We start from the raw sequence: 72,089 nt of genomic DNA on the forward strand, positions 1-72,089 counted from the left end.
AAATTTGATCTTCAAAATGTACACCACCTAAACTATGAAAGACTGCTACTAGCCAGCAAACAAACTGCAAATCTACTGACAACACCAAAGCAAAATTCGTAATATCCAATGCCATTTAGAGAGAACTCCATCAACTAACTGCGTGACTCACAATGAGAAATGCTGCACTATTTGGCCACCAGTCGTCGTAAAATAAGTGGTTAACATCCATAATCACAGCCCTTGAAAGAGATATCTTATTGCATATCCACACAATCATACATAAGTAAATACATCATCTTTTCCATTGTATGTTTGTATATAAATTACAGAAGAACAGAGACTTCTTCTAGTTTCATATTATGTATATGTATAACTACAGGGTGGTCCACTGATCTAGACCGGGCCAAATATCCTACGAAATAAGCGTCAGACGAAAAAACTACAGCTGGCCGGAGTGGCCGAGCGGTTCTAGACGATGCAGTCTGGAACTACACGACCGCTACGGTAGCAGGTTCGAATCCTGCCTTGGGCATGGATGTGTGTGTTGTCATTAGTTTAGTTAGGTTTAAGTAGTTCTAAGTTCTAGGGGACTGATGAAAAAAATTGGTTCAAATGGCTCTGAGCACTATGGGACTCAACATCTATGGTCATCAGTCCCCTAGAACTTAGAACTACTTAAACCTAACTAACCTAAGGACAGCACACAACACCCAGTCATCATGACGCAGAGAAAATCCCTGACACCACCGGGAATCGAACCTGGGAACCCGGGCGTGATAAGCGAGAACGCTACCGCACAACCACGAGCTGCGGACAGGGACTGATGACCTCAGAAGTTAAGTCCCATAGTGCTCAGAGCCATTTCAACCATTTTTTTGAAAAACTACAAAAAACAAAACTTGTCTAGCTTGAAGGGGGAAACCAGATGGTGCTATGATTGGCCTGCTAGATGGCGCTGCCATAGGTCAAACGGATATCAACTGCGTTTTTTTAAAAATAGGAACCCCCATTATTTATTACATGTTTGTGTAGCATGTAAAGAAATATGAATATTTTAGTTGAACCACTTTTTTCGCTTTTTAATAGTCACAAGCATATGGCTCACAATATTAGACGAACACTTGGTAACAGGTAGGTTTTTTAAATTAAAATACAGAACATAGGTACATTTGAACATTTTATTTCGGTTGTTCCAATGTGATACATGTACCTTTGTGAACTTATTTCTGAGAACGCATGCTGTTAGAGCGTGATAACCTGTAAATACCACATTAATGCAATAAATGCTCAAGTTGATGTCTGTCAACCCCAATGCATTTGGTAATATGTGTAACGACATTTCTCTCAGCAGCGGGTAGTTCGCCTTCCGTAATGCTCGCACATGCATTGACAATGTACTGACACATGTTGTCAGATGTTGTCTGTGGATCACGATAGCAAATATCCTTCAACTTTCCCCACAGAAAGAATTCCAGGGACGTCAGATCCGGTGAACGTGCGGCCATGGTATGGTGCTTCGACGACCAATCCACCTGTCATCAAATATGCTATTCAACACCGCTTCAACTGCACTCGAGCTATGGGCTGGACATCCATCATGTTGGATGTACATCTCCAATCTGTCATGCAGTGAAACATCTTGTAGTAACATCGGCAGAACATTACGTAGGAAATCAGCATACATTGCACCATTTAGATTGTCATCGATAAAATGGGGGCCAATTATCCTTCCTCACATAATGCCGCACCATACATTAACCCGCCAAGGTCGCTGATGTTTCACTTGTCGCAGCCATCGTGGATTTTACGTGGCCCAGTAGTGCACATTATGCCGGTTTACGTTACCGCTGTTGCTGAATGACGCTTCGTCGCTAAATAGAAAGCGTGCAAAGAATCTCTTGTGCCCAGTGGCAGAACTGTACACGACGTTCAGAGTCGTCGACATGCAATTCCTGGTGCATAGAAATATGGTACGGGTGCAATCGATGTTGATGTAGCATTCTGAACACCGACGTTTTTGAGGTTCCCGATTCTCGCGCAGTTTGTCTGCTACTGATGTGCGGATTAGCCGCGATAGCAGCTAAAACACCTACTTGGGCATCATCGGTTGTTGCAGGTCGTGGTTGACGTTTCACATGTGGCTGAACACCTGCTGCTTCCTTAAACAAGATAACTATCCAGTGAACGGTCCGGACACTTGGAAGATGTCGTCCAGGACACCGAGCAGCATACATAGCACAAGCCCGATGGGCATTTTGATCACAATAGCCATCTACATCTACATTTATACTCCGCAAGCCACCCAACGGTGTGTGGCGGAGGGCACTTTACTTGCTACTGTCATTACCTCGATTTCCTGTTCCAGTCGCGTATGGTTCGTGGGAAGAACGACTGTCTGAAAGCCTCCGTGCGCGCTCTAATCTCTCTAATTTTACATTCGTGATCTCCACGGGAGGTATAAGTAGGGGGAAGCAATATATTCGATACCTCATCCAGAAACGCACCCTCTCGTAACCTGGCGAGCAAGCTACACCGCGATACAGAGCGCCTCTCTTGCAGAGTCTGCCACTTGAGTTTGTTAAACATCTCCGTAACGCTATCACGGTTACCAAATAACCCTGAGACGAAACGCGCCGCCCTTCTTTGGATCTTCTCTATCTCCATACCTCAACATGATATCGACCTTTTCCGCAATTGGTAAATGGTCTATTTTAACACAGGTAATGTATCACGAAGCAAATACCCTCTGCACTGCTGGAATGTTACATGATACCACGTACTTATACGTTTGTGACTATTATAGCGTCATCAGTCACAGAGTTAAAAAAGTGGTCCAACTAAAACGTTCATATTTCTTTGCGTACTACACGAATATGTAATAAAAATGGGGGTTCCTATTTTTAAAAACTATCAATGGCCCACCCTGTATATTTTATATGAATGAGAAAGTGTGTACACAATGGTTACACAGCTATGATACTCCTGTTTACTAGTAATAAGGGTTTTCTCTCTCATTAGACATGTCCTTCATGTTAATTTGAAGGTATTCCCCACTGAATAATACGCCATATTTTAAACCATATCTTTAATACTACCTTAAATTTATTTAGAGTGAGAGTTTTTATTGATTATAGCTGTTTATTATACATCTTCAGACTTACATGTTTGTGGCTATTATGTATCAGCCAGTCGGCCAACTCGTACAAAAACCTAGGTGCAACACTTTGTAGGGATATGAAATGGAATGATCACATATGTTCTGTTGTGGGTAAAGCAGCTTGTAGACTTCGGTTTATTGATAGAATACTGGGAAGTGCAATCAGTGTACAAAAGTGGTTGCTTACAAATCACTTGTGCCACCCATCCTAGAATAGCGCCCAAGTGTGTGGGACCCATACCAGATAAAGCTAATGGGAGATATTGAATGTGTATGGAGAAGGGCAGCACAAATGATCACAGGTTTGTTTAATCTGTGGGAGAGTGTCACAGAGATAATGAAGGAACAGCACTGGCAGACTCTTGAAAACAGACTGAACTATCCCAATAAAGTCTATTAACAAAGTTTCAAGAACTGGTTTAAATGTTTACTCTAGGGATATACTATATCCCCTATGTATCACTCACATAGGGATCGTCAGGATAAAATTAGAATAATTACTGAATGCACAGAGGCATTCAAACAATCTTTTTTTCCACAGTCCATACGTGACTGGAACAGCAAGAACGCCAAATAACTGGAATAATCGGACATACCCTGTGCCATGCACCTCACGGTGGTTTGCAGAGTATTGATGTAGATGCAGATGTTATGTCTGGTATGCAGCTGTTTCTGCTACTGAGGCTATGTACATTCACTCTTGGCATAAATTTATGTGTATTTTCTTTTACATTATTAAGCAGTTGTACATATAAAGACTTGGGAGAGTTGTTATACTGAAATGACTGAAGTGTTTCTTTCAAGATATTCTAGGACCATACCCCTGAATTTATTTGACTACTTTTTTCTGCCATCTGAAAATACAGTTTGTACCTGGTGAATTTCACCATAACGTTACCCCATACTGCAGCTTTGACTGAAAGAATGCATAGTAGCAGAGAACAAAAAATTGTTTGTTGTTTGAATATCTTAGAAATCATATATGTAAGTCGACCAGTCAGATATTTTATATATTCAAGCCATGATAGTCTTTAATCTGTTACATGGCCCAACTGTTTGAAGCTTTGATTCTCTTCTTTTTGTTCATTTAGATTAAACTACGTTTCCTCTGTCTTTGTTTTATTTGTACAAAGCTGAGTGGCTTTACATCATTGACTAGTTTTTTCATATAGTTTCTTATTTTTATCTGTAACTACCTGAAGAAGTAGAAGCAGCTGCCTTCTTATTCCTATTCCTGTATTCCTTGTTTTTAGTTTTCCACAAACATGTATGACTCCTATTTATTCCGATAAATTCGGCAATGAACTATCGACAACATTGATGGGTATCTGCGAATCTAAAATTCACTCTGCACATTGTCGAGTAACACATGACTTAACAGTCACCTGACTCAGACACGTTTTACTGCCAGATCTGCAACGCTCTTCCGTTCCAGCGTGTCTCTGCAGATGTGATTTGGCCCCACAAATTTGAGCGATTTCATGGAGACCTCTAACTCCTACGTCTAGGTATGCGCACATCTCATATCTGCACAAATCTCCTGTTCGCAACTATGTGTCTGCGCAGATGTGGTATGAGCAAATATTTGCATAGACAGATTGTTGCATGTGGATGGCTCTTTACAAATCAGTTATGTGACCAATCCTGGAAGAAGTGGATATTGAACGTATATAACGAACGACGACGTGAATTATCACAGGCTCTACATCTAAGTGTAGATCTTTTTGTATGACTCAGCAGATAGGTTAATGTTATTAGTAATAATGTCTGCAAGGTCATTAATATACAACATGAAAAGCTTCAAAACACTTTGGACAAATAACAGTATTAAAACAAGAACAGCACAACAAACCGTGATGGAGTTCAGCAGTGAAACTTACAGTTCTATGTTATTAAATAAATCAGTCCAGATACATAGAAATGGGTAACAGCATCAGCAAGATATGCGATTAAAGACATTCTCCTATTCAAAAAAAATCGCGACTAATGACATTCTTGTAAATAATCTACGGGAGTATCAAAAATTAGCTAATGTTATCTGTGGTTATAAATATGTGCGTTTTATAAATAATGTCAACATCTCGAAACTAAGGAAATTCGTCGATCCGTGAAATGAAAATGAGACCATCGATATGCGTCTTGCTTGGTTATGAAATCTCTGACTGGTTGGAACAAGGTGAGAAGGTTAGAGAGGTGGTACTTAATATGTATATAGTTTTAGTTTTGTTGAAGGATTTTAAAATTTCTTGCTTTCGGATGTGTAACTGGCAAGAATAAAAATTTAATAAAGGGTTTCGTTTCCGTTTTCAGGGCCCTGATAACACCTTTGAAGGAGACAGCAGAAATAATGAGTTTAGGTGCCCTGTATAGATTGACTTCGTTAAAGGTTTGTGAGTGTTATTTCACGTTACTGACAATATCTCAGAACTGCGGAGAAATATTCAATATGTTCCTAAATACCGAGTGAAATCGATTTAACGACACAGTCCCACCTTAGCAGAAAATCTTAAATGTTCACTATACAGCTCCTACCGCAGCAATTTCGTAGAGTGTATGCATTTGAGATATATACAGAACAAACTTACATGTGTTCAGCTGAATGGATAAGAGACGTTTTAGGTATTAACCGTTCAGCCAACCTATGGGATGCCACAGAACCTAAGTAGCCTCCTCTGAAGTAGCATAACAGATTACTTCAGTTTGAAGAACCCAGTAATATCCGACAGTATTCTTGGAAAAATATAGTGACCGATGTTTTCCATACAATTGAACCTCCTGTAAAAGATACTATTTTCTTAACATGGTGACCCTACATTTAATAGCGACTAGTGGCTAATTAGTAGGGTAGTGCTTGCGTGACTTTACTGTTTGTCAATTCGTACATTTTTAATCCTGTAGAAGACGTTACTGTTGTTAAACAGATATTTTCCGTATAATAATTATCACAAATGCACTCGAGAAAGATTACTATCAAGCTCATTGCAGTTCTAATGTTATTTGTATGTTCCTGTTGCAAAATCTGCAAAAGTGTCATTATTGCATAGTAATAAATTGTGGCTGGTTGTCAGTTTAAAGAGGCATTGTGAGGCTACATCGGCCCTTGTTGTGATGTTCTGTAATGGTACTGCCGCGTTTCATAACTCTAGCCTTTTTTGTGTCTCTTGTAATTAATCATTTTTGCAGATGGTGTCTGCTATTGAAGAGAAACTATGTACATAATAAGCTTCAGTTTTTTTAATGTTGTTCAAGGTTTGGCTCTTTTGAATTGAATTTATATTCAAATGTCCGATGTTACGTCCTCAACCTTTCACCGTGTGCAGGGTGCACACATGCTTTTGGTGAACATGGTATGTTTATGCCATGTTCCGTTTGAAAGGATAGAAATGCTTGACATGAAGTTTGTTAGCCATGAGCAACACACATTAGCTGTCATTTTATTGATGATCATAACCTCCCATTAGCACAGTCCACTATTAGAGCTGCATACTGATTTCTGAATTTCTTAAGAGCAATGATAAATTTTGTAGCCTTTGGCATTGCTCATTATAATGCCAAGGAAAATAGTACTTGCAGTGGTTGGTTAATGAAACAACAAAAAACCTGGTTAAATTACGTGTATATAAATGGACTGTGTATTGCAGAAATTGTAACCAGACTGATTTGATCATGTTTTACATATGTCAGAGTAGAATTAGTGCTGGACTGACATTAAGTGATCAAATTAGATAAAGAAGGAAATGTTTAGCCATGTATTATTTGCATTGGTAGCTGCAGTCAAATCAGCGGTTATTGCTGGTCAGTGTTTGAGGATAGCTTCAAGTTTTTTTTTTTTTAAAGTGAAATGAATTTAATGCTAAATGTGAAAATACTGTGTTATCTCAGAAGGCAAGTGAGAGGATCATTGTTGTTATGCGGCTCTTGTTTTATTATGGAGAAATAAATGCAGAAGTGGAATAACATGTCTGTATCAGTGGAATTGTTAAACTTTTTGTCATTGTATATTAATACAACGAGAGATGTCGAGTGTTCCCCCTCCCCCCTATGGTCCTGTTTATAATTTGGTCTCATCATTGTGAAAGACAGCTCCCGGGGTTTCTTCAAACCATCACAGTAACATTTCCACACTTGAGGTCTTACGTATATTATGAAAAGTATTAGAGTTAATTTGTTCAGGGAGGGGGGGGGGGTTAATTCTAAAATTAACAGCAATGGTAATGGAAAAAGGCGAGTGGCACATTGCAGAATCCATGTAAGGGTCCCTGATATACTTACAAACATGTCAAGAACTTCAGGATTAACATTGAAATTTGCACCCACAATACTAGAAGTAAAAATAACTTCTGTGTAACCTGTGTTGCTGTCTAGAGTTTATAAATATGTTCTGTATTCTGTTGCTAAAGTCTGTGACTGATTTCTTTACTTCTTCAGTATATAGACAACTGTAGTAGTATATGGAGTTGGGAAAAAAATACGTATATGCTAGTTTACTGCACTTAATGAATGTCTGCATTGCGAAGCTGGTCCGGCTGCCCTGTGACTGTGTGTCATGTGAATTACTTGGGTGTGAACTGGAGGCATTGTTATTTCAAAACTAGTCACTAGTTTAATAAAAGGAGACTGTAAGAGAATTACAATAATACTGGTCCTACCCCAATTTCATGTTGGAAATACTCATAAATGCTAAGTATGGAGCATTAGATAAAAGCTACAGCTGTGTGCTGTAAGAGGAAGAGCAGGGCTTTTTTTCATAGTCCTGCTTCTCTTTTTTATATCAATGTAAAGTAACACTAGTCATAATTTTTTGTTCGTATACTAAACAGTTGCTGCATATGGTGGCTGCTACTGCTAGTTAATGTGTAATTTAACTCATTCCACTTTCCTTAAAGCTCTCATTCATTATGTAAGTGTGGTACACAAGTGCTAAAGTGAAGAGGACACAGATATGAATAGAAGAGTGTTAAGAGGTACCATTTGCCGTAGCATAAGCAGTTTCTTATTTTGTGTATAAGGAAAAAAAAACATTTGTTATTGTGTTTGGACAGATGCTGGGGCAGTGCTTTAAAACACACTCTGGCAGAGTTGTTATACATTTCTCATAAAGATGTGAGCCTCTTACATTACTGTAAAATTATATGAAGTAAATGCTGGGTAAAATGTGCGATTTGTGGTTCTAGCAAACTAGATTGGCCAATGATATATTTATTGAAGTCTGATGATACGTGTTGCATAGATGTCTTCAATGTTTATATTCATATGTTTCAGTTGTATATTGTGTTGATGTGTTCCATTTACAATATATTGTTCAGTTCTTGTGGGTGGTGGCTTAAGTCAATGAATGTGCAATTCAGCCCCTCTGATTTGTGGTAGTGTGTGTGAGGAAGTCATTATAAGAGTGTTGCTGTGCTGGTTAGTTACTTTGTTTTGCCTATAGCAGGTGATGGATTTGTACGTATGTTTGACATTATTAGTGCTGTTTCTTATGTTCAGGAATTTCAGTGCTTCTCTTCTTTTGCCAGTAATGGATAGGACACAGAAATTTAAGAGCAGGTCATTGCAGATCAAGAACCATGTTAGATAAGGTTTGTTGGCTTTGGTCAGTGATGCAATGTGAACAGCTGCTGTCATGTCACCTTTTGGTGCACATATTCACAGTTATGTTGTTGGCTGGCGAAGCTAACACATTTGAAAGCAATAATAAAATAAAACTGGCTGTGGCGACACACTGATCTGTAGGTTAGCCTGAGGTATAGGATAGGTTGGAAGCTGTAACAATTTGTGAGCTGGCAAAGCGACAGAATGTGATAGTACAAAAACTAGTTACGGTGACAGACTGGTCTGTACCTTAGCATGTGTGAAAAAATAGGCAATATCATGACCCTAGTTGCCAGGAGCCATGTATGAATTACAATGAGCAAACGATATTACTTGACAACCGGAATAAATTAATAATTTATTAATTTTACTTACTACCCCCCCCCCCCCCTTTCGAGTTACATGATAGTTGAACAGTGCAAGGAAAACTTGAATCTCATTTCTGATAGGCACCCTAATCATACTATTATAGTTGTTGGTGGTGTCCTCAATCTTCCCTTGATATGTTGGTGAAAATACTTATTTAAGGTCTGATGTGGACATAAAATGTCATCTAGAATGGTTCTAAATGCACTCAGAAAATTATTTTCAACATTCGTTCAGACTGCTCAAAGAGTAAATGTTTGTGAAAACATGCGTGACCTCTAAGCAACAAATAATCTTGACTCTATAGGGAGCATCATGATGAATACAGGGATTGGTGTACGCAAGATGGTTGTAATGTGACTGAATACCATAACGTTCAAACCCCGTCAAAAAAAAAAAACACAAAATACATCTGTTAAAAACAGATAAAAATCCGCTTGGTGTCTCCCTAAAAAACAGCCTCCACTCCTTCCAATCTGAATGTGTAAGGATAGACCAGATGTGGTTTAAATTCAAAGTAGTAGTATCGACAGCTGTTGAGAGACGAATACCTACTTAATCTTTGGCGCAGATAACAGCGGCATGGCATTGAAGCAATGAGGCTTTGGTGGTCATTGGGGGGGAGTAGGCACCACATCTGCACACACAATCACCTAATGCCCATAAATTCCATGGAGGAGATGACGAGCTCTGATGCCACGTTCAATTATATCTGAGTTATGTTTGATCAGGTTCAGATCTGGCTGTTTTGGGGGCCACTGTGCCCCTCGAACCACTCCATCACATCCATGACCTTATGACACGGCGCATTATCTTGTTGAAAAATGCCACTGCTTTCGGAAAATGTGATAGCCGTGAAGGGGTGTATGTGGTCTGCAACCAATGTACGATACTCCTTGGCTGTCATGTTGTCTTGCACAAGTTCCTGGACCCAAGGATGCCAGTGTGAATGTTCCCCAAAGCATATTGGAACTGCCACCAGCCTGTCTTCATCCTGCAGTGCAGTTAACATGAGGCTGTTCCCCTGTAAGAAGACAGAATTGCACCCTCCCATCAGCATGATGAAGGATGTATTGGGTTTCATCAGACAACCCAATGCTCTGCTACTGTGCCAACATTGATAGTCACATTCCCGATTCTGTCATAGTTGCCCATGTGGTGTTAACATTGGCACATACATGGGTCATTGGCTGCAGAGGCTTATCGTTGGGTGTGTTCGGTGCACTGAGCATTCACACACACTTGTACTCTGCCCAGAATTAGTCTGATGTTAGTTCCGCCACAGTTCACCACTTGTATTACTAGTCTCCCCAGCCGATGATGTCATACATCTGTAATGACTGGCCATGCAATCCCACAACACCTGGACATGGTTTCACCTTGGTTTTGCAACATGTTGAAGACATCACGGCACTTCTCGAACACCCAACAAGTCGTGCTGTTTTCGAAATGCTCATGCTGAGTATCCAGGCCATCTCAGTGTGCCTTTGGTCAAACTCTGCTCACATGCCTTCCCCATTCTACTCAGAGACAGCATGCTTACTGACACTGCATGCACCATGCATGTATCTGGCAAGCAGTCATTCCTTACCAGGTGACTCTGTTATCGCCTGGATAGGTTTATATCGATAGTAGGTCATTGGTCATAATGTTCTTGATGATCAGTGTATACCAAGTAAACGAATGAGAGATGGTACTAATCCCCAAAGGTGCACTAAACAGTTCAGAAAACTGCTGTAAAAGCAACGAAAAAAGCATGCCAATTGTGAGATTGAAAAAAACCCAAGATTGATAACATTTTACAGAAACTCAAAGTGTAGTGAAAACTTAAGTGTGAGATTCTTCTTATACTTTCCACAATGAAACTCTGTCTCAAACTCTGGCATGAAAATCCAAAGAGATTTGGGTCGTATGTAGAGTACACCAGCAGAAGCACACAATCAGTACTTTCAATGCCTGATAACAATGGTGATGTTATTGATGATAGTGCCACGAAGCAGAGTTACTAAATACAGTCTTTCACCAAAAAAAGACTGAGTAAATGTTCCAGTATTTGAACCAACAACTGCCGACTTGAGCAACTTAGAAATAGATATCCTTGATGTAGCAAAGCTGCTTAAATCACTTAAGAAAGAAAAGACCTCCTGTCCTGATTGTATACCAGTCACATTCCTCTGAGTGTGCCAGTACAATAACTTCATATTTAGCAATCATATACAGCCGATCGCTCATTTAAAGATTTGTACCCAAAGACTGGAAAGTTGCACAAGTCAACACAAGTACTCAAGAAGGGAAATGGGAATAATCCGCTAAATTACAGACCCATACGTCGATTTGCAGTAAGATTTTGGAATATAAACTGTGTATAACATTCGGTTATCTCAAAGAAAACTGTTTATTGACAAACCGCTAACAAGGATTCAGAAAATATAGTTCTTGTGAAACATAAGTAGCTCTTTATTCTCATAAAGTAATGAGTGTTGACAGGGGGTGTCAAATTTATTCCAAATTTTTAGACTTCGAGAAGGCTTTTGACATCGTACCTCAAGTGATTTCTAGTCAAATTGCATACATATGGATTGTCATCTCAGTTGTCAACTGGTTTTATGATTTCCTATCAGAAAGGTCACACAGTTTATAGTAATTGACAGAAAATAATAAAGTAATACGGAAGTAATATCTGCCGTTTCCAAAGGAAAGGTCATAGGTGCTCTGCTGTTCATGACCTATATAAATGATTAAGAGACAATATGAGTAGCCCTCTTAGATTGTTTGCTGAAGATGCTGTCATTTACTGTCCTATAAAATCATCAGATGATCAAAACAAATTACAAAATGATTTTGACAAGATACCTGTATGATGCGGAAAGTGGCAATTGACTCTAAATAAAGAAAAGTGTGAAGTCACCCTCGTGAGAATTAAAAGGAAGCCGTTAAATTTCAGCTACATGATAAATCACACAAATCTAAAGGCTGTAAATTCAACTGAATACTTAGGTATTATGGTTATGAATAACTTAAATTGGAACAATCACATGGATAATGTCGTGGGTGAAGTAAACCAGAGACTACAATTTACTGGCAGAACATTGAGAAAATGCAACAGGTCTACTAGAGAGACTGTCTACACTATGCTTGTACATCCTCTTCTGGAGTATTGCTGTGCTGCATGGGATCTGCATCACATAGGATCGACGGAGGATGTTCAAAAAGTTCAGAAAATGGGGGAGAGAGCGCCACAGGTATCAAACATGAGTTGGGGTGGCAATCATTGAAACAAAGGCATTTTTCGGTGCGGCAGCTTGTTTTCATGAAATTTCAGTCACCAGTTTTTTCCTCATAGTGTCAAAATATTTTCTTGGCAGCCACCTACATAGTGAAGAAGAAATCGAAGCTTGCACAGAACGATTTAAGCATTCGTTTTTCCCACGCACTGTTCGAGAATGGAATGGTAGAGAAATAACTTGAAGAGGGTTCAATGAACCGTCTTTCAGGCACTTAATTGTGAGATATTGTTTACTACATTTGTCGCATTTTGTGTGTTGCTGACTTGTATTGAACATTCCTCTATATCTGGGAACTGCTTTTTGCAATGGGTAAAGATATTGTGTCTATGATAAAGTTCCTAAAATTATTTGGGCTCTTTGCACACAATTTTTTGTTTTTTGTCGAAATTGGTAGTGATGGAAGATCTCATTAATTTTGAGGTTTCATATTTGTGTTTGATAATTGCTTGTCTGTAGTTGGTAGATATCATTGATATTAGTTTACCATTATTGGTTGGGCTATGTTTTTGTATTAGATGTGTGAGTTTTGCTGTATTGTCCTGTGGGCTTCATTTTAGATAGATAGGGTGAGTGAAGGTTTGGATAAGAGATGTGACAATTTGCATGCATTGTTATTTTTTTCCCTGCAGGCATCAGGTAGCTGCCATATAGGTCAAATGAAACTTGTATCTGGTTTTGGAGTTGTGTGTGGGTTCCTGGTATTGAGGTTCCACTCCTTAATGCAGCAATTGTTGTTGCATCAATGGTAACTATAACATGAGCACGCCACAGTGTTTATTTGAACCATAGAGGTCAAGCAAAATTTATGATACCAATGTTTCCCAGTGTTCTTTGAATGTTGAGTTTCATGTGCTGGAGTTTCGGGTTATCACTGTTGGTGGTGTTATTGTCATGTATTTAGTTTCTCCCCACCCTTATCTCCTACTTCGCATGGTTGTCCCGTTAGTTTCATTTTATTGGTGGAGTTTAATATTTTGCCTGTTGTTTAAGTTGGTTTGCGGGTGTAATGAGTGGCATCATGTTCGCCATATTGTATGTGCATCAAATATGGCTGTCTGCCATATAGATGATGCCATGGGTCAAAGTAGATGGGTGGAATCACAACTTTTGGTAATCCCATTAAAGTCTTTTTCTTTACATAATTACATACTTCACACTCCAAGCTTGCTGTTAAGTCTACCCATAGTGATCTGATTTCAAATTTTGACATGTTTGAAGGCATTAATAAGAACATTCCTTTCCATAACACGTTATTCCAGTAAGTTTGCTGTAATTTGTCAGGTTGTGTTATTGCTAATGTTCTCATGTTGTCAGTTATGTCATCCATTGATGATTCCTTCAGGCTTGAATCGCTACAGTGTTAGTGGTGTCATCAGTGAGGTATCACATTGCTTAGTAACCCCATTTTTTAATACTTTTGTATTGATTGATATTTCTAAATCACCAGTTATAATATAATTTATGTATTTATATTCTTGTGTTACTGAAGATCTGCAGTGTAAATTTTGACAATGTATTTTTTCAGCCTTCAAATGTACAACGTGCTCCAAACATCAGCCCCCTGTTAACTTGCATACAACAGCGACAATATGCAGCATCCCATGAAGCAGATGTTGCAGTTATTGGGTCAGGGCCGGGTGGCTATGTGGCAGCCATAAAATCAGCTCAGCTGGGCATGAAGGTAAAATTTAGTGTAAAATATTAAGTTTACTCTTTTGTGATCATGTGACATTGAATTTTATGGTTTCAGAGGAAAGTAGCTTCCATAATTCAAATTAGTGGTGCATGATAATTCATTCTTCTTACAAGTGGGACCAGTATGTCACATATGTTTTTCCCTCTGAACCAATATTCTCAAATGGCTCCCCATAAATTTGGACTGTCTTAATGAACATAGACATTCGTAGTTCTAATTTTTTTTATATATTTTAAAGAATATAACACCAGATCAAATTCTGTGCTTATTTTTATGTATGTAATTGCTTTTCTAATTTATTTTGACTATTCGTAGTTCGTATATTTTGATATAGGGTTAAATCAGTAATTATTTCTGTTGTTGACATATAAATAAATATAAATTTTGTAATAGTTCTAAACATTTGGAAGGCGAAATGCTAGTAATATTAAAGTATATATTTGGCTCTACTTGAAAACTTGTTAGCAAAGCCAGCCCTTAATTAATGCCAAAGTAATTAAATTTTGTCAAAAATATTGTTTGCCTAATGATAGTTGTTAATTTCATGATTTAAACAAATAATTCGGCCTAACTCTTGTAGAAACGGTTAAAAGGAACAAATTTTTTGATGTATTCATTTAATTTAATGAGTTAAGTTTTAGTTGTAATTCCTGTAGTTAAACTTAGAATAATGTGTAGTTTCAGAACCTATTATTGTGAGGATATATAAGGACCCGATTTTTGGTCACGGGACAGTCAGTCCATGGCCGAGTTTCAGACGAGTAACCTGTGCTGGTTAGAACAATAATAATGCTTCAAATTAACTGTGGAATAAGTGTTAAACAATTAGGCCGTGTGTAAAAACAGTGACAGTGTCTTCTCCATGTGTACCTGATTATTCTTAAAGAACTGTGAAACTTGAGGTTAGGCTTTTACTGCTCATAGACATTCAACAGTAAACTATTGTAGCAGTTTGTGGATGGTTCGCCTGCTAACTATTAATGAGGCTTATTGGAACTTAGAACAATAGTGCACTGGCCACATATACCTCTATATTATTAGGGGGTTGCGAAAAGTGAAATAAAAGTACTGTGAAACGCAACTGTGCACCAGTTGGCTACATTATTTACAGTAGTCGGTGTTTGAATTCGCAACCCATTTTTCAGCCAGTGTAGCAATGCGGTACATCGACACCAAGGACAACAAATGAAGAAATAAAAGCAGATGGAACTACTACAGGTCTCTATCAATGTAGAACAAGTTGGTAACAGTACTGAAACCAAATTCTTAGGGCTTTGGTTGCTGAGCAACATCAAATGAAATAAGCATATTGAATATCTCAATACAGAACTGAACAAAACATGTTACCCCCTTTGCTCACTAAAATCAGCTGTAGTGAGAAAACAGCAATGAATGAATATCATGCCTGCTTTCATTCTTGTCTTAGATATGGGGTATCCTGCTGGGGAAACTCTAAAACAGCTAACAGCACTTTCAAACAAAAAAAGTGCCATTAGACTCTTGCTTGGGTGCAAGCCTAGAGACTCTTGTAAACCTCTGTTTAAGAAATCAGGTATTCCTCCATTACCATGTGTATACATTATGGAAACCCTTTTATTCTTTAAAATAAATGTAATAGGTAAGCACTACAGACTGCAAAATAACTGTGGTATACATGATCACTTTACCAGACAAAATAAAAACTTACATATGACCCAAATCACCACAGGTCTGTGCTAAAACGGTACTTTTCACATGGGAGTTAAGCTTTATAACAAACTCCTTGAAAACAAAAAAGCTATTGTTGAGGTCAATACCTTTGGAAAATCTCTAAAGTCATATTTACAGCATCACTGCTTTTATTCATTGAAGACTACTTAAATTTATGAAGTGTGCGTTATATAAATACTTATGTCTGCAGCTAGTGGTCTTGTGGTAGCATTCTCGCTTCTTGCACACGGGGTCCTGGGTTCGATTCCTGGCAGGGTCAGGGATTTTCCCTGCCTTCAGATGACTGGGTGTTGTTGTGTCGTCTTCATCATCGTTCATCCTCATTACGGTCGGAGGAAGGCAATGGCAAACCACCTCCACTAGGACCTTGCTTAGTACAGCGATGCGGATTTCCTGCATCGACCCCTATGCTCCTTGGAGTATTGAACATCATATATTTATAACTTGACTTGTTCAATGTCTTATGCATAAGCTGCTTTGTAGACAACAGGACCACTATTCAGCACTAATGATTAGAGCCATTTTGCATTAAGTCTTGTGCTCTTCTCTTCAAAACTTCTTCGCAACTTTTTTTTTTATGGTCTCACCTTACATGGAAATTACTTTTAAGGATGAAACTGTTGCGTCTGTGCTGGCGGTCTAAGAGTTTAAGGTTTTGGAACCAGTGCTTGCCGAAGCAGAGATTAAAAATCCGGAAATTGAACCTTTGCTATGGCAGAGAAATTAGTAAAAAGAAGAAGACATTTGTGGCATAAATGTTATGAAAGGTACCTAAATGCAGAAGTGTCAAAAGAAAAAGAAAAATGTAGGATAGCCCAAATAAAATGGCACATTAGGAAAAAAATAAAAAGTGGAAAACTTACTGGTGAGAGAGAGAGAGAGAGAGAGAGAGAGAGAGAGAGAGAGAGAGAGAGAGAGAGAGAGAGAGCAGGTAAGAAAGAATAAAAGTGTTGGTGAAAAACGAAAAGAAAGAATTAATAGAAAGGGAATATGAAAAACCTATGTATGTGGCAAAACCCATGAATTTAGCAGAAACATAAGAGAAAATCGTGGGTACTAACTAATTGTACTGTAGAGATCATCAATTGCAAAGACGTGAAGTGCTTCTAGTGAGAAGAAAGATACAGACCATGTATATGGTGAAACAGGCTGAAATAAAGAGTACAATATGCAGTTAGTTATTGTGAATTATTCATCAACTGTCCTTCATTACATTTACCCTAATTTGTCAGGCTTTATATTCATTTATGTTGTACTTCATTGTAAATCTCTCTCTCTCTCTCTCTCTCTCTCTCTCTCTCTCTCTCTCTCTCTCTCTCTCTCTCTCTCGTGGCTTTTTTTATGTATACTCCTTAGAAAGGTCTGTAAAATCTTGTCATGTCACCGTTCACCATCTATAGACAAAGGAAACTTATGGTTTTGAAAGCTTTTGTTTCTCACTGTAGATCTTTCATATTACATACCTACAGCTATGTCTTTCATACACGTTGGAAGTTTCATTTATTCCTTTGTTTCAGACCGTATGTGTAGAGAAGAATGATACATTAGGAGGAACATGCCTGAATGTTGGTTGTATTCCTTCCAAAGCCTTGTTAAACAATTCACACTACTATCATATGGCTCATTCAGGCGACTTAGCGAAGAGAGGAGTAGAAGGTAATTTTTTATTTTTTTTATTTCATTGTTTGTAAATTTAATGAAAAAAAACTTCAGCAACAGCAGCAAGTGTGTATATGTAAAAATCTGTCATTTGCTAAGACAAGTTTTGTCCATAACAACCATTGTGGATTCATTCGAATTACAAAAGTTTTAAAATATAATGTACACAGTTAACATAAGTGAAAAAGTTAAAGAATATTTTGTGCATGTTGCTGTTGAAAAATGTATGGTGCGAAGTATTTCATGAAACCAGTTAATAGACAGTCACATTCTATTGAATTAATCACTGACCGGTGGAAACTTTTCCTAAACATGGTGTGTCATGGTAGTTGATTCCTGTGGAACTCCTTTTGAATACATTTATTGAGTCACTCATCTGTAGATAATTTCCATTGTATGGATGTAGTGAAAACATACATTATTTCCTTTATATTTATATACAGATTTCACAAACAATGAAAACTTAATTAAATCACTCTATGATGCATACACTTAATTAAATAATAATATGAGGCATACACAAAAGTAACCCAAGATACAGGCTTAAGTAAAGCAAGATAAAAAAAAAAGACTAAATCACAGTTGGATGTCACCACCAGTTAACTTGTTCATCTTCATGATTCAAGAGGTGGTGATTTGTACCATTTAGGCAGACATTGAGGCTGCAAAAACTGAATTAGAGGAGTTGAGTGAGGAAGGGATCTATTGAAACATGTAATGGGAAGGAGCAAAAAGGGGTTAGTTCAGATAGCTCTGTTACCATTAGTAAAGTACAGACATGTTGAAAGGGAGGAGCCTTATTCAGCTGTAGAAGAAAATAAGTGCGGCAGACAGTCAGTAATAATATGAGAGAGAGGATGAAAACTTAATTTAGTAGAAAAAGGAAGTCAGGTTGATCAGTGCAGAGAAGGAAACGTAGGTAGAGCACCCATGTGAGAGATGTAAGCAAACAGTTGCAAGAAAAACTAGGATATGGGTACCAGATCATAAGTATTGTGAAAGATCCAGAATAAAATTTTCACTCTGCATCAGTGTGTACACTGATATGAAACTTGCAGAAAAAGGTGGAGATCAAGTCTCGGTACAGCACACAGTTTTGATGTGCCAGAAAGTTTCATTGTAAAACAACTGACAGGATTCCTGCTGACTTAGGGTGGGACTCACTTTGCTACCATGCTGGTTGCTGTTATTGGGAGATGAAGCATACAGAAGACATGGTCTCCGCCATAACAGGAGGGAGAAAGATTAGCTGAAATGATTTGTCTTCCACTCCTTGTTAGTTCTAAGCCATGTCTTCTGTATCCCCATCTCTCGATAGCAGCAACTGGTTGAGAATATAAGGGGGTGACATCACCAGTGATAGAATTCCTGTGATTACAAGTGTGAGAGGTCAGCCTTTTTTGTGTACATTCCTCATTCAGACAGACTAGTTTGGAAAAAGTCCAGAAAACTGTAGTGTGCACCCAGAAGAAACTTTTTTAATTAAGCTTACTGTGAAGTATTAGCATTTGAGAGACTAAGAAACAAAGTTAATGTAATATGCCTGTGAGAGTTCCTTGTACATACAGGAGTCTGTATGTTAAACATCCAGGACTATAAATTAGCAGCTCATTTCTGTGCAAAATACTGAGAAATCAAATGTTGTCATGTGTTAAAAATAACATTAAGTTCAAATCCATTTATAGCTCTAGTTTCAACTTGAAGTCAACAGTTGGAAGCCTGTGCTTGTGAATTACTGTTACTGGAAAAGTCATTTGTAAATATTACAGTATATAGATTCCTCTCTGGGAAACTATCAAATATTCTTAGACAGATTTGAGTCATTGTTATGCCTTGTTGTTGACAAGAGAAAGCAAATGATCATGTGTGGATGTATCCTGAAAGAGTCAGATAAATTATTTGGATATGTTTCTTAACACTTATAACCCATGTTTTGTTGTTAATTTTCATACCGTAATTACATAGGATAGAAGTACACTGAAAGACAACATACTTGTAGGTCTGGTGTAAATATTTTTCTCTTAGTGAATGACCTTCCTATCCATGATGCACAACTAATCATACTAAATAACTTACCTGATTACAATAAAGTGGTATTGTGGAAAACAAAGTCACTAATAAACAGACAACAGGAAACTTAAATGTAGCATTACAGGAAGCTGACTACACATGTATAATGTGACAATGTCCATCTCAAATTTCATGTATTTATAGATGGGTTTCTATCTGCAAGAGAACACTAATAAGACATCAGAAAACCTTGCATTACAAAAGGAATCAAAATAGTACATACAAAGGAAAGGTAATTGTATGAATTGGTTAGGACAAGCAGACTGGAAAAAACACTGATTTATTACAAGGAATACTTCTGCTGTCTTAAAAAAAGTGATTAAAATTTTCAGACATTAATAATTGAGATACTAAAATTAAAATCAATAACTTCCGTGAAGAAGCTCGGTAAATTGTCATAGACTGTTCAAGGGATAAAGCAGTACAATACATGCTAGCAGCAATGTCACACATCTGCAACACATTCAGTCACGTGTGCAATACATAACTTATCATAGGGGCTACATCCAGATGGACTGAATGAAATATCCTATTGTCAGTCTCCTTTAGAAGCAAAGTAGTGAGACAGATATTAATAATTACCAACCTGTCTTAATACTTACCACCACATTCTACGTACTGGAAAAGCTTGTGCATGCAAGAAACACACACATACCTCTCAAAATAATATACTTAGCCACACTCAATTGTGATTTCATAAGAATATCTCCACAGAACATGTAGTTATTCATTTCACAAATTAAATTACACAAGATTAGAATGATAAAGGGCTGACAGAACAGAAACACAAGTTGAGATCTCTCGTAAGTTACATAGTCTTGTGGTGGCACAAAATCCTCACATACAGTAGAACTTTGCTGATCTGACCTGAAATGGTCTAACTGCCCACTGAGTCAGACTATTCCATTTCCTGTGTGTTTATCTACACAGGCCGCTACTACAGTCAGGACAGGGCTTTTAGATGGCTCATTGTTTGTGATATGGATCAGTAAGACAGTTGACCATTGCTAGTTGTGATAGTTTGATCACGTTTAGTATGAAATAACTTGTTTGTAAGTCGATCAAAAGGTCTTATTGTGTACACATTCTTGTATAAATTAGTGACAGTGTTCTTCATACATGTTAAAGTATGTAAAACTAAATTATGGCACCAGTTAAATGTAAACTTGCGATGCTGTCTTCGCAAGTGGACATCGAGTGAATGGAACATTACAGCTGGCGCTGACTGCACAACAAAAGCAGAATTAACAGACAACCAACTCATTGGCGCTATAACTCAAACAACCAATGAGAATGAATGAAAGGGTGATGACACCAAAGACAATGAACCTAAGACTTGAGTATCACATACAGATGCTAGAAATCAATACATCGAACAAAGTTCTACGTTTGCCACAATAAATGTTTTGTGGATTAATAAGGCAGGGCATTGAAGCAAAATCAAAGCTGTTGTCTGCTGAGCATAAGGACATGGCAATTTTTTTTTTCACCGTGCTTAAAATGAGAGCTTTTTTCCATTTGAGCTTTTCATGTTTTAAACAGTTACATGCAAATCAATTGCAGTACTGCAATAAAGTATGTAGAGATGTTAAACTTTCACTCACAGTAACAGTACATTACACTTTCATGTTAGATTTTAGCATGTGAATTTTTTCTTTTAATTTTGTTACTGTTTTAACATGAAACAATACTTTGGATAGTATTTCCAGTTGAACATTAAAGTTCTGCTGTGCTGTACTGCACTCTGATGTTATGGGACAACAAAAATATTCCTCTGATAATCTAACCTTTTTTGCTTTCCAACCATGCTCCAGGTCCCATAGTGAAGGGATTAGTAAGGTTTTACTGTATTGATCTTGTATGACAGAGTAGTTTCATTACTATGGATGCCTGTAATATCACTACAGTGACCCAAAAATAGTTTCCATCTGCATGCATGAAGTGAGGCAGTACAGAGTTTAAGGCATTGGACTTGTATTTCAGTAGAGGGGGGCTCAAATTCCCATTTGATCATCTGGACTTTGATTTTCTGTTAATGAGATGCTGGAATGGTTCCTTTAGGACATGACTGTTTTCCGTTCTGGTTCTGTCTTAACTTAGCTTGACATCTAATAACTCTGTTCTCAACAAGATGTTAAACCCTAATCTTCCCTTTTTCCTTCTGCACGATATAATAAATTATGGTACAACTTAAAAAATAACATGCAAATGTACCGGTGACTACTACAGTGAGCATCTGTCTGACAAAAAAACATGTTCTTTTGTGATGTGTGGTACACTGACAGAAGCTTCCACATGTTTAGCAAAAAGAGAAAAAAATGCATGGATAGTCATTGTTTGTAGGTACTTAACAGTGATGTGATGATGCAACACTACACTGGCCTCATATGTGACAGGAGAAATATTAAAATACCTTGCTTGTTTTCATGATTAGGCTTTTCATTTCTTCCCATGATCACTTAAGGTGAATGACATGATATTGTTTTGTAATCCCATCATCATCATCATCAATGTATAGGTATACTTTTATTCTCCAATAATCTGTCTCTAAGGGAGAAAGGAACGTATATGACAGTGGAAAAATGCACACACTGAAGCAAAGGCCCTGAATGAAGTTTGGTTCACATACTATTCGTAATTGTGTGTGGTTGGTGGTAGTTTTTCACCCTACTGCCACCTACTGTCACAATTTGTCGAGAATGCAGACTAGACTGTACCAAATGCCACCCCATAATGCATTACAGGTGGTAAGTTGGTGATAGATCTTGTGACCATTGGTGTCAGTAAATACATTAGAGAGGTGTTGGTTGATGCCCAAAGTTGTCACGTGCAGTATGATGGTTTCTGTACTCTGTATCCATTCCACATACTTAAATGAAAGTCAGAGGCCAATACAGGATCTGTTCTCATTACTAAACACAAAACTTAGTTTTTCCCTTCCTGTCTTTCACTACACCATAAGAGGCAAGCTACATGGTTATAAAATGTAAGAGGAAGCAAAGTGAATGGCCCCCACATGCATAGCATAGAATCCAGCAAATAGTTTAGGATGGTTCCAGCTGACACTGGTTTTGTGCCCTATTCACCATGTGATAAGTGGCTGCTCAATGGTGCAACAATAGAAATGTGAATGTGCATCCTTCTTTGATCCACTGAGATCAGCACTGATACTGCTGGCATCTCATTCCCTGGAAAAGCCCTCCAGGAGGCTCACATTATGACCACACTGAAGTTGACTGTCTGGAAAGGTTACTGAGACGTTACAGTGTTTCCTAACGCAGTATGATTCTCTAAACAGCAGATCATTGTTTCAGCAAGTCATATTCTCTGAAGTGCCAAAGGCATGCATATTCAAATACAGAGATATGTAAACAGGCAGAATACGGTTCTGCAGTCGGCAACAACTATATAAGACAAAAAGTGTCTGGCACAGTTGGCTAGATCGGTTATTGCTGCTACAATGACAGTTCATCAAGATTTAAGTGAGTTTGAAGGTGACATTCTAGTTTGCACATGAGTGATGGGACTCACCACCTCCGAGGTAGTAATGCAATGAAGATTTTCCCATATGACCATTTCATGAGAGTATCATGGCTATCAGGAATTCAGTAAAACATCAAATCTCCGACGTCACTGCAGCCAAAAAAGATCCTGAAAGAACGGGACCAATGACAACTGAAGAGGATCATTCAACGTGACAGAAGTGCAACGCTTCTGCAAGTTTGCCACAGATTTCAATGCTGGGCCATCAGCAAGTGTCAGTGTGTGAACCATTCAACATCATTGACAAGGGCATTTGTAGCCGAAGGCTGACTCGTGTACCCTCAGTAACTGTACGACACAAAGCTTTACGCCTCACCTAGTCCCGTCAACACCGACATTGGATTGTTGATGACTGGAAACATGCTGCCAGAGCAGACTAGTCTCGTTTCAAATTGTGTGGAGCAGATGGACGTGTACAGGTATGGAGGCAATCTCATGTGAGCAGGGGACTGTTCTAGCTGGTGGAGGCTCTGTAATGGTGTGAGGCATGTGCAGTTGGAGTGATATGGGTCCCCTGGTACGTGTAGATACGACTCTGACAGATGACACGTAAGCATCCTGTCTGAGCCGGCCGCTGTGGACGAGTAGTTCTAGGCTTTTCAGTCTGGAACTGTGCTGCTGCTGTGGTCACACGTTCAAATCCTGCCTCGGGCATGGATGTGTGTGATGTCCTTATGTTAGTTAGGTTTAAGTATTTCTAAGTCTAGGGGACTGATGACCTCAGATGTTAAGTCTCATAGTGCTTAGAGCCATTTGAACCATCCTGTCTAATCACCTGCATCTATTCATGTCCATTGTGCATTCCGACAGATTTGGACAATTCCAGCAGGACAATGCAACACTTCACACACTTCTGAGTTTAAAAACTTCCGCTGGCCACCAAACTCCCCAGATGTGAACATTATTGAGCACATCTGGGATGCCTTGCACTCTTACAGATTTATGGACAGCTCTGCAAGATTCATGGTGTCAATTCCCTCCAGCACTATTTCAGACATTAATGAAGTCCATGCCACATCGTATTGTGGCACTTCTGCGTGCTCGTGGCGGTCCTACACAATATTAGGCAGGTGTACCAGTTTCTTTGGTTCTTCAGTGTAAATTTATAGTATAAGCATTTTTGTACTTCATACGCGGTTCCTCATATGTGCTGGAACACTGAATTAAATTATTCAGTTTTACTGGTTTTTGGTCAGTTTTCCTATGAAAAAATTTTCTCCTCCTGTCTTTTAGAGGTGTTTATTTTTTTTAATATTCTCCTCATTTATCATAATTTTATGAAACCAATATTGTTAAATTTTTTTTAATGAAAAGAATCTGCAAAAAAAATATCGTGAGAGTACAAGTAATAACTTTTTATCACTACAATATTCTTTTATATAGTAAAGTGTATTGGATTATTGTACAAGTTACTGCAGATTATCAGTTAGGCTACATTATATTTCATGCTTTTCTTATGTTTTACATCTTTTACTTCCAGTATCTAACTTGAAACTGAATTTACCAAAAATGATGGAAGCTAAGAGTACTGCTGTGAAAGCTCTAACAGGAGGTATTGCTCACTTATTCAAGCAAAACAAGGTATGTAGGTCATATTTATAGCATAAAATAATTCAAAATTTGCAGAAATGTTTTCTCTTAAAATTTTAATGTACCCAGTGTCTTAACTGACTTGTGAAAGCTTGGCTTTCCAGGTTCAGTTACTGAGTGGGCATGGGAAAATAACTGGACAAAATGAAGTTACTGTGATAAAAGCGGACAACTCTACAGAAATTGTGAAAGCCAAAAATATAATTATTGCAACAGGATCAGAAGTGACTCCATTTCCAGGAATAAATGTAAGTATTTTTGAGAACAATATAATTAATGGTAATTGATACATACTGTAAAGCATGCAGCTGTCATTTAGGCAACAATATCATAAAGTTTTGTGGGTTGTTGTTGTTGATGATGATTATATGCTGCTGCTGCTGCTGCTGCTGCTCTACTAAAGGCAGTGCACCACTACATCACTACGAACTAAAAGCTGTTCTGCTGTAATTGTAAACCTGACATTTCATAGAGGAAAAATACCAGGGTCCTGGTGTTTCATCTGGAATGTACCATTATCTGAACAACTCTTAACTGTATGATGGGCAACAAACTGTTCCATGTGTGTCAGTATAATTAGCTATAGGGAAGGAATATGTCTCATTCAGGCTGTGGGGTGACATTGGTTGAGAGGTTCCAGACAAAACTTAAGATGTGAAGTAAAAACTTGCATGTAGAAAATATTCAGTTTTGGGATATCTATGTGAAGAAACAAAACTTCTTAAATTCCAATACATTATAAAAGACATATTGCAATGTGTGTGCCCTACAGCATAGAAAGAGACATCAGATACACATGCTATAATAACAGCATTATAAATTTACCAAGAAGCTGAGTGCTCTGTTGTACCTTCAAACACCACCATGCTTTTCAGTGAAAATAATGACTAAACAGCATCAAAGATCAATTATATGTGGACTCTTCAGTTAAATTTAAAGGAAGCTTACATTTTGCCAAAATGTTATTTCTACTGTACTACATGCCCAACAGTATTTATTTAAATGTTTGTTATGGAATAGGAGAAGTTGTCCAGAAAAACTGATATCGGATTAGATTGAAAATTTGCTTTGCTACCTGTCAGACATTGTCTTATTTGGCAATGAATCACAGAGTGATTAGTAACAGAGGTAATTTTCTAGTTTTGTAGCTGAGAAGTCACTATTTTTGTGATTTGTTTGAAAAAACATATCTCTGAAATCCAAATCTCCTGCTAGGTAACATGTAATCCTATGTTGTCACATTATGCACTGTAATGTGTTTAGTTCCTCCTTGGTGTGCTGACAGCAAGGTGGAATGAAAAGTTTGCTGGCTAAATGAGGCTGTTTGGACTAGCTGAGAAGGCTGATGACATGCGTGTCAGATTAAATTATAAAAAGTCAGTGCCTTACTCACTTGCTACTTCATTAAAATTTATAACAGGTTTTGGCTTTGCAGCCATCATCGGCTCTAAAAATGAGAAAACAGAAACAGAAACAAAAACACATCAGTATATCAGTCCATTCGCATGAATGGACACAGGCAGACAGTGTTTGTTGGTAATGAGGATCACCCTGTGGCTAAACATGCCTTGGTGCACGGCCAGCACATCTTGGCACAGTGTTACACCGTCCAAGTTATCTGGATACTTCCCTCCAACACCAACCTATCCGAACTCCGGAGATGGGAACTCGCCCTTCAGTATATCCTCTCTTCTCGATATCCGCCAGGCCTCAACCTCCGCTAATTTCAAGTTGCCGCCACTCATACCTCACCTGTCTTTCAACAACTTCTTTGCCTCTGTACTTCCGCCTCAACTGACATCTCTGCCCTTACTCTTTGCCTAAATATGTCTGCTTGTGTCTGTGTATGTGCGGATGGATATGTGTGCATGTGTGTGTGTGCGCGAGTGTACACCTGTCCTTTTTTTCCCCCTAAGGGAAGTCTTTCCGCTCCCGGGATTGGAATGACTCCTTACCCTCTCCCTTAAAACCCACATCCTTTCGTCTTTCCCTCTCCTTCCTGAAGAAGCAACCATCTGTTGCGAAAGCTAGTAATTCTGTGTGTGTGTTTGTGTGTTTTGTTCATTGTGCCTGTCTGCCGGCGCTTTCCCGCTTGGTAAGTCTTGGAATCTTTCTTTTCAGTATAACAGTAGATTTGTAAAACAAGAAAAAGGATATTAAACGTGTGATAAAATGAAAAAGTTACCTAAAATTACAGAAGCAAGAAGCCAGCATGTAGTCAGTACATAAAAAACAAGAGCAGGGAGTGCATATTTATAGACTAAATAAAGTTTACAATGATCAGCACTAGTAAAATGGTCGCAGACAGTTAAAAGTACTGTATGTGTGTATAACAACATACAAAAAGAATTGTTTATATTAGAATACATCAAACTGAATATGTTCTGTATATTTCTAAATTGAGAGATAATCCGTGTATTTAAAAGTAGATAAGAGAGAAATTTTTTAAGTAAGGGCCTTTTCATAAAAAAAATGACTTTTTATTTTCAGTTATATTTCCACATAAGATAAAAGAATATAATGTAATGAATAAGATAAAAGTTAAAATAACAAAAGAAAGTGCTTGAAGGCTGCATCTATACAGTTGGATCACAAGGCGGTACATAGCATTACAGCTGCCACACAGGTTTATATGTAGTACCATGTAGTATGACATTACATCGAAAGTAAAGATGACTTAAAATTTGCTTGAAATTGAGATATGAATGCAAGGTGACTTCAATATAAACATGAGAAAGTAAATTAAGTCATTAACTCTAACTGTAAGAGTATGTGAAGCTGTCAATTTAACATCAGCACATGGATGAACTTGGGCTAACTGTATCATTGTTTTAGAACAAGTAGCTGATAACAACCATTTCCAGTTGGTGATCAGTTCAGTTGGACAGGAGGACACAGTCCACTCCATGCAAACACAGCCCACACCATTATGGAGCCACCACCAGCTTGCGCAGCGCCTTGTTGATGATGACTTGGGTCCAAGGCTTTCTCAGATCTGAGCCACACTCAAACCCTTCTGTCAGTGCTTACCAACCAAAAACTGTTTTAGTTTGGAAATGTCATTTGCAGTCACAATCACTTTTTCTGTCAGCTTTAGTGACAATGTCGTTTTGTTCTAATAATTTGTTTTTAAAGGTTTTGCCTCTGGATGTATTAATTAAATTGGTTTTTGGTTTGTGAGTGCATTTTATAGGTTTATAGCTACATTGTTTCTTGCATCAGCATCTAGCTTGACCACTGGGGTAACTGTTAATTTCAGCAGTGATTTTCCTAATACTACTGTATGGAGTAGCAGTGTGGCATGTTTTAAATCTTTTCATATTAATTAACGATTGTGTCATTGTTTGATAAGTTGAACACTCTTTCGTGGATGTTGTGTGTAACTATAAAGAGCACCTTTCACGTTTGGCTCCTCTGCGTAACTTGATTTTTTTTTTTTAATGTGTGTGTAGTTGTATCTTGTTTTGTCATCATTCTGTTGTTTCTTTCTTTGACGATAATTGAAGCAAACTGCATTACAGTTTCCTGGGTTTTGTGCATTAAGAATGTGCAGTGAGACACAGCTTAGTCACTTTCTTTTCATAACCTTGTTTGATTGCAGTTTCCTTATTTCTGCTTAGCTATACGTGTGACAAATGAGTCATTTTTAATTGATACACAAGTATATCTTGAAGTAAGAAACAGTTTTTCAAAATTATTTTTATGACTTAACTTTTAATCTTAAAGGAACTGTATAAATCTTCTAAAGGCTGACTCTGCACACGTTTGCAAAATGAGATAATTCGGCCTTGCTCTGGGTGCAAGTGAAGGTTGTATTAGATTAGATTTCAAAGTTCAATGTTTGTCACATGCTAAGTTACTAAAATTGATTAAGAACACATTTATAAACACAATTACAAAACAGCATATGGCAAACACTTAAATGATAATGGCCACATTATGAATGGCATCCAGTCTGATTTAAAAGGTCTGCATCGAGAACAAAAAGTTGCTCTCCCCAGTTTTGTGGATGAAGTTGATTTATGTGCCAGCCAAAAACCAACCACATGAACTGTAAATAAACAATGAGAGCTCCACCACAGCACCTATTTTGACATCTAGAGATTTACTGTGAAAGAGCACTTCTGGATGCTATCTAGGTGCACAGTAACTAGTTGTAATTGTGTCCACATTTGTTATACGAACAATGCTTTACTCCAATGGCCACCTCATGCCCCACCAGTGTCAACACAAGCCAATGGACTGCCAGTGCCATCGCCTGATCGTGAATTAGTCTTTGATGGTCAGCCTAAGCTCATCTGACTGTTGGCGTCACATGTACTTCACCACCTACTCCTACATTCAGAGTAGCTGATTTTTAATTCCATCCTTATACACTGTTTACTTTTTACATGTTTGTTCAAGTTACCTTTCAGTCTTATTTTAAATCTCGCTTACTTTTAATGTAGTGTTCTACAACACATGGTAGCACATACAAGGTAATGTGGCAGCTGTTATGCAGTGTACCATATTTCATGTAATGCATTGATGATCCAACTGTGTCTATACAGTCTTAGTCAATTTTTAATTGTTTTTATGGTTTTAGCGTACCTTACGTAACATATTAAATTCTCTTGTCACGCTTGAAATTAAATGAGCTGATCAACAGCTGTTCATATATTAAATTTAATATCTTTGTTTAAATGTACAGATTAAGCCACATTTTAGAAATTTATAATAGATATTAAGTTCTACATATACTAATGTACACTATATTTATATATACATATACTTTCAACTATCTGTAACTAATATTTTACTAGTTACAATCATTATAAATTTTATTTAGTCTGTATATATGCACCTCCCTGCTTTTGTCCTCTTAGGTATTGATTGTGTGTCCACATCTCGCTGCTTTGATTTTTAGGTAACTTATTTATTTTTTTACTATATTAATCCATGTTTTTTCATATTTTCTCATTATTAGATATGATAATGACTGCAAAGTCAAAACAGGTTATTGATTTCAATAAAATAGCATGTGACCATGACATTGACTTCTATAATTCAGAAATTTGTTAATATGACTAACATTAGAAAACCATATTTACTGACTCAGTTAAGTGACAGCCAGAACCGACCAGACCCCTTTAACTGAGACTAAATGTTAATTTTATGTAACTTAGTGTTGAACATGAAAAGAGAAGTGAAGTTTCTGATCAGTGCAGTTTGTATTGGCTACAATGCTCCAGCACCACAGCAAAAAGAACAAAGTATTTATGCCTGAGATATATTTATGTGGAGCTGATATTGGACACAATCAAATCCGAATCTGAAATCAGGATCAGAACTGAAGTAAGACACTTTGCACGTTTATTAAGAGCAGTAATGTACGGATGAGAATGCAAAACAGAATAGAATGCAAACAACAAATATTCCACAGTATACAAACATCAGAAATTCCAAGAACCTTCCAAAAATGATAAATACCAGATAATTTGCATGATAGTGGCGAGTTCCAGGTTCTGCTGGAGTCCACTTCATGCAGGAAGTGGCCACATGGGTAGTGGGGCTGTTTGGTAGCTACTGGGCAGTTTTTATAGTTTCAAGGATCTTGGGAAAGTGCCGAAAAGGTTTCAGTTTCAAATGGTGCGGGACAAACACAGGAATAGGGTAGACATAAGAACAGTCAATATTGTAGTTGTAGATTGTCATAGCTGTGTTGGAAAAATACCAGAGCTCCCCAAGCACTAAAAGAAAGCATTGAACCTCAAATCGTTAAAAGTACAGAAAGCTGACTAAAGCCAGAAATAAGTTAAGCTGAAATTTTTACAAAGGATCTAACCATGTTCAGAGAAGATAGATTAAATACCACTGATAGTGGAGTGTTTACCTTGTAGTGAAATAGAAGTAGATAGTTCTTGTAAGAGATTATACTTGACAAGTAGAATAAATTCATAATTGGTTTCTTTTACTGACCCCTGTCCAGATAATACAGTTGCTGAACAGCTGAAAGAAAACTTGTCTCATTTCAAATAGGTACGCCACTCATAAAATTATAGTTGGTGGTGGATTCAGTCTGTCCTTCATATGGTGGCAAAAATAGATGATTAAAGCTGACAATAGCCATAAAACATTGTTCAAAATCTTACTGAGTGGCTTCTCAAAAAATTATTTGTAACAACTAGTTCTGGAGCCCACTTAAAGTGTAAATGGTTCTGAAAACAACTTCACCTCCTAGCAACAAATAATCCTGACCATAAAGGAAGTATCATGGTGGATACAGGGATTAATGGCCACAATGTTTTTGTAGCTAGACAAAATATTATAACCAAGTGAAGTGTCGGTTCACTATATGCAATTGTGAAGCACTTTCTGACAACAGTCAGCACCATATGTTGTGATTTTATTATTATTTTATCTTCTTTTGTGCCTTATGGATGAATATTCTAGAGTATACAGACATCAGAATTTTTTAGAATTTACTAGAAGTGAGAGATACAAAATAACAAATAATTGCATGTGGTTGGGTTTGAACTGGTGACCCACAGCCAGCAACACTGCTAGGCCACACTGAATGCAGCATAGCTCATGGAAGCATATTCATTCTTTAAGATTTTCACAGCCTCTAGGAAAACTTCCTTGTTGTTGTTGTTGTTGTTGTTGTTGTTGTTGTTGCTGTTGCTGCGGTGACAGTGGTCTTCAGTCCAAAGCCTGGTTTGATGCAGCTTTCAGCACTAGTGTAGTTTTTGCAAGCCTCTTCATCTTAGCATAACTATTGCAACCTACCTCCATTCAAACCTGCTTACTGTATTTGTCTCTTGGTGGCACTCTACAATTTTTACCCCTGACACTTCCTCCCAATACTTAATTGATGATTCATTGTTATCTCAGAATATTGTATCAACCAATTCCATCTTTGTCAAGTTGTGCCACAAATTAAGTAGAATGCCCAATTCTGTTCAGTAGTTCCTCATTAGTTATGCATTCTACATGCCTAATCAGCAGCATTCTTCTGTAGCACCATATTTCTGAGCCTCTTCTTGTCAGAACTCCTTTTTATCCAGGTTTCCACTTCGTATGAGGTCACACTCCAGAAAAGACTACCAAACAGAGTAACAAATTCCCCCCCCCCCCCCTCTCCCTCTCCCTCTCCCTCTCCCTCTCTCTCTCTCTCTCTCTCTCTCTCTCTCTCTCTCTCTCTCTCTCTCTCTCTCTCTCTCTCTCTCTGAAATGCTTTCCTTGGTGTACCAATCTGGATTTTGCATCGTTTCTACTTTCGCCGTCATCATTTATATTTAATGTCCAAATATCAAAATTCATCTGCTGTTTTTAGTGTCCCACTTCATCTAGTTTCTTCAGCAATACCTGATTTGACTGCATTCTATTACCCCTGTTTTGCTTGTGTTGTTATATTCTCCTTTCAAGATACTGTCCATTTCATTCAATTGATGTTCCAAGTCCATTTCTATCTCGTAACAGAATTATGTCATTGACAAACCTTAGAGTTTTTTGTCTTCTCCCTAATCTTGTCTCCCAAACTTTTCTTTGGCTTTATTGCTGGTTGTTCAAATATTGTTATTGTGGTGGTCAATATTTTCTCCTTGCTGTATTATTTGCTGCTGTTGTTCAGCTGCAGTTACTTTATTTTCTGGCTTGGTGTCTTCTGCAAGTATCTGATGAAAGCTAGCCTTCTTGGAGCAGTGTGAGATTGAGCATTCGCGCAAGGGATCCCAGATACTACTTACAAAATGCATACCTTCCAAGATCATAACCTTCCTGATTGTAGAATGAAAATAAGCCAACCTCTTCTGTACAGGAGTCTTCCTGTATTTTTGTTTCTGGCATTTTATAATGCTTTGGTCAAGTGGCTGAAAGTGGCTTGTCCAACTGGGAGGAAAAATACTATGTTTATGTTACTAGATATAATGTATTTTGGGTATGTGCTGCACACTGGATTATTTTCATATTTATAATGCTCAACCTTGCATCCCAGGCACACAGGAATTGTTTTGAGTATACTGTATTTACTCGAATCTAAGCCGAACCTGAAATTTGAGACTCGAAATTCATGGGGGGAGAAAAGTTTTAGGCTGCACCTCCAAATCGAAACAAAGTTGGTCCATAGTAATACGAGACACAATTTAGGTCGAATGAATGACGGTACAGTTACAGTAGTTTGGTTCGAGTCGTAAGCTTAGCAGTTAAGCTTTACCAGGCAGCCATTGCTATGCGTCAGGTCCTCCGTCCGTATTTATACGGGTACCCTTCTTTTTTCACGTGGTTTGTCTGGTTTGAATCAATTGCTTATTTTGCTTTGATCTGATAAGTGCCGTCTTCTTTGTTATAGGTGTTTACGTCACTCTAAGCTGAAAATGCATTACTGTACTGTGTCATGCACTGTTTGTCGCATTCTGATAGTGCATGTTTACAGCCTGTTGCCGCTGTGCGTGCTACCGCCGCTTAAAAAAAGAGAGAGGAATCTTCTCATTAGCGAAACAATGACAAGAGACCGCTATTTGTTGTTACTTACACTGCTGCTTTCTTTGATAATGATCATCAAGAACCAAATAATGGACTGCATATGATATCACATGGTCTGAATGAGAGTTAAGCGAAAATTTTTCTCCGTTTGAAAATCTGTTCAGCCGCTTTCTTAGTACATCAAATTCTGCACAGAAATTGGTCATCTTAGATTTAAAAATCTAGTCAGTTGCCGTGCTTCGTTTCTGACTGTATCACTATTAGGCATAACAATAATACGAATATAAACATGACACGATACGTATATTCTTCCTTGTTTGCTGTTGCCTCATTCTAGTTTCTAAGTTTATTAGGCAGGCAGGATTTAAATGAGATAGCAGCAAACACGAAAGAATACATGACAAAATATTTATATTCGTATTATTCTTATGGTGACGAGAATACTGCATGTGATTCACATTTCATCAGGTTCCTTGAAATTCTGCTACATTCGAAGATGAACAATACGGAATTTGTAGTTACTTCGTTGGATAATGTATGAAAATGCAGTAGTCGAAACTTGGGGTGGAGAAAAAAAGGCTCGTCTTCCACCCCCCCCTTTTTTTTTTCTGACACAGGTTTTGGCGCCAGTATTTATCTTTGTGCCTACAAAGCATGCCTGTGTAGCACTACATATATTCGACAACAGAAGTTAGTTGTGGCGGCACCTACCAACATTTTTCAGAACTTCCGTTTGCTTTGCACTCGATTCTAAGCTGCAGGTGGTTTTTTGGATTACAAAAACCGGAAAAAAAGTGCGGGTTAGATTCAAGTAAATACGGTATTTGTTGTTACCAATGTGTTTTCACATTAGACATATATTGACATTGAAACATCTGCATATTTTTTAAAATATTGTGGCCTCTTCACCTTTGCAGTTGTTAGCAGCACCAACTTTTCTGTTCCATTTTATTTATTTTTTTGCCTTACAATATAATGAAACAGTTAAGCCTCCTTTTATGAAATTTTCTGCTGTGCCATCTCTCTTCTGAACTCCTGAGGTTTATCAGGGAGAACGTGAAAAAATAAGCCCATTTCATCTGCATTAAAAATATCATTGTGACTGTACTTTCCTATGATTGAAGGAAGAGTATTTTTCCATGACTGATCATTGTCAGTGTTCACCTTTTCTGGCACACCCTGAACATATTTATAAGCTAGATTGTCTTTCTTATGAACCTTTTAATCCAACCGTTGGATTCCTTGAAATCTGAGAGTCCAAAATTTCGTGCTAAATATATTGCTTTAGTACAAACCACTGTACCATCAGGTGGAATATTTGAAGCACAAGATTGTTTTGTCTATTTCAGTTGCAAGTTTTCCAGTTCTGGAAACTATCACTTACTCATTTCTGATTGCAGTTTCCTCATTTCAAACATGGTGCTTAAATTATTTTTGTTACTTGCTATCTGTTGTATTTATTGGTGATGGAGGAATGTTCAGTTTTTGTACAATATCAGCTCGCATAATGTGTGGATTTTTGTCCACCTCCTGAGTAGTGTTTCACTTTTCTTTGTTTATTAACTGTCTCACTATCTCTCTATCCATTGTGTACTGCTGCATAGTTCAGTGCAAAAAAAAAAAAAAAGACTGAGTCAAATGCTAAACTTGAACAAAGGAGACCAGTGACTGAATGACATGCTGTTCAGTTTGTTTGGCCACTAGATGTTGTTGGAGCTACTGCAGATCTATGTAAACTACTCCCACTTATTGTTTTTGCCATACCAGATGCTCTGTATGCTTGCAAAGTTACCAGCACTGAATAGCACTGTCTCCCTGAGTATCCTACTCTAACTGTTGTAATCGCAACTGGCGTTGCCGAGAACGAAAGTGCGGTGGAACCAAACAGGAGCGGCCCATGAACAAACAAAACGAATGGAGAAGGACAGACAGGAACGACGATGGACAAGAATGACGACGGACGATCAAGCAAGACCTAACGGACAACAACACGCTAATAGAAACAGGGTCACAAGCGAAACCTCGTGAATCCACAATATCCACTCAGACACGGAAACTAAGTAAACACGCTGTTTGTAGGCGAGATGTCGATAGACTAACGCGAATATCAGACTGCCTGCTGAGCAAGAGGCAGGCCTTGAAATACCTGATAGAACACGTTGCTATTAGCCACTGGGACCACGTGCTCCAGCATGGCGCCCTCACGTTATACGCAGGCCAGGAGCGTGCATGCAAACACAGCTTACGGCACGACGGCTGGAGAGACCTCTAATGGTAATAGAGGTTCATGCTGTCTGGTGCAGATTCGAAACCCGTGGCGCTCGGTACCAGACTAATCACTCTCGCAACTCTTGGCGGCAAAACAGGCAGCAGCCAAATAGTGCTGGTATCACTATATTTGACTGCACTACGTGGGTAGGAATAACACACAAATGAGTCAGTTTAACATGTGTGTAATTCAGTTGGACTTCCAAAAAATGGATGTACTGTGTGAAAAAATGGGGTAATGAATGACATAGTGAGAAGATTCTCTGTGTATGCTTTCACACCCTGTATTTTACTCCCTGCTACCTTCAGGTCGAGGCAACTTTGTCAGAAGATTTCTCTAAGTCTACAAATGCTATTAACACAAGTTTGCCTTTCTTTAACTTATCTTCTAATAGTCAACATTGCCTCAGACATTGCTATATTTCACTGGAATCCAAACTGATCTTTGCTGGGGTCAGCATTTATCAGTTTTTCCATTCTTCTGTAAATAGGCAAAAGTATCAGGCATCAGTATTTTGCAGCCATGACTTATTAAACTGCTAGTTTCACAATATTCACACCTGCCTGCATCTGATTTCATTGTAATTATTACATATTTTAAGTCTGAGGTTATTTACCCTGTCCTGTACATCTTGCACACCAGGTGGAATAGTTTTGTCTTGCCTGGCTCTCCCAATTTCTGAGGGAGTGTCATCTGCTGCAGCCACCTTTTTTCAACTTAAAAGTATTTCAGCACTCTCTCAAATTATTCTTGCGTTATCATATTTACCATCTTATCTTCATCTTACATACTCTTCTCTTTCTGTAATATTGCCTTCACATTCATTTTCCTTGTATAGCACCGAGCGAGGTGGTGCAGTGGTTAGCACACTGGACTCTCATTCGGGAGGACGATGGTTCAATCCCGTTTCCGGCCATCCTGATTTAGGTTTTCCGTGATTTCCCTAAATCGTTTCAGGCAAATGCCGGGATGGTTCCTTTGAAAGGGCATGGCCGATTTCCTTCCCAATCCTTCCCTAACCCGAACTTCTGCTCAGTCTCTAATGACCTCATTGTCGACGGGACGTTAAACACTAACCACCACCACCTTGTATAGCCCCCCCCCCCCCCCCTCTCTCTCTCTCTCTCTCTCTCTCTCTCTCTCTCTCTCTCTCTCTCTCTCTCTCTCTCTCTCTCTCTCTCTCTCCCTCCCCCCCCCCCCCCTATATATATATATGTGTGTGTGTGTGTGTGTGTGTGTGTGTGTGTGTGTGACTTACCAAACGAAAGTGCTGTTAGGTCGATAGACACACAGACCTGCCAGCGCTTTCGTTTGGGAAGTCACATCATCTTTGTTTTCAGATATTTTTCCCACGTGGAATGTTTCCCTCCTATGCTTCATACTGGTTTTCCATCTGAGCTTTTGATATTCATGCAGCTGCTTTTCTTTCCTCCAAAGATCTCGTTAATTTTCCTATAGGTGGGACCTGTCTTTCCCCTAGTTATATGTACCTCAATGGCTTTGCATGTGTTCTCCAGCCGTTCATGCTTAGCCATTTTGCACATTGACAATCTTGTTTCTGACATCTGTATTACCTATCGCCTGCTTCATTTTGATATTTTCTCCTTTCATCAATTAAATTGAATATGTCTTGTGATAGCCAAAGATTTCTACTACACTTTGTCTTAGCTATTTTACGTTTTGTCTTTAGTTTTAATCTGCGGTTTATAGCCAATATTTTATAGTAAAGAGTCCATATCTGCCCCAGGAAATGTTAAAACCAGGTTAAGAAATTATGTTAACTGTATATAATCAGTCCAAAACCTTTGAGTGTGGCCAGGTCTTTTTCACTTATACAGTCTTCTTTCATGATTCTTAAACCTTCTGTTAGTGTTCATTAAATTATGCTCTGTATAGAACTGTACCAGTCCATAGTCTATTTTCCTTTATCTTCCTTTTCCAATTATCAAATTGCAGTCCCCCCTCTCACAACTAAATTTTTCTCTTCCAGGACTAACTGAATAATTACTTTTACCTCATCATACATTATTTCAATCTCTTCATCTGTGGCTTTGACACACAAACATGCAGTACTATGAGGGTATTGTCTTTGTATCCGTCTTCGCTACAATAATGTGTTCACTATCATTATGTTGTTCATATTAGCTTATCTACATTCATATTTTCTTATTCCTTATTATACATGCTCCTACATCACCCCTTGATTTTCCATTGATAACTCTGCACTAACCGGACCAAAAGTCCTGTTCTTCCTGCCACAACAAATGCCTACTTATCCGATTAAGAGATATATCATAGCATCCTCCAACCCATAGAATCCAAATCTTGTTTTTCGTGTTGGCAACAACCTTCTGAGTAGTGCCCCTGTCCTGCCCCCAGAGCTCTGAATATTTTAGCAAAGAGGATGCTATTGTCAGTAAGCCATACAGTAGAGCTGTATACCCTCAGTAATAATAGCTGTTGTAGTTTACCATTGGTTTCAGACAGTCAGCAGTGCCATGCTGGTTAATGTTACAAGGCCAGCTCAGTCAATCATTGACACTGTTGCCCCTACAACTACTGAAACACTGCTGCCTGTCTTCTGGAACCACAGGTTAGTGTGGCGTCTCCAGACATCCCTCTGCTGTGGTTGCTCCTATGCTGTGGTTATCTGTGTTGCTAAGGGACACAAGCAACCTTGGCAACCTTGCCTTGGCAAATTCCATGATTCATGGGAGGACTTCCAAATATATTGTAGTTGTTGATAATCCCCCTGTAATATGAGTAGTAGTTTCCCAGCCATTTTTATACTGTTTGATCTGCCTTATCATCCAACATTGTAATTCATTCAAACAATGCCTAATTGGCCTTAAAAAAGACCTATGGGTCACTTTCATTCAGTATGCCTACAAAATCTGACCACTGTGTCATTCCTTTTTTAATGACTTGAGAACAGTGTCATTTTAAAGGCATAGGTTTACAGCCCTTGTTACATTTTTATGTAGAGAATCATACATTGCATCCAGAAGATTTCAACACACACACACACACACACACACACACACAGACAGAGAGAGAGAGAGAGAGAGAGAGAGAGAGAATAACATCATCTCCTTGTGCCCATATACGTAAATGAGATTCCAGCAGCACGTAACATGTTTTTCTTCAAGGTGCTCTGTTTTTAATATCATTTGTTCAGTTGTGTGATCCATGGTTTATGTGCTTCAGATCACCTGTGAAGTCTGTTACGGCCATTACCTGACAAGTAATGTGTGTGCTGTCATTACTGGTGTATTTCTGTCAAAAGTGTATAGCCTTGGCTAGTGAAAAACTTCACCTGATTCCATCTAACACTCAGGAAAAGCATAAGCAGTTAATTTTGTCAATTTTTTCCCATTGAAGAACTATCTTTATAACATGCTAATCCTTTCGTTTCATAGCCTTATTGATCACTACAGAACATACGATGAGAAAAGTTTGTGTGGAAAAAAAATTTTAAAAAGCTGGATTGACGTATTCGGTGAGTATCAATAGTCATACCACTTTCATCTGCACTCAGTTTCATTCATCTTTTTCAACCACTGTAGCTTTTTCATTACTGTGAAATATGCTAGAGTGATGTGTGTCCTATCTATTACTCTTTCAGGTGGTTGTCCAGTGATTAAAAGCAAGCTAGTGTGTATAAGATATAAATAGGGAAATTAGAAGAATGACTGTTATAAAAATAATGAATGGCAGTCAGGTGAAAAGCAAAGATTGAAGCTTTGAGTCCAGATAAAAGGTAAAAAACTGTAAAATCCCAATATACTGGTGTTGTATCTGGAAAAAGAATAATTAGCACAGTTAAAAGCATTAAAAGTAATGGTGGTATAAGGACCATCATTGAGATTTATAGAGAGAAAATGGAACCTGGATGATAGGTGATTTAAGGAGTGATAAATGAGGTAGAGTAAAGGTTGAAAAAGTGTTTATGGAAGAAGTGCACACAGTTTAGAAGAATGGAATATGCATGTTAGTAAAACTGGATTTACCCATGTGAGACAGATTGGGGGGGGGGGGCAGGAGGACATGGGGGGAGGGTTTAAACCTTCAAATTGTAGAGGGTACTTAGGTAGCCTGGAGTAAATCAGAAACTAAAGTGTGACTAATGAGACACCTAAAATGAACAGGAAGGATAGTGGTGCAGATACAGGAGAACTTCATGTACTGAGTCAAGGAGTGTAATTAAGATGATGAGTGACTTTAGGAAAGGAAAGTTTTTGAGAAATTAAAGTAGAAAGGTCCTGGTGTATACCAGAAGGACTGTCTTTGTCGGGGGGAATATATGGGGATCCAGAGGCTTGCTTATTGTAACAAACGACGTCATAACAATAAGCTCCTGAAATTCACCATCAAATAGTACAAGAAGATACTTCTGCAATGATTTTAGTTTATTTTGTCTTTCTTCTGAAAGATATAGTTAAGTTGCTGTGAATTTACAGTATCTTTAAAACTTTCCTTTATATTATTACTGGATGCTTAAAGGACTCTTATGAAGTTAATCGCAATACTAATTTGCATTGAAATTGATATTCAGAAATTATTGACACTCCGTTCATTGCTCAGCATTAACTCTTTAAAATTTCAGTTTTGGCATTTTAGATTGCATTTTTCACAGCTTGGTGGTATGTATTTGGAAATGGACATTTATGTGCAGTCAGTTGATGTCTGCTGTAAACCATTTTAAAGTTGATAGAAAAAAGTATCTGAAGCACTATAGTGAGGCCATTCTGTCATGGTCCATATGCATTCAACTTTTAACAACCATGTCAGTAGCAAAATAAAATTTGCCATTGGCATAAAGAAAAGGTGCTCGTCAATATCTGAAATAAATAATACAAAACATGAGTCATATCAAGAATGATAGCCAGTATTGTGCAGTACTGTAGGATTTTGTGTTTCATGAAGAGTACCTATCATTTGGTATCATCTGTTTTGGTTATTGATGGGCATAAAACTATGCTGAGATTTCGTCTGAATGCTTCATTCTACTTTTATCGTGGCAACCGTTAAAAGCTGTATACACATGAGCCATGAAATAACACCTCTAGTATAATGCTTGATAAGTTTTCATTGTGTTTACACATGGGCAGGTTAAGTATTTTTGAATCTGTGATTTGTGGCTTTGCGTTTTAGAATTTAAATCTTATCACTATCTGTTCTACACTTGTAAATGCAAAACTGTCATGGAGGTTTTGCGAAAGAGAAAGTATGTAGTTAGGAAAGCTTTTCAACATGCTACATAATTTCATACTTGTGTGTGACTTGCTACTTGAATCAAATGTTTGCCTGTCTCGGAGTGCCTAGGAGAATTATGTATGTTTGGAGCCGGCCGCGGTGGTCTAGCGGTTAAGGCGCTCAGTCCGGAACCGCGCGACTGCTACGGTCGCAGGTTCGAATCCTGCCTCGGGCATGTTAGGTTTAAGTAGTTCTAAGTTCTAGGGGACTGATGACCTTAGCAGTTAAGTCCCATAGTGCTCAGAGCCATTTGAACCAATTACGTTTGGATTTGCACCATTCTTGAGTGTAACAGAAGGCACGATTGCTAGTCAAAAACAATTGTAGCTAAAGCACAAAACTGCTGATTATTGCACTATTATTTCTGGAATTCCTCATTTCACTTTTCTGTCATGGCTTTCCATCTACTTGCCTGTTACTACTTTTAGTGTATTATACCTTTTATTTCCGCTCTTGTCATAGTTTTGCTGTGGTTCTGGATCAGTCCTGTTGAAGTGAGTAACCTCCATGTCAGTGTGTAATATAGTGTATCCAATTGTCACTTCGCTGTCCCCAAATTCCTGTTGTTCTCTTACATGAGTCACGGTGGCCCGATTTCTGAGTTGTTTACCAGTCCCTCCCCTCGTATAATCCAGTTTTTCTATGGTGCTTAACAGGAAGAAATGTAACCCCGAAGCTTCGGATTTCATATTGTTTACTTACGCTAAAACTTTTATTTTGTTCTGAAAGTGGATCTGTTCTGGCAATACTTTTCCATTGTTATTAAATTTTTAATTTTTTTTTCAAAGTAGCTTGTAAATGAAAGCTCACTTTACTGAGTTATAGCTTGTATTAATTGTGTTACCACTGCCTACTGAAATACCTCACTTTGTTCTTAAAACATGATATTTGTGCTATACTATGAAATAGCCTGATTCGAGAATGTGTGTTCCGTGATTGGGGATAGGAACAGTGTCTTGGATAAGTAAGGGAAGACAAGCCTAATTTATCCCAAGATACATGTGAAAGAATATGAATCTATAGCACAAATAAAATATTAGCTATTTGTATTTTGTATGGAAATCAAGGTGCCTATAATAGGCTGTCTCCAAAACTGGATTAATCAATAGTTAAAATCTGCTTCATTTAAATGTGGGCTGTCACCTGATGATGAATTTTGTTGCACACTCCTTACACTGGCACAAATTTCTACATGGCATTAAACCATTTGAAAATCTGCTACTTGTGCAAGCTTATGCCTTTGATGATGATTAAACTATATGTGCTCCGCAGGGTGTATGGTATTGGAAAATATTGTTCCTACAGTCCACATTTAAAATGAGAAGGTGCACATTCTTGCATATTAAAGCTCTGAAATGGTGGCAGCTAGTGTCATTATGCCAAACAGTAACTTTTAAGTTAACACCAGATGCAGTACTGCAAGTACTTTTTTTGCAGATTCATGTTATGCATCTGATTACTGCAAAAACCAAATGCAGTTTTCCATGACTAGGCTACCAATATTCCTTATGTAATACACTACAAGCTGTTCCACTCAACACTTACTTGCCTTTCCTTTTTATTTTGTCTGTTCACATTGTCCAGGTTGTAATCTACATTGTTTTTTCTGTTAGCTCATACTAGTGATAAGTGTTAAAATCAAATACTTTGATCTTTTACATTGGACATTCGTACAACTGTGATGACATTTTGTCTCAGATGTCAGCTTCACACTTTAGCAGAACTTCGTGCACTCTCAAATTTCATTTTGTAGGTAGAGGTTTTTATATCTTCTTTCTTCATATCACATAATACTCTGTTACACATACACATTTAAAAATGTTATCATGATGTTCTTGTATTTTGTTCAACAGCTATTTTGATTTTCAGATAGATGAAGAAAGAATTGTCTCATCTACAGGGGCATTGTCTCTGAAGGAAGTTCCACAGAGATTAGTCTTGATTGGTGCTGGTGTAATTGGTTTAGAGTTGGTAAGTATTCAAGCTATTCAGAAAAATGTTCTGAACACTACCTCAGAGTCTACATTAATTACCGATTTATTTTCAGGGATCTGTTTGGTCAAGGTTGGGTGCAGAGGTAACTGCTGTGGAATTTCTTCCTTCTGTTGGCGGTGCAGGAATAGATGGAGAAGTTTCTAAAATGTTCCAGAGGATATTGACAAAGCAAGGTCTAAAATTCAAGCTGGGAACAAAAGTTACTGGTGCTGCTGTCCAGGGAAATGTAATTAAAGTCAGTGTTGAAAATGTCAAAGACTCTTCTAAAAAGGAGGAGGTAAGTGTTTAAATGAAAGAGAAAGTTCTGATTTCTGTATACAGCTGTTCCACCACAGAAAGCCCATTACTTGCTACAAGTTGTATTTTGTATGTAATATTGAAATTTATAACAGCCACAATCTTTTTTAATTTTGAATATTCAGTGTCATATAAGAAAAGAAGAAAGGCTTCTCCCTTTGCAGAAAGTAGAGGTTTTTTATATAAAAAAGTTAAGAATGACTACTTCCTGTATTCGAATGAATTGCAGAGAGTAAATTGTGGGAGCACCGTCCAGCTGAGAAAAGACCACCCTCTAAAAAATTATCAAGTGCATAATGGGTGAAAATGTATCTAATCTCTCTCTTATTGAGAATTACAAAGATAGCTCCTGATTGGAAGATAAAAAATCACTTGTTTTAATTTGTGAGGTTTAGATGTAATTAGTTAATTTGTGTCTCTGTGTTCCTCCAGCAGTTTCTTGTCACACCAGTTTTCAGTTACCCTCTCCTCTTCTGTGTCTCGTTTAGGGTTAACCTGCACAATTATTTTCAATTGTTATTTTCTTTCCATCATAACAGCAAGTAAAAGCTAATACCTGTCACAAAGGTTGGACATGGGTTTCAAAGTAACCATACACAAAGTTTGACTTTTTAAAATTGTGATGAGCAGCTGTAAAAATATTTAGTTATGCAGATGTATGTTAATTTTTCTCCTATGTGCATAGAGATTGGAGTTCTCTGATGTATTTATTGGGAAGGGTTGCATTTTTGTAGAATCAAGGTCATATCAATGAGGCAGCTTGTCCAATGACATCAGTGTAACATGGCCAGCATTTACAAAAATGACTGGACATGGAAGAGGACAATACACTGAGTTGACAAAAGTCATGGGATAGCACCTAATATCATGTTGTACCTCCTTTTGCCTGCAGTAGTGCAGCAACTTGCTGTTGCATGGACTCAGTAGGTTGTTGAAAGTCCCCTGCAGAAATATTGAGCCATGCTGTCTTTATAGCCATCCATAATTGTTAAACTGTTGCAGGTGCATGATTTTCTGCATGACCTGACCTCTCTCTTACATTTTATAAATGTTTGATGGGATTCATGTCTTGTAATCTGGGTGGCCAATTCATTCACTCAAATTGTCTTGAATGTTCTTCAATCAATCACAAACAATTGTGGCCTGTTGACATGGCCCATTGTGATCCATAAAACTCCATCATAGTTTGGGAGCAAGTAGCCAAACACAACCATTTCCAGCCCATGATCAGTTCAGTTGGACCAGAGGGGACAGCACATTCCATGTAAACACAGCCCCCCACTGTTAAGGAGCTGCCACCAGCTTGCATAGTGACTTGTCAACTTGGGTCTGTGGCTTTGTAGAGTCTGAACCAAACTCAAAAACCCTACCATCAGCTCTTACCAAATGAAATTGAGACTCATTTGACTAGACCATAGTTTTCCAATCCTCTAGCGTCCAACCGGTATAGTAATGACCCTATGAGAGGTGCTGCTCGTAATGTCGTGCTGTTAGCAAAGGCATCGGTCATCTTCTGCCATAGCCACTTAATGCCAGATTTTACCACTCTGTCCTAATGAATACATTTGTCATACATCCCATATTGATTTCTGCAGTTATTTTATGTACCGTTGCTTGCGTGTTAACACTGACAACTCTACACAGGCACTGCTGTTCTCGGTCATTAAGTGAAGGCCTTTGGTCACTGTGTTGTCCATTGTGAGAGGTAATGCCTGAAATGTGGTATTCTCAGTACACTATTGACACTTTGGATCTCAGTATTTGAATTTCCAAAATGGAATGTTCCCTGTGTCTAGCTCCAACTATCATTCCGTGTTCAGAGTTTGTTAGTTAAGTCGTGCAGCTTTAATCACATCAGGAACCTTTTCTCATGAATCACCCGAGTACGAATGACAACTCTGCCAATGCACTGCCCTTTTATACCTTAAGTACACGATACTACCACCATCTGTATATGTGCATGTTGCTATTCCATGACTTTTGTCTTCTCAGTGTAGTAGTGACAGGGTTTCCATTGCAAGCATTTATTGTACCATAGAAGTAGTACTTTTCAACTTCAGTCGTCACATGAATACACTTCCATATACCTTTAGTTGTGCCAGTGAGATACACTGAGATGTTGCATCTTCCTGCTAATGAAAGGGTTTGGTTTTCTGGACTCGGCTATCACCAGTGATGCATTATTATAATATTGAAGGAAAATGAGTCAGAACAATGTGAAACATGCCGTATTCTGCAGGGATGGGAAGTATTGCTTGGTGTTTTTAATGAATGAACCACAGCTTCATCAAGTCAGTCTGTAACCTTGTGCCATGAATCGAATCATAAGATGTTTGGCAAAATTAAGCATGATCTCTGTATCATGTCCACTTTATTGCCACACACTTGTCTTACTTGACTATAGTTCCAGTAACAGAAAGTGAAACTCTTAGACATTTAATTTGTGGAATCTGAAGCAATGCTGAAAAATTGCTAGGCATTTCTAAAGATCACATAATATAACGTGTGACATTGTGTGTTCAAAGAACCAGAAATAATTCCTGAAATGCAGTGGTACAGAAGGTGATTACTTTTGAAGAATATTTTGCAAAAATCTAATTATATCAATAACTATTTGTTGCAGTAGTAGTTTCCCTGTCTCATGAACAACGCACATTGTTCACTGGATGTAAATAATATGGGATTTTATGCTGTCATGTAAATTAATGAAGGATTTGTAACCCTTGTGTGTTAATATGGTGGCAATATATGTGAGAATTTTTTAATTTTGGGGACTTTTATAAGAATCTGTGAGGATTTCATATTTTCATTGACTAAAACAGACAAACTGAGGCAGCTTACTACTTTGGAAAACAGTGTGGAGACATCATACAAGGGAAGTTGAAGCAATGTACTGAATTTTATACGGTTTGTTGCTTGGTTTTGAGCACCTCTAGCAGGTTCGCTAATCATTGAAGTCAATATTACTGCCTTTTGTTTCTCGTGCTTACAAGTCCATTTTGCATTTATGAATTTCTGTACAGCATTAAGTGTTTAATTTGTTTTTAATTCTCTGACTGCTTCATGCTTAAGTAGACAGCGGGCAGTGTGTGTGTGGAATCTGAAGCAATGCTGAAAAATTGCTAGGCATTTCTAGGCGCGCGCAGTTATTCTTTGTAGGCTTGATGTTGTCACACACCGACGTGATGTGACTTGACTCTAGATGGTGACACACAGCAGGGCCATTGGGCTTTCTTAAAGGGTGGCAGAAAAGATAGTTCATGACTTGCAGAATTGTTGATAAAACAGTACATAGTTTCTTTAGTTAATGATAAAAGGTCACCATATTCTCCATTTATGCACTCACAAAATATGTTGTTGAGTTCTCTCTGTTTCTGTCTGCAGTGTAGTAAGTTACATGGAAACTCAAAACATTTCAGTTGTTGAAATCTCGACTACAGCATTTTATTGCCATTCTGTTTAAGGATTTATGGGCAAAGTACATTCATGCTGTCTAGATGTTATAACCTTGCAGACTTGCTCTAGTGATTTTTCTTTTTTTTTTATTGTTAGTAACGTACAAATACCGATTATTTATTGATGTTTCTGGAAAAAGGTTCTCTTGTTGGGTAAGTTGATAGCTTATCTTAATCTAAAGTTGTCAGTATAACTGTTAACATTAATATGTGTTACATCAAGTGAACAGATGTACTCATTGTGTGCTGCATAGAAATTGTTCTCTTTGAGATTTTTTTCCTCCCCAAGTTTAAGTAAAATGTGATTCCCACTGCTCCCACAGAACTTTCTGTCCATACTGAGTCTCAGTTCTTACATTTAGATTCTTCTTTTCCTTTACAGCTGGAATGTGATGTCCTGCTTGTGTGTGTTGGAAGGAGACCATACACTTCTAATTTGGGTCTTGAAGAAATTGGCATCGAACGGGATGAGAAGGGGAGAATTCCTGTCAATTCTAGATTTCAGACTGTAATACCAAAGTACGTAAACTTACTATTAAGTTTTCACTGTGATTAATAGTTTCTGAGTACTAAAATGAGGCAATCTCAATTACTGCTCCAGGTTTATTAATTGTTCTCAGTTTTAGAATTAAAAGGATATGTTACTCTCTGCATTGTTATACTTTCGTTCAAAAGTGAATTTTTTGATATTGTTGCAAAATATAAACTATTATTGTATTTCAGTATTTATGCTATTGGCGACACTATACATGGTCCAATGTTGGCTCACAAAGCTGAAGATGAGGGCATTGTGTGTGTAGAAGGCATTGCTGGAGGCCCAGTTCATATTGATTATAACTGCATTCCTTCTGTGATCTACACCCATCCAGAAGTTGGTTGGGTTGGTCACACCGAAGAGGATCTGAGAAGTGATGTGAGTACCTACTTGGTGGGGCATAGTAAAAATGTTAATTTTAATGTATGCCTAAGATAAGATAAACAACCTGTATACCTATTTTTCTTTATTTCAAAAGATTCTAACCCTAGTGCCTCATAAAAGATAAGCAGTGTGTTACAATTTGATTGATTGTATGATGTGCATATTACAATTTTTTTGTTCTAGGGTAGAGAATACAAAATTGGAAAATTTCCATTCGCTGCAAACAGTAGAGCAAAGACAAATAATGATACTGAGGGCTTTGTGAAGATCTTGGGAGACAAAGCGACAGACAGAATATTGGGTATTCATATCATAGGACCAGTAAGTTACTTGTAATCCGCTAGAATTAACTTTCTCTGGTACTTAAACTGTTGCATGGAACTACATTCTGACAATGACTGAAGCTGTCCATACACACATCATGTAATCGGATTTGTTTGTTGCAGGGTGCTGGAGAGTTAATCAATGAAGGAGTATTAGCGATGGAATACGGAGCATCTTGTGAGGATGTTGCAAGAGCATGTCATGCTCATCCAGTAAGTTCGAGTGATTGCATATTACAACTCAATCATATAACAATCTTTTAAGTTTGAATGTAGAACTGCTGTCCAGTTATTTTTTGCAAACATAACACAGTTTCCCTTACGTCATAACAGCTTAAACCTACAAGAGTGAAACACTTATATTTTATACTCTTATAATTGATGTGTAAATTTCATTTTATTATCAAACTGTTGTATTATCCAGTCAGTTCAGATTGTGTAGTAAGCACTATAGAAGATTGGTGAAAACGATGTTGACTGAAACAAAACTATGGAAAAAGTCAGTTTCCATCTGTACTGCAAGAACTTGTGTTAAATATTAAAATCCATTGGGCTTGTAAGATAGTCTTCAAAGGCATAGCTCCACTTATATGGAAGTCGTTACATGAAAGTGCTACAAATGAGAGAAATATTTAACACAAAACTGAGAAACAAGGGGATTGGCACTGGGAAAAATTTTTGTATCTGCACAAGCATGACAATGTCGTGAACCATGCTGTTGACACAAATATGACTACTTTAGTTGACAGTGGGTGCTCAACACGCAAGCCGGTGTGCTGGATCCTGGAAGAGAAAAATAAATGTCATGTGCAGGTCAGTCTGGCGAAAAAGCACAAAATGCAACCAGTGCGAATGACTGAATAAAATGGTGTGCAGAGCAAAGAGCGTAGCCCATTGTGAAAACCAGGTCTATGTTAATTGGTCTCACTGTAAGAATTCAATGGCCTGGCTTGTTGCCGCTGGCAAACAAGCATCTCTATGACTGGTTCTGCTCGCTCTGTCTGTAATACCTTTCTGCACTACTCTGGTATCACACCAAAACTAACTCATCTGTGTTCACCTATGTCCTCTGACAGGTACACTAAATCCCATCTCCCTTAAAACAAAAAAAAGGGCACGTAGGACTGAAAGTGGCATGGTTTCTACTATAATCTCCATTGCAAAACCAGAGAGGGTGCAAGACTGCCAGGCAGCATTTCTACCTTCAAAGTAGGCCCAGACGACTCAACTGAGTCTGGTGGAAAGGTGGAAGATTGTGGAGGCTGGTGTACTTGCATCGGCGGGGGCAAGGACTTGTTCATGGGTGAGTGGAGAAAGGACAACACAGGTTCAGAATCTGTGGGCTCAGAATCGGGAGTCATTGGAATTTTTGCCGCCTGTGCCCTATTCTGTGGGCAAACGTAGTATGGTGGAGGGCAGAGTGGTGGCAGGAGCAGATGTGCACACTGCCGCAGTTTGGATCCTCCTACCAAGAAAACGCCGTGACCAACTTAGTTGCCCAGATGGTGTGGAGATGGCATCATCACGGGTCCAGTGGATCATCAATGCAACTAATTTTAATGATGAATCAGCTGCACAAACAAATATCATTGTTTAGGGCCCACCATTACTTCCAGCAGCTACTCATCAAGCCAGTCAAAAGACAGGGCCTAAAGGCGCCCCGTGAGGCAAATGCAGTGGTCCACGATGTTACAGGGCATGCAGCTTGGAATATAACAAATCTAAGGTTGCATGACCAGCACCGATGCAAACATTCCACCAGACTGCACCCGTTAACTGGTGTCACCTGGTGTGCAGCCAGAAAGCTATATGTTAAGACTGGTGAAATGCGCTGCAGGCAAGATGCTGGGTATCATTGCAAATGCAAAAATCTTCAAACTTCCATGACACAAATAACCAACTATTATCAGATATGAGTGTCCAGGGCAGCCTTCAATAGAAAAATTGACTGATAACATGCAAGTAGTTGCTGTCAATGACCTGGAGAGCATTTGGCTACATACAGGAAATAAGACAAAGCATCCACCACCACCACCAACCACCACATACTTCCCAAAAAAGGGCCCGCGAAGTCAAATGTACTCTGTCCCGAGGATACTCTGGAACTGGCCTAGGGCAATGCTGACACGGTGGTGCAGCCAGACTCTGTTCACAGGCCACGCAAACCTGCAAAAGATGTTGGGTGTCACAATCGATCACCAGCCAGTGGACATACTGCCATGCCCAAGTCTTAATGCGAGATATACTCCGTTGCTATGCATGCAGCATCTGGAGAATGTGAGGACACAATGCAGGAGGGATGATTGTTCAGGAGCTTTGCACCTCTGTGGCACGCATGGGTTCCTCCCTGGAAAACATTTAGTCGATCTCATAGAAGGAAGAACAAATGCCATGCTGAATCAGCACCTGAAGGAGCATGCTTGGCCCCCATCTGGACTGTGGAGATGATTTCCGGACCTCACACACCATCATAGGAAAATGCAGCAGTGTCCAATTCAAAAACAAGAGCGTGCTATGGATTGGGTTCTTCTGGCAACCACAGTGTGAATCTGCATTAGCATGTTGGGCTGTGGACTTGTAATGAATATCATAAGAATAATTAATGAAAAAGAGTGCCCATCTCTGCAACTAGGGAGCAGTAATATCCAGTAGCTTAGAATGAGGACAACATAGTTCAGTCAGCAGCTTGTGGTCAGTGATGAGCAGGAACTTTGGTCCACACGAAAAAACCTTGAAACCTTTGTAATATCCAAAATTGCAGCCAGTGCCTCCTTTTCCACCTGTGAATAGTTACCCCGTTGCATACCACTGCACTTCCAACCTGCTGTGTTCTGTGGTCTCTGTGTTTACAGCTGAAAAACCTATAACAAATACCGTATTTACTCAAATCTAAATCACACTTTTTTCCAGTTTTTGTAATCCAAAAAACCGCCTACGGCTTAGAATTGAGTGCAAAGTAAGCGGAAGTTCTGAAAAATTTTGGTAGGTGCCGCCACAACTAACTTCTGCCATCAGATATATGTATCACTACAAAGGCATGCTGTATGAGCACAAAGATAAATACTTGCGCCAAAACCTCTGCGTCAGTAAATAAATTAAAAACTGGTAGAAGACGAGCTTTTTTTTCTCCGCCCTGAGCTTCGACCACTGCCATTTTCATACATTATACAACGAAGTAAATAGAAATTCCGTATTGTTCATCTTCGAATGTAGCAGCCTACTAAATATCTGTAGCAATAAAAATAAATTTCTTTACACAAAAACACCAATAATGCACAAAGCTTTGATTGTTGTGCGAGTTGATAACGCTGGGACTCATTAAGATTTACTTAGCGGCACGTATTGCTTCGTGGAATTTTGTGAAGTGCTTGTTGGTGTTGGCAAACCATAATGAAGCACTTTCATTATAGTGCCAAATTCAAGAGGGCAGTTATGTCTTTTACGTAACAAAGTTGTAATCGTACTGCAGGTCTGTGGTACAGGTGTTGTTGAGAGCAACGCCAGGTGGTGATGACTGCAGAGAGACAAATTATTTGAATGTTCAAGTAGCAGTAAAGCATTTAGTGGGCCAAAGTGTGGCCTACACATGCACTAGAAGTGATTTTAATGAGTTTGTTAAGGAACACTGTCAGAAATTCCTGCTTGTGAATGCCAAAATTTTAAAAATTAAGGCACATGAAGTTGCTAGAGAGCAAAAAACCGAAAATTTTAAGGCTAGTTGCAGCTGGATTGATCAGTTTATGAAGTGCTAGGGTTTTTCACTTAGGAGGTGAACTTCAGCTGCACAGAAGCTGCAAAAAATAATGAAGAAAAGCTTGTGGAATTTCAGCGCTTCGTAATTCGGTGGCACACAGAAATGCAATACCTTCTTGGTCAGATAGGAAATGCTAACCAGACTCCCGTATATTTTGACATGCCATCAAATTACACGGTTGACGCCAAAGGAAGAAAGACATAAGTGTTCTTATATCAAGGGGTTAAAAACAGCGGATGTCAGTCATGCCTGCTGTATAACAGATCGACATAAATTACTCCCATTCATAGTTTTCAAGCGAAAGACTTTACCGAAATTGGAAGTAGTTCCAAAAACTGTAACTGTAACTGTAGCAGCAAATGAAACTGGGTTGTTTTCGGAGGACATGGTGCTGAAATGGAATAGTCGTGGGTTTACGCAGTCTGTTGGTATAAGATGCGTACGCAGGCCATACAACACCTGCAGCACAACGAAAATTAGAGGAAAGCAAAACAGACTTGGCAGTAATTCCAGGTGGGATGACGTCAATTCTGCAACCACTTGACGTCTGTTTGACTAAACCATTTAAGAACAAGTTTAAACGCATGTACACAGACTGGCATTCGAAAAGCAACAGACAACTGACACCGACAGGACGTGTAAAACGCACAAGTTTGTCTCAAGTTTGCCAGTGGAATTATGATGCACAGAAGTGTGTTCCAAATCACTGTGCAACAAGCGTTAAAAAATATCCAATGCACTGGATGGTATGGAGGACAATGCTCTGTATGAAGAAATGAGCAACAAAGAATCGAGTGATAGTTATTCAGAATCATAATGATATTTTAAACATTTCATATAAGATTTATTACAAACCTAATAAAATTTTGTTTTAAATTTCAGAGTTTAATTTCTAAGTTATTTTCATTCTTATTTTATAAGTGTTGATACTCTGCATTGCACAGTATAGAAAAGCGTGGAGAGCTGCATCAAACCAGTCTACGGACTGAAGACAACAACACACTCTATGTTTGAAGTCATCACTAAAAATCTACTACAAAAATCCTACTGACAAAACTGTTTGGGATGTATGTCAATATGGCCAACTCTACGTTCTGAATTTTTTCCTATATGTGACAAGAGATGGTTGCTAATAGGAACTTTTATGAATCGTGAATCACGTGCAGTATTCTCTTCACCATAAGAATAATACAAAAGTAAACATTATGCCATGTATTCTTTCGTGTTTGCTGCTGTCTCATTTAAATCCTGTCTGCCTAATAAACTACGAAACTAGAGAGAGACAACAGCAAACGTGGAAGAATATACATATCATGTCATGTTTATATTTGTATTATTCTTGAGCTGAATAGTGATGCAGTCGGAAATAAAGCACGGCAACTGACTAGATTTTTAAAAGATGACTCTAATTTCTATGCAGAATGTAATGTGCTAAAGAGGCGTCTGCAAAGATTTTCAACGAGAAATTCTTTTTTGTTAAACTCTCGTTCAGAACATCATCTATCGTACACAGTCTATTGTTTAGTTCTTGTTGATAGTTATCAAAGAAAGCAGCAGAATAAGTAACAACAAATAGTATTCTCTTGTCATTGTTTCGCTAATGAGACAATTCCTCTTTTTTTTTATATTAAAAACAAAGATTCCAAGACTTACCAAGCGGGAAAGCGCCGGCAGACAGGCACATGAACAAAACACACAAACACACACACAGAATTACGAGCTTTCGCAACTGGCAGTTGCTTCGTCAGGAAAGAGGGAGGGAGAGGGAAAAATGAAAGGATGTGGGTTTTAAGGGAGAGGGTAAGGAGTCATTCCAATCCCGGGAGCGGAAAGACTTCCCTTAGGGGAAAAAAAGGACAGGTGTACACTCGCACACACACATCAGCAGATGGTATATACATTCAGTGCACTGAATGTATATACCATCTGATGATGAGTTGCTAGGCAGCTCGAAACCGGTCATGGTTAAATAAAATACATCTACATAAAAGGTGACTGGTTGCAGTAATTTCTGAAAACCTTTTTTTCTTTGATTTCGAATCTCATTTTTCAGGTGCAGCTTAGATTCGAGTAAATACGGTACATCCCCCACTGTGGTGTGTGTTATTGATGAAACCTCTGTTGCGCACACTGCTGATTTTTATACTGGTAATAAACCATGTTGTAGAGAATGTGTAAAACTGTAGCCAACTTTCAGAACACTTTCTTGCACCTTTTAAATATTCATTAAGGTTTTAAAATTTTAATTAAAATATCTCATATTCAGTGGAAGCCCACCATGGACAATACTGTGTAAACTGTCAGCTGTGCCATTTGTCAACACTAAAACAGTGTGGAGGAATAGTAAATCATACGTGAAGTATGAGAAAGTTTAGCTTTAACTATGAATGTTGTTTTAGAAAGCCATTGAAAAAGATTTTCATATAAAAAGGTAAAATTAACATTCATAGTGTTTTGAAAATGCTATTGTATGCACTAATTTTTGCCCTTTTATTTTGCCATATGTTCAGTAATCAGGTAGGTGGTGGTGCTGCTGCTATTATTATTATTATTATTATTATTATTAACACTTGTGTCTTCTCTATTTCCAGACATGCTCAGAGGCTCTGAGAGAAGGATGTCTGGCTGCCTACTTTGGAAAGCCAATCAATTTTTAGACTGTTGTGATATTAAAAAATCACAGATCTGTATCTGTAAGGAGAAAATGTTAAAGAATGAAAACTAAAGTATTTTCACTTTTTTATGCATTTTGTTAAGGAAATCAGTGATTTTAAATACTTTTCTGTCTTGTGTATAGAACTAAAATGATACAAGCAGCATTTTCACATCAATGATTTAAGAGAATCTTGTTAAATTATTTATCATGTTATGTTTATAACATATCTCATTACTGTAAAAGATCGTGCACATCTATTATAAGAAATGAAATCTTCACAAATTCTTGTTGCATTTTGGCTAATTTATGAATTAAAATGTAAGCAAAATATGCACTGCTTGCTGAAATTTAGTAGTTTAATGACATTACAATATTTTATACATAAAAGAAAAAGGCTACCTATGTACATTACGGTATGAAGCAGACTCTTGATGGAAACCACACACTTGCCATTCCAATGGAACAATGTGTCATTGTGATGGGACACTGGACGGCTGTTCAAATCTTTGATCAGCTGTACAGGTGTACGTCTCCTGTAGTTTCCCAAAATTACTTCAGGCAAAAGCCTTTAAAAGGAGATAGCTGATTTCCTTCACCTATTCAAGCTTGTGCTCTGTCTGTAGTGATGGATGGGATGTTTTGAACTCTAAATCTTCCTTCTGTCAAGGTAAAGATTCACTTGCAAAACATCATTTTGGCTGCTTGAACTTCTTTTTTAAACAAGCATCGCAATTTTTTGCTGAACTCAGTTTGGTGTTCAAAACTGAAGACTGGCACTAAGAAGCATGTGCATGTTTTACTATGGATGTTCGCAGCCCAGTGTTTTTTCTCCAAGGTTAGGAAGTAATGCTTCTTGTATTTGTGCTTAGATTGCATAATGTCCATGTAAAAGGGACATGGGTATGAAATTACTGCTAAGTGTAGAATAGTAAGAAACCTCTTTTACACAATGTTCTCAAGATTTTTTGAAAGGAATCAGTCATACCCTTATGCAACAAATTGTTAGTATTTGCTTAGAGTAATTTAAGAAAGTCACGGAAGACGTGAAGAGCTGTGTTTGGATTGAATGTTTGTAGCTTCCGAGTGGCTATGCACTCCTCTTTTTACCATTTTATTGTGTGTGGAAGGGTAGAGGGGGTGCCCCCCCTCCCCCTGCACAATCCATTGTATACATATACTAAGTGAGGTGGCACAGTGCAGTAAATTTAAGCATTACCACCTGTATCGGATTGGGACATTGAAGCCGAGAAAGGGTGTCGTCTGCCTTGTACTCCAAAGAAATTGTTCAGAACTTCATCCAGCAACACAGACTGTTTTTCTGTGGTTTCTTTAAATTGCTTAACACAAATGCCAAGACATCCGTTTTTTTTTTTTTTTTTTTAAAAAAAGACAAAGTTTATTTCTTTCCTTATCCTAGTGAGTGTGAGCTTGTCCTATCTCTTTGACCTTGAGGTTGACATGATGTTGAAACATCATCTTCCTTCCTTCTTTCCACTATTTGTCCTCCCACATCAAGTTCAACTGAACCTTGCATTTTTTTATGTAAATAGTTGATTTTATATGCAGTTGTGAAAGGATTCTGATCCTGTTTGTTATAGACTGAATAGGAAGTAGCAAGGAAAGTTAACATGGTGCAAATTTGTGATAGATATGCTATTTGCAACTACAGCTGGAACTGTTACAGGTTTATTGTTAAAGCAAAAGCTGGAATGAAACTTTATCATGCAAATGTGAGTACAAGCACCACTAATCTCTAAGAACTGGATTTGTGTTCCTTTGTGTTGTCAAATTTGGAACACATTTTCCAATTACTATTATGAAAATAAATTGAAAATAATTTTTAGTAGATATTGTGTTGCTTTTATGAACTACTTCTCCAGTGTCTCCCTTGGTCATGTTAATATGTACATTTTGAGGATTTTTTCCCCCTACCTGTATGTTCGTTTTGAGGATTTATTTTTTTCCCTACCTGTATCTACATTTGTTTCTAGAAGACATCTTGTGAGTATGATGTTCTGTGAACATTACGTTCTTTGCAGTTTCACACGTCATATTTTCATATCCGTAGTGTGATATATTGCATCTACTGTTTGATTAAAAGGAAAGCATTGAAATGAAATTTGTAACTATATGCAGCACCACTGTAAACTACCACAAAAATATTGAGTTAAATGCATTGAAATGAAACAAATGGATCAGAGAGTATGAAATCAATGAAGTTGTTGTGACATGAAATATGATCACATCCTGTTCAGATATTGAGAACCTGCTAAGTAAATAACACAGTAATAACTGAAAATTTGTGGCAGCACGTGTTTCGAATCTAAATGTTCTGCACGTATTGAGCAGTTGCTTTAACTATTAGGTGTTTGAGCTCATTTCCAGGCACCACTGGCTGGCATTTTTGCTGATGTTTCCACCTATGATTTCCAAATACTCTTGTCAGAGATTGTTCCATGTGGTGTATGGGAATAATGCAACTGGGGAAAGGAGTCTGGGGAGGACTGTGGCTATTCCTTTAGAAAAGTCTGGTAGGCTGTGATCACTGATTGTCAAGTGTTATCTTCCACATGGTAATGCTCACTTTTTCCACTGTAGAATCCTCTAGTGTCCACAAAAAAAGGAATGTAATGCTTTCCATAGTGGTCTGTAATGCAGATGTGGCAATTGACGTTATCCAAACCTGTGTGACAGATGTTCAATAATGAAATTATGTTGTCGATTAGCAAATAATTTTGTCTTCGTGTGAGCCTGAAACACTATTAACTTTTCACTCAAATTTATAGTGTAAGGATGAATTTCTCAGGCTGTTTTTTGTCACTTTTCCTTTTGTTTATTACCTACTGTTTTTGCATGTGTTTCTCATTATTTTTAGTACTGTAACTGAAACTGGATAACTTATAAATTAGTTTAGATCTTTTGAATCTGTATGAGAATACCCAAACTAAATGTAGAAATGTTGTTGAAATATTGAACAGAGACTTAAAAATAACTGCATTTCTGTCCACAAACATTCTCCAGTTGTGAAATGTATGCAAACTTAGTGCAGTATTGGGTGTTGCAGTCTTTTTCCAATTGTAATGATTTTTAAAACCAGTATGCACCTCAATTTTGTTGTTTCATCACTTAGACCGAGTAGCTAGGTTTCTCCCTCCTTTTATGCATTGGAGGTACCTAAGAAAGAATGCTGAATAACAGCTTTCTTGTGATTCTTTATATTCCTTTCTCAAATATCTTGTACACTGCTGTACAAAACTTGAGGATGAAAGTGACTTTTGCATGACATGACCCTATGTAGAAGGAGCTCCTACTGAATAATACAGAGAGTAACTGAAAGAAATATGAAATGATGATCATAGTCAACAACTTTTCTGGGTGCATGACATGTTCTAACCCTCTCCATATGACAGTATGTCCAGCATTGTCGAACGTGATCATTTTGGTGGTCCAGGTGTTGTGGCGTGGGGAGAAATAAATATGCACGGGTGCACTGACCTCCAAATCTTTGAACATAGTACACTCACCTGTAAGCGGTGTTATGGCACTGTACTCCATCTCCATGTGTGTCTTTTCAGAGGTGTATTCAACGAAGACTCCATTTTTATGGATGACAATACACAACTACATCAAACAACAAAGGTGGAAGAGCTCTTGGAATGAGACAGACTGGCCTGCCCCGTTCTGACTAAAATTGCGTTGAGCATGTGAGGGATGCATTGGGGAGATGTATTAAACCACATTCACATGCACCAATGACCATCCAGCAATTTTCAGCCATGCTGGTGGAGAAATGTAATACCCAACTGCAAGAACTCCAAGCATGGGGGCACATTGCAGAGCATGCATTGGTGTCCAAGGTAATCACAGCCAATTAAAGAACTGTGTCCAATCTTTGTTAATGTCCAGGAGACCATCATGAATTGCTGTGATATCAGTGGCATTATTGTCTTTGTATACACAAGTGTCATCTCTGTTCATGTATTGCATATTTCTTTCAGTTGCATTTTGTATTATACTGTAGCAGTTCTTTCTGTGTATAGTCCAAGGTTCATTGGACTATGTTACTTTGCAGTGACACAGGCAAGAGTTACTTTCATCCTTAAGTTTTGCACACCACTTTTAAGGCTTTGTCACGTCTCTTGCTGACAATTTTTTTGCTCTTGTGGGATCTTGGCAAAAGTTCTAGAGAGATAGGTATGTCTTATTTCAAATATTGGAGCAGATATTTGCCTTGGCTTCTTAAGAGGCACATAACTATTTCAGATTCGACAAACTTTATATACAGGAATGTCAAGTTCATATTTCATAAAATCTTAGCTAAACACAAAGATTTTAATGTAGTATACACTAACAATTTGAAGTAAGAGGGCTCCTTTGGTTGTTTTTCCTGATAATATCTTCAGGATTTCCCTTAATAATGAGTACACAGTATGTAGTGCATGACTGCAACCACTGACCAGGTGTCATCAGAGACAAAAAGTTTGTCATTTGCTTAAATTCCACAAGTGCTGTACAAGTGTTACAGCAAATATATCCATTGGAGAGAGTAACGCAAAAGGTATGACACACACTAATACTTCAACAGCAGGAAAACCTGTTATTCTCCAAGGTAACATAGCCAGTGGTAGCTTGGGGGAAATAGGCAAGTAGCCAAGGATGTATATAGTGAACACTTGCCATTCTGCTATATCCTGATATTACTTATTCTGTCCTTTGTTGTTAGTTACAAAATGCAACAAATGTTTGCATTTACAGTGTGCCCCTCTGAACAATGGGTTATTATGTACAGCGTACATTTACTGGAAGGAAAACTGCATATTTATATTTTTCTCTGTATCGTATCTTTATTGCCCTCAAATTCAGTGAGCTGATCTTCAGAAGTAATACAGTATTACCCACTTTCATGTTTCCCACCATTTACACAGTTTATTTATTTTTCCTGATCCCTTTAAATTTTCACAGTGTATTTCTCACTATTTACACCACACCTGGGAGTTCAACTTGAAAATGTTGAGCAAAAGGAATTTTTCAGCTTTTGTGCAGGCTCTGTAACAGTGCTCTCATTAAAATGTGTAGTTCGAACTGCATATAATTCATGAAGATTGGAAAAATCTTAGCCCCGAGCTGAAATATTGAACAAACACTTGACAAGTGAACTTAATCAAATGATATTTTTGTGTACTGTTATCAACTTCAACATTTCTGAAACAATGCTACCTATACTGTAAATCATTGTTAGGTAACTAAACTCGTTTTTGGGCCTATTTTACCAAAACACAACTTTCTTCTCAGTATATAAGCTTTCTGTAGGTATTAAAAACGCTCAGGTGCCATATATTACAACTAAAGCTGGTGTATGGTTTGAAGGTATCATAAATATGCTGCATCATGAGCACAGTTTGTAAGTGATGTCATAGCATGAGCTGATAGCCAATCGAATCTGTAGCGTTTTTGTCGGTAAAGTTTGTCGTTTGGTGATTATTAATTTTGCTGTTGAAGTGTAAAAGTTGTTATTGGTGACTCATTAGTTTATTTCATTTGCCACAATCTCTCTTGTTTCTTGGATCGTTTTCTTGTTAATCTTCATGTGTTACAGTATTTTTGTTGTTTTGTTATCAGTTCTTTCTGACCAATGGAGAGAAAAGAAAGAAAATCTTTTACTATGGAAAAGGTCCAAAGTGGATTTCGTGGAACACGAGTAGCAGTTGCACACAAATTGCAACTTTTACTATCAATGCTGAATTCAGTTGGGAAAAAAAGGAAATGTCAAATCTAGTGTTACAGAAAGTGGGCCAAATGCCAAAAAAGTGAAGGTACGTGACTGCTTAAAATATGACGATTTGGAGTAAGTAACGAAATGATGATTTGAGATGTCACGGACAGCAGGTATTCCAATTGATGGCGTGCTTTTAAGGGAGAAAGCACTTCAAATGGCTAACATTGTTGGCATTGAGAACTGCAGTGCCTCCAATGGATGGGTTGATAGTTTTAGAAGAAGAAATCTCTTATAGAACTGTCCCTAGCGAATCAAATGATGTAGACAGTGATGGTGTCCAGCAGAGGATAAACGAAAAATTAGAGACTTAAATTGCAAAATATGAAGGAAACCGGGTAACATTTGCAAAATTGAACTTTTTTAATGTGCTACCAAAACAAACATTCAGCATTCAAAGGGGTTGAATGCCATGGCGGCAAACACAGTAAACTGAGGCCAACATTTATGTTAGGAGCCTAATGCTGGTGGCTTAGGAGATCCAGCCCTTTGTGATAGGGTAATCAAAAAAAGCTTTATTGTTTTTATAAGTATAGTTGCACTTCCAACTTCATATGATGTCAACGAAACAGGTAGGGTGACCTCACTTCACTTTTAGAAAACAGTTAGCCGCATTTGATGTGACAATGGAAGCTCAAAATAGAAGGGGAAAAAAACACTTCTTTTTGCTGGTTAGTCCTGCACATCCTATTGATATGAACTTATGAAATGTGCAGTTACAATTTTTCCCAGCTAATTGCACAAGCAAACTGCAGTGTGTGGGTTTAGGGATTAAACACCCCTTAAAGTCATTTTATAGGAAGAACCTTGTTCAAAGAATTCCGTCCATGATGAAGTCAAGGGCGGATTTCACATCTAGCAAGACTTCAGTGCTGGAAACACAGCATTTCATCGTTAAGTCATGGAAGACTGTGAAGGAGAATACAACAAAGAACTGTTTTTTAAAAGCAGGATTCTTTAAAGATATGTGTCAGCTGCCAGACTGAGGAGGAGGAGGAGACAGCTGCTTTCCTGCTGCTGTATGGGAAACACTGCAGCCAAAGTGCTCTTTTAATGAATTTCTACAGTTAAACTACAATGTTGTAACTGCAGAGGAACAAACTGTTGAGGAATTAGCTGCAGAAAAATTGTCAGCTAATTCCTCTCTGTGATGGGAAAGAAGAAAATGAAATGAGTGTACCAGTACTCAGGCAAGTGCAGCAGTGGAAGTACTACTACGACATTTTTCTTCTGTTGAAGTGTGAAAATATGCATGAGACTCTTATGAAATGGAGAAGCAGATTGAATACATATCAAATAAGTGTCTGTTATGGACTTCTTTTGTAGAAAATAATAATAGTTAAAACTGTGATTTTTTTAATTGTAAATATTCAGTTGTTATTAAAATTTGAATGTTTCTCAAAAAGATATAACATTTCTATTATGGATAGCTCCATTTTCCTTATTGTAAAATATAATAAAACAAAAGAATCAGACCACAGGAAGGCTATCTCAAAATGTAGTTGCCAGCAGAATTAGAAGACAGAGCAATATCAGCAGTTGCTTTTTCACTGGATATTTAAGGTAAGTACTGGGAATAAGACCTATGCACACTATTATATCTATCAGTGTGCACTGTAAAACATTTGCCTGTTTTTGTAGAACATTTCTACCTTTGAAAGTGATTTCCCCGTTTACACCACCAATCCTCTGATCGCCTGGAGAGTGTAAAAGGGAAGTAATATTGTATTACCATAAAGAGAAGTCATAAATCACAAATGTGTAACTGATTAGTATTTGGTTACAATGTAAATACAGGAGACTTGTCGGTTCAGGAATTTCATGTTTAAGTCAGGCCACATGAAATCCGACAGAAGTAAAATAATGGTAAAGATGTGAAATTTGCAACATAATTGACTGTACTGTTTTGGTGTAAATTTATTATTGGAAAAACATACCTTGTACTATGGCCTTAATTTTGAGACCCCATACTAAATGTATGACAAACAGTTGTACAAAGCCTCACTAGCTCATAAGCAGTATTGGCAGCTACAGTATGGAGGTACCAGCTCCGTGAAAGTATGGGTTCTAACCTCACAACCTACTTCCTACACAGACCTGGTGCTGAATTCTAATAGTACTTTGAACATCACAACAGCTGTTAGTATTTATTTCCTGGCTCAATACTCATTGAATGCAAAAGGGGTATAACCACTGCACAAAATTGATCATCCTTGTGGACAAACACTTCACCAAATTGATGCTCACACAAAGCCTTTAATGGCATACCAAACTGTTCGAAAACTCTAACAGTAACATATGGTGGCTTTCATGAGAGATTGTCTGTCTGAAAACTAAATTTAGACATTTTTCTTCTGTATTTGGTTATATACAAATTTTCCATACTCTGTACTTCGTTGTTTGCCTTGCAGTTGTCCGCAGTTGTCACTGTCTTTTAACTTAAATGTTCAAGTAAGGAGCGCACAAGTAAATTGCGCAGAAACAGCTTTGCGCCATGTGCATATTTGTGTGTGTGTGTGTATGGGCATAGATTCAAGGTGAGCAGAAAAACAAAGAATAAGCTTTATGAACCTAAAAGAAAACACTGTGAAATAGTAGCAAAACAATAACAACAAAAAGGCAGTCTGTTTAAAAGTGCATATATAAATCATCTGCCTTTTAACATTAAATAATTTTTGCTTCTCCATGCCATGCATTGCAATGTGCTTAGATCCTCCTTGACTTGCTGCCCATATGGCGCATAAGACATTGCTGCTCATTCCTGACCCACTCTTTGACAGCAGCTCTCCAGATGTCATCCAGTGTCTGAGATGAAATCCAGCAAGTTTCAACTAGTCCCACATTTGCTTTTTGGATTGGTGGCAGCAGATACCACAGGCAAATTCATTTCATTGAGTCTTGCCATCAGGAGGATGGTGTAAATTAGTTCAGTGTGGAATACTCATTAGTTATTTACTTGAAAGAGGAACTCATCAAAATGTTTACTGTAAGTCTGGATAGTAGGTTGGAGGGTTTCATCATGATAGTGATGAGGATGTTTGGTATCTATATGTGATACCAGCCAAATGTGGTCCATCTCAATGCTCGACCTGTAGGGCTACACACCTGATGGGCTTTGCTACATGGTGGCCCCCCCACACTCTGACAATCACAGCCATCAGACAGACAGAGCACTTATTGGTGAAGACAGCCAGATGCATTTGATCCAAGTGCCTTTCCAGGTATCTCCATACCCAACTACTTAGCACTTTTAATGGATCTATAGAGGCTATATTGGCCAGCTGGAGATAGTTTTGTACTGTCTAGGCTGACATAGCCCTCCAGCTTACCTACTAAAAGACAGTGTACAGTTCTGTTACAGTCTACATGGGCACTTACAAGCTAATATTTATAGATAACTGTCAACAGCCAGTGTATTGGTTGTGTGCAGGTGACCACCGTGAAGCAGATTTATGGTTTGTGCCTCAGGATAACAGTTGAATGTTTGAGTGATAATGTAGTGTGCATAAATTTGGTGGGTAATTTTGTCCTGACAAGTCATCTTAATGTAAAGTGGCAATGCCTTCGTGGTCTGATTGACCCCCGTGTCAAGAGACTGGGCAGACTATGCAAGCAGCATTGTCCTGTTCATGACTGGAGCCACAACATGCTAAAATGAACTGCACTGAGAATGCATATGCCTGTCTTGTGGTCAAGAGTATTTTTTGCAAGAGCTTTGCAACTAGTAAGTGAGATACAGAACGTTTTGGAGCAGGTTAGAGCACAGAAATGAATCACATGAAATTTTTGCACGATGCTATTAATGAGCACACTGGAATTTGGTTCAAGGCATAATGCAGAATGTTTGAAAACCTATCATTTGTTGAACCTGTTAGTAGTACAAAAATGTGTGCTCAAGCACTTACTTGTTAATTTGGAATGTTTTGTTAGCGTCGAGTATAGATTTAAGTGTCAGGAAGTCATTTCTGAAAGTATTTGTATGGAGTGTAGCCATGTATGGAAGTGAAACATGGACGATAAATAGTTTTGACAAGAAGAGAATAGAAGCTTTCGAAATGTGGTGCTACAGAAGAATGCTGAAGATTAGATGGGTAGACCGCATAACTAATGAGGAAGTATTGAATAGGATTGGGGAGAAGAGAAGTTTGTGGCACAACTTGACCAGAAGAAGGGATCGGTTGGTAGGACATGTTCTGAGGCATCAAGAGATCACCAATTTAATATTGGAGGGCAGCGTGGAGGGTAAAAATCGTAGAGGGAGACCAAGAGATGAATACACTAAGCAGATTCAGAAGGATGTAGGTTGCAGTAGGTACTGGTAGATGAAGAAGCTTGCACAGGATAGAGTAGCATGGAGAGCTGCATCAAGCCAGTCTCAGGACTGAAGACAACAACAGGAATGATTATTAAATCTTCCTTTAAAATGAATACAGTTCTACAGCTACTAAATATTCTAATGTATTAGCTGCAGTTTTAATTGCATATAAGATTGTTACTCATTCATAACGACTTTGAATTAAGCATGTTAACCATCTGTTGTTTTGCCAAGAACCTACATCGAAATACTGCTGTTCATTAACAAAACTACACAAGAAATGCAAAGGCACAGTAGCAGCATACTAAACATGGAACTCACTTTGCAGCATCCAAGTTGTACTGCGTTAATCATATCAACATACACAGACTGATGTAAGATGATTAGCTGCAACATTTAAACTGAAGGTAGGTGGTACTGTAGATTTTCCCACAAATTTTGTAATAAAGATCTTTGACCAAAATGTTCAATCCCTAAGCAGTAAAGTAGAACTAAATATTTTATTAATGCATGAACTAGAGGATATTTCCTTAATCTGCCTACACAATTTCACTCTGGCTGAGTACTATTGTAGACCTAGTGGTCGCTATGGAGGTGTAGCCATATATGTAAAAGATAATATAGAGGTTACTAAAATAAATGTCACCTCCCTAAGTTGTGAAAAAGACTTTGAGATGACAGTGATAAAAATTCCAAAATTAGGTTTGATAATAGCTACAGTGTACTGCTCTCCAACGGGAAAGTTTGAGGTATTTTTAGAAAAAATGGAAATTTTCTTAAATAAGCTGCATAAAACAACGTGTGATGTTGTTGTATGTGGTGACTTTAATACAGATTTTCTTAGTAAATGTAAACAGAAAACCGCTCTTGGCAATCTCATTAAAACACACAACCTTACAGCCACAGTTAAAGTTGCAACGAGAATAACACCAACCAGACAGACAGGTTTAGATCAAATCCTGGTTGATAAAGAGAAATTGGAGTGGTCAGTAAAAATGTTTAACACAGGATACAGTGACCACAAATCTCAAATTACTTACCACCACAAAGGAAGGAAGACTGGTTAAGAATAACTTACTAAAGGTCAAGAGAAGGATCTACAGGCAGAAAAGCAAAATCTGAATTCGAAATTCAATATTTTTCTAGAAAAAATGGTAAAGCATTTTGATACAGCCATCCCTCAAAAAATGGTAAATATAAGAGGAAAGGGTTGGATTACTAAGGGAATCGGAACTTCTTGCCAGAAAAAAGGGAGCTCCACAGAATCTGCAAAGAAAATAATGCCACTGAGGAAATGCATACTCACTACAAAACATACACTAAAATCTTACAAAAGGTCATTAAACAGTCAAAAAGAATGTACAATCATTACTACATAAATAATTCTACAAATAAAGTGAAAGCTATGTGGGACATCATTAAAAAAGAAACTGGCAAAAATAAGAGAACTGAGGAGAACATTGTCTTCATACACAACAATAAAAAGATTTTACAGCCTACAGAAACAGCAAACATATTCAACAAATACTTCACTGGGGTAGCTGAAAATTTAATAAAACCTCATTTTAGTTCAACTCAGCATCAAGTGATAAACAAGGGCAACAGTAATAAATTTTCAATGTTTGTGGACCAAGTAAGCAGGGAGGAGACATTGAAAACTGTCAGAGAACTAAAGACAACATACTCGGCAGGAATTGATGGTATACCGAACAGATTCCTAAAACTCTGTATCCAAAATATAATTGACCCCCTTACTCACTTATGCAACTGTTCCCTAGAGTCAGGCATCTTTCCAGATCAACTAAAAACATCAAAAGTCATCCCCATTTTCAAAGCTGGTGACAAAGGTGAAGTAATAAATTATCGTCCAATGACATTAACATCCTGTTTCTCAAAAGTAATAGAAAAAAAATATGTGTAGTAAGTTGTTAAAGTTTATAAACAAAAATAGTGTGCTATCTAATACTCAACATGGCTTTAGAAGCAAGAAATCAATGGAGACAGCAATCTATAAATGCACATCTACTGTATTAAAAACAATTGATGAAAAACAACAAACAACAGGTATATTTTTGGACCTAACCAAAGCCTTTGATATGGTAAACCACAAAACCCTATTGAAGAAGCTAGAGCACTATGGAATTAGGGGGTTGGCAAATGATTGGATTAGTTCATTTCTCAGCGACTGTAAACAAAAAGTATACATCAGACATATAGATGATAAAGCATGAATATACACAGAATATGTATCATCAGAAATCCCAATCACTTACGGGGTACCGCAAGGCTCGCGTAATGGGGCCCATACTTTTCTTGTTATATATCAATGATTTGCATATGCATATTGATTCCCAAAAAGTAATACTGTTTGCTGACAACACAACAATACTGGTAAAAGCAGCAAAAAAATGAAGATATACAAGAAGTAAACACAGTTACAAAACATTTAAGTAACTGGATGGCAGAAAATCAGTTGATGATAAACTACAACAAAGCAGTAGCCTTAAATTTCCATAACCACCAAAACACCACATTGATATAACCAGAAATAAAAAATCAATCAACACCCTATTGCAAATGATGAGGCTACAAAATTTCTTGGCATATGGATACAAAAAGACTTAAAATGGGACAAACACATAGAACAAATTAATGCCAAGCTGAGCACAGGCTGTTATCTTCTTAGGGTTCTCAAATGATGCATAAATGAACAGGCACTATTGTGTGCCTATTATGCGTACTTCAATGCCCATCTCGAGTATGGACTCATATTCTGGGGAAATTCCCCAGCGGCTCAAGGGACAAAAAAGAGCCATTAGGATTATGACAGGGAGTGGTGCTCGACAGTCCTGCAAACCAATATTTAAAGCACTGAATATACTACCTCTACTGTGTATGTTTATTGTTGACACACTAATGTCCGTAAAAAAGTATATGATTGAAAATGATGATAATATTTTAAAAAACAAAGATATACATGATTATATTACTCGAATAAAATATAACTTGCATGTACCCCCGGCCAATACCAGTTTGTATCAGAAAGGTACATGCTATCTGGGTATTAAACTATATAATAGACTATCAAATAGTATAAAATGCTTACAAAATATTAGTGCTTTTGAAAGATCTGTCAGAGAATATCTACAGTACCACTGTTTCTACTCAGCAAAGGAATACTTGGGGCAGAATAACTGTTAAGAACTAAAGATACTGTAATTTGTATCATTGTAAGAACTACAACTATTGAAATTGGTAGCTCGTTGAAAAATGATTATTTAAATATGTATCATTTTGAACTTATTACTAAGTCCAATATCATCCTGTACACTGTACTACATGTGATCCAAGGACTCAATAAATAAACAATAAACCAATCAAGCACAAACATCTGCTCAAACTGGCAGAAAAAAGAGGGTGGAAACTCTTGCATTTGATACAAAAATGTGTGCAAGGGGAAAAAATTCAACTACCAGTACTGATCAAAGTTTGATAATATGTAAACGCAATAAATATGGTGCTAAAATGCTAGATTGGACGTATCAGGACAACACAAGTATATACAGAATAAGTAATAATTGTGTTCTCATATTCCAAATTATGTATGAGTTAGTTTACATAGGTATATAATAACAAAATGGAAGATGAGTAGTGATAAGGGGGAAAAAATTTAAAGTTCTTCTAAGTTATCGATTAACCACCACCATAATTTTGACTGTGCTGCGTGGCATTGAAATATACATCAGTCCCTGACATCTATACAAAGTTTAGTGCTAAGTACCTTCAGAAACATAGCACATGATAAGGCATTACAGATTCTAGGTGGATGTACAAGGTTGGTACCTGTGTTTCAATGGAGTTCATATTAGTACACACTGAACAAACTCGAATTTCCCTGTATGCTTCCCTGATGAAATTGTGGGAGTTTGCAAGCCATAGATGCAGAAGTGCCCATTGCTCGCAAAGTGTGTTAACTTGAGAAAATAGAAAGCTCTCATCTGAGTGGCACGGGTCCTGTCCCGAAAATGCACACACAGATGACGACATTGTCTGGTATTTGTCGCAATTAAGGCTTCATTAATGGGATGTTGGTCTGGTGGTACAGCTGCAGCCCTGTCATTTTTTATGGATGCCGTCAATGGTATCATTGAAGCTCATACTACCTGTGGGCATTCCTTTCAAATTCACATCTTTGGCATTATTTGTTTCTCCAATTTCGTCTGGCACAGTTCCAACTTCCACATTTTCAATTTCATCTGTACATCACTCATGGCTAAACAGACCCCTCTCTCTCCCCCCATCCCTCTCTCTCCTCCCACCCCTTGTCTCTTCCTGTCTTCCTGTCCTTACCCCTCTCTCTCCCCATCCCTAACCCTCTCCCTGTCCCTACCCTCTCTCTCCCTGTCCCTACCCCTCTCTTCCTCCCTTTCCAAATATCCCCCTATCTCCCCCTCTCTCCCCATTCCCTCCTCTCTCCCCATTCCCCCCTCTCTCCCCATTCCCCCCTCTCTACCCCTTCCCCCTACACTGCGTCTCTCCTCCACACCCCCCTTCTCTGCCCCTACCTCTCTCTCTCTCTCTCTCTCTCTCTCTCTCTCTCTCTCTCTGTTACAGTGTATTACTTACATTTTGACCACAGTTAAGAGGCGACTTCAAAAAGTAAATTACCCATCTTGATCTTGTCACAAGCAAAGACAATAGTACAACAAGAGTGGTGCACTGTTAAAAGAGAACACACATTCTGAGTTGCCTGTAGACACACTTCCATTGCAGTACAGTTGCCATGTGCATCACAGAGTCCAATTGTAATGGCATGGCAAATAGAAATTTACTGCAAAGTTGAAGTACGCAAAACGTCTAATCTGCACACAGATTCGCCATGAAATTCTGTCAGTATAATGGATCAAATGCAGTTTCACGTCTGGCAATGATAAGTATTTGACCAAGGCTGCACAGATATTGCTGATGCTGACCAGGTAGGAAGGCCATAATCATCATCATCAACCACAGACGACAATCTCCAGGCAACCAAGAAACTGATTCACGGCAACTGCAGATTTTCCAACGTTGCACGAAAGTTCTCGGATGTCCCTTTGTCAAGAAGTGAATTTCTGCCATTGAGAAATTAAACAGTTGGAAGAACATTTCAGTGATCGCTTATAGAGAATTGGTGAATTGAAAAATTGTGTTACTTTGAAGTGTAGTGTTGCATCCAATATGTTACTTGGCCTCCCACATACATGTGTAATTTCCTTTTTGAAGTCCCCCTGCGCATGTGTCTGTATGACACTTGCTAAGTCTTTTAACACATTGTTATCAGTACACACAGTGATAAATGTTTTGCCACACTGTGAGGCTGGGCTGCGGCTACTAGCAGACACACAGCGTTAGCCTTTTCCTCGCAGTGTGCAGCAGTTCATGAATGTGCCAGTCACTCTGGAGTTTCAATCTCTTTGCTATACATCTAAAGGGAGTGTACAAAAATGTGGAAACACCACAGAAACATGCTTTCATGCTGAATACAACATAGGAAACTCATTGGCATTCAAAAAAGTTTCCCGCACCTAGCGAGGTGGCGCAGAGGCTAGCACACTGGACTCGCATTCGAGAGGACGACTGTTCAATCCCGCATCCGGCCATCCTGATTTAGGTTTTCCGTGATTTTCCTAAATCACTTCAGGCAAATGCCGGGATGGTTCCTTTGAAAGGGCACGACCGACTTCCTTACCCGTCCTTTCCTAATCCTATGAAACCGATGACCTCGCTGTCTGGTCTCCTTCCACACACACACACACACACACACACACACACACACACACACACACACACACACACAAAAAAAAAGTTTCCCAGTCATCAGGATAAATATGAGTCATATATGATTTTCAGGGCAATCTTATACCATTCTTCCTACAAAATAGTGGCAAGTTCAGGTAAAAATTTAGGTAGATAGCAATAAAGGAACGTTTTCTCAATACTCCGTATGTTCAAAAAATTTAAAACCTGAGGTAGGCACGGTCATGACATAATGGCCCTTATCAACGCTGAGCCAAGTTCAAGAAAAAGTTGACTGCTGCTGTATTTGTGTGAGCACTCCATATCACCAGATTTTTAGCAAAACACGATATATGCATTCTTAGTTACGCAAAATGCGACATAATTACTCTCTGATGCCTCAGCTCTCTTTTCTGCAGAAAGTAGTTAACAATAATTGAGTGTAATGGCTGCTTTAATCGATGTTACTCATTGTTGTAACAATATTTACTGGTGGGAATAGTATTGCGACCAGACTACATTGTAGTCGGAACACCTGCAGCTTACTTTTAATCAAGTGTTCACTAGATACTCACGTGTAGGCCTACAAAGAAGTACTGAAGTGGGAATGAGACTCGATGATGATTGCTGTGATTCTGAAAACAGCATACAGGTCAAAGAATTTTACGATGGGAGAAAATCCTGCTCCAAGCAGGGCTAACATCGTCCCGTAAATGCAATCGTGGACTTCAGGTTTAGCCTTCGAAAGCTAAAGGAATGAAAGAATGCTTCTGAATTCTGCTATGAACATATTGCCCACTTTCATAACCACGTGGCATTGTATGAAATGCATCAAGATAAGTTTCTATTAAAAGTTCTTAATTTTTTTTTCCACCTCAGCATAGAGCAGTGGTCATCAAACTTTTTTGCTCAAGGCCCAAAACTACCAATATGATGTGGCACCTTGGTCTGCAGATTTCCAGGTCTTTTTACTCAGTGGCAAACCACGTAAATGGTGTATTATGAACCTCCAATAGATTAGCTAGAGGTTTAGCACTGACTTTGTAGCATTTAAAATCGTTGAAGTCGATACCACTCGCACCACTACGTGTAGAATGTTCCCCGTTTCAGATTACTGCCACCCTCAATGACCCTTAAATTGTAACACTGTAATTGCCCGACGAAATGTTTTTGCGTTGTCTTTGTGAACAGATGGTTAATAATAGCATATGGACTTATACTTAAACGTATTATTTTCTTCAACTAACTCAACTGAACTACAACAGCCTTAATTTTATTTCATACTAGATGAGGTACCTGGCATTGGATAGATATGTACTTATTCCAATCTTATGTTATTCTGTCTCACTCTCTGTCGTCCATCTCGACTTACCCCTCACTCACCATCTCTTCACCCCTTTATCTGTCCATTTTGCACTCCCCCTGTATGTGTCCATGTCCTCCTCCCCCTTCTACCTCCACATTACCATCTCCTGCCCCAATAAGACGTTGCCTTTGTTACCCCACAATATTTCTTTACAGATTGAAAAATAATGTGTGTTATCAGTGTGGTTGAAATCGATCCGAGGGTTTAGAAGGAGAAGTGGAGGATAAAAAAACACACACAAACACATATTTTAAGAACTAATGACTATTTCTTTTAACAAATATGTACCTCATATGACTGTTTCAATAATGCGTATTCATAAATCTAACGCACTTTCATTTAATATTGATACAATAGCTAATAATTGGTACGAAGCACATGCACCCATTTGTTATGAGCACTGAGAAATAAACAAAAGATTTCCATTATTACGTCCCCTCCCACCGCAACGACAAATCTATCTGCCCCTGCACCAAGTGGCACCTGTAAAGGTGATACAACAACTTTATGCGCTATTACTTACAATCCTTCCAGTATATTTTTCATTTGACGAAGGAAGCAGGTACAGCCGACAGCTGTATACCATTTATTCTTTACCGGATTTGGATATATATCATTTATCGTACTTCAGAAATGTAAACATTACAACCTGTTGAAATAGTACTTTCGGAGACAAACCACTCGCAACTGTTGGATGTATGTAACTCCTTTGCCAAATAACACTGCTGTGCAGTTGTTGACAACAATAAGCCATGTTTATAAGACTGAAATTCTGCAATACAGGGAAAAATATATTCTTAAATACCCGTCCACCGGTTTGA

General features: G+C 38.1%; 1 protein-coding gene across 5 annotated transcripts; it reads left to right on the plus strand.

Moving 5' to 3' along the window:
* The first annotated feature begins 5,265 nt into the window (after window positions 1-5,265).
* LOC126297520 (dihydrolipoyl dehydrogenase, mitochondrial-like) lies at window positions 5,266-55,411 on the plus strand. 5 transcript variants are annotated; one of them, XM_049988412.1, is made up of 13 exons: window positions 5,266-5,315; window positions 5,450-5,525; window positions 13,910-14,065; window positions 17,308-17,446; window positions 24,543-24,643; window positions 24,757-24,900; window positions 42,510-42,611; window positions 42,688-42,912; window positions 46,770-46,906; window positions 47,111-47,300; window positions 47,490-47,627; window positions 47,753-47,842; window positions 53,975-55,411. In XM_049988412.1, exons 2-13 carry the CDS (start codon window positions 5,487-5,489, stop codon window positions 54,038-54,040), a joined length of 1,527 nt encoding a protein of 508 aa, XP_049844369.1. In that variant the 5' UTR covers window positions 5,266-5,315; window positions 5,450-5,486; the 3' UTR covers window positions 54,041-55,411. The 5 variants fall into 5 exon arrangements, with proteins under 5 accessions (XP_049844369.1, XP_049844366.1, XP_049844367.1 ...); XM_049988409.1 differs by having other exon boundaries at window positions 5,274-5,332; XM_049988410.1 differs by having other exon boundaries at window positions 5,274-5,323.
* The last annotated feature ends 16,678 nt before the right edge of the window (window positions 55,412-72,089 follow it).

This window comes from Schistocerca gregaria, chromosome X (genome assembly GCF_023897955.1).
Source record: "Schistocerca gregaria isolate iqSchGreg1 chromosome X, iqSchGreg1.2, whole genome shotgun sequence".
Taxonomy (NCBI): Eukaryota; Metazoa; Arthropoda; class Insecta; order Orthoptera; family Acrididae; genus Schistocerca; species Schistocerca gregaria.

What these genes read in the sequence shown, in the direction of transcription:
- LOC126297520 (XM_049988409.1), top strand. Translation starts at nt 5,289, where the DNA reads ATGAAATCTCTGACTGGTTGGAACAAGGTGAGAAGGTTAGAGAG. An exon ending in ACTCTTCTAAAAAGGAGGAG is followed by an intron (nt 42,913 to 46,769) that starts GTAAGTGTTTAA and finishes TTTCCTTTACAG; the next exon opens with CTGGAATGTGATGTCCTGCT. An exon ending in AAGAGGATCTGAGAAGTGAT is followed by an intron (nt 47,301 to 47,489) that starts GTGAGTACCTAC and finishes TTTTTGTTCTAG; the next exon opens with GGTAGAGAATACAAAATTGG.